Below are 72,089 nucleotides of genomic sequence, written 5' to 3'. Positions count from 1 at the left end.
TGACCTCGTTTCTACATTTCCACAATATTCATAGGAGATATGGTAGGAAAGACTACCACCATCGATCCTATTCTGAACCAGCCTCCATCGATCCTCTTCTGAGCCAGCCTCCAATTGAAGGAAAACTCAAGCTTTACTAATGTAACAAGCGTTACCTGACTTATTTACAAGCCCACATGCCACATATTCATAGTTAAAGCAACACCTCATGCTAGAATAAAAAGCAGAAATGACTCTAGAGATATAGTTTATTATAGGATATAATATTTTTTTTTTTTTTTTTTTTTTTTTTTTTTGACTTGCTCTTTCAGCATTGACGATGTTTTGGCTTCGCAAGTAGGCACTATTGAGGCTGCAAATAGGTCAAGTCAGCTAAGGCTTGATTTTGATTCGATGCAGTTTCATAATTGAGTCTTGACTTTCAACTCGGACTTGATCCATTAGCTAATTAGGTTGTATTGGGTTGGTATTTTGAGCCAATGGACTATTTGGGTATGAGATAATTGGACTTAACCCAAAATATTCGGTCCGAGTTTGGTCTGAAGTTTGGATTAATTATTTATCTAATTTTTTATAGCTAAAAATGTAATTATGAAGCATCAAACATAAAATCATTAAAAGTTTTGAAATAAAACTAAAAGAATACCAGCTTAAATATGATTTTATTTTTAAATATAATTTAAAATAAAAAATCATTCTCAAGTTACATGTTTGATAAGTTATACTTAAAAAATAAATGTTATTATGTTCAAAACATTGTAAATAATAACCATGTAAAATACAATTAAATGAAAGAAGATGGGACTATTGAGAGGGACAAAGAGGAATTAATTTAGATAAGAGCTCATTTCATAAATTAGAAAAGATATTTATGGATAAGGAGAAAGTGTAGCATATGATCAGGTTGTTAGGCTGGGTTGGATTCAATCCAAGTTGCGTTAGGCATATTTTTTTCTTCATACAAATTAGATTCGGATTTCTCATCAAAAAAAAAAAAAAAAACGATTTGGATGATACAAGTCAAATTGGATCAGGCAAAGATTTATTCTTTTGATGTATCTCTTGATGCCTTCTTCTTTATATCTCGGCAAATTGCTAATCAAATTTGCACTTTCTCCGATCGTTATCGTAAAAAAAATTTCTTATGTCTCTTTATTCTTTATGACTTATCTGTTCTTTAATTGCATCACCTACATGCTACGGTAAGCTCCATTGTAAGCTGGGATTAACGACCAGATATATATGTTAATTTCTTCCTCCACTATCTTCAAAGAAAGCTAGCCAAGAGATGCAAAACAAATTGCTGCCTTCAAAGGTTATTATAAGTTTAAAAACATCATCTGCTTTAATGGAGGCCACAAGCTTTTAGAAGTATTCTTTCTTTTGACTCGTGCTACTCACTTTCGGCAAGCACAAGTCTTGCTTTGCTTTAGGTCTAGATCCCAAGATATATATCACCGAAGTTTCTTCTTCTTTTCCATTGTAAAAGAAATTCACCTGCAACACCTTTTGTATGATTTGTGTTCATTTATGTAATGGGTAATTGGTTAGTCAAACAAAAAGTTTTTTTTTTTTTTTTTTTTTGGCTGGATTCTTATGATGCTGGGATGGCAAAACTTAGTTCTACCAGTTTCTTGTGCATTGCTCCTTTTCCTGTGACTGGATGAGTGTCCTTTTATTACTTTTACTTAATTGTTGTAGGGATCTGAAATATAAAAAGAAATATAAAGCTATTCCAGATGCTCATGACCTAGTCCACTTCTTTACAGTTGGATCCTATGGAGGAACATGAAAAACACTACAAAGTTCCACTGAATCCACTCCCTTACCTGCCCTTAGATATCTGTATGATATGCTGGAGAGGATCATTGCAAGTGGGGTTGAGCCATTCATGAGACATCACACCAGTGCCACACCAAACAGCGAAGTGGATTGGTAAGATAGTGACACCATATATGCCAGTACTCCAAAAATTTAAGATGGTGGTGAGGCTTCAATTTTAGGACATACATGTTCCATCCAACCACTGCCTTCAATTCTCAGCTTGTTACATATACCATCTCCTACATGACATCTAAACAAAATAAGCTCTTCCACTGCCACACCCCATGATGAAGGTCTAGACCTTAATTCACACCATGAGCATGTGATGGACCAATCAAGCAGCCTACCATCAACCAAGTATGGAGAGTATTTCACAAATGTTTTCCAAAATTGAATTAATAGAAGCATAACCTTCCTGATCACAGCTTGTTGCCCAACAGATCTAGAGAGGTGTTCTTTGATATCACAACACTAGTGTTTTTCCATGGACATCAATGTCTAACATGCTTTTTTTTTTTTTTTTTCATAATTTAGAAGAAATTTAAAAAAAGATCTTGTTGATTGTTGCCGCCAAAATCTAACCTAACAAAACATGAAAATCCGACTCAAAGAGTTGGATAAATTCGTTGAAATGGTGAGCGATGGTTGATCGACTGGTAATCTGCTCGGATCGGAAGGTTGGTCTCGAATAAAAAAAATCTAACATGCAAATAGAGAGGAACAATATTGAAGATTGTAGGATTTGATCTAACAAGAGATCCTCCGATTTCTGCATCTGGTCGGATTCTAGTGGAACAGTAGAGATCCGAGAGCACGAGTTGTACAAAATGGAGTGAAGAGAGAAATAAGTATATCTAAAGGTCTCTCGAGACCTATGTACATATAAAAATCAGGGTATGGAGTTATTGTTCGAAAAGAGTGGATGAGTTTGATTGAAACTGGCGGAAATGCTACAACTGTTTAAATGTACGAAACAAACTGTAACTGTCCCATAACGTCTATTTTAAGTATACAGAGCTATAACTAACCCCCTTATGAAACCTTAACTGCCTTTAATACGTTTTGATTTGGATACACGTGTCATTTCATTATAGGTCAGTCAGTCTAGTCGATAATAGACATCACTTATCAAAGCTCACACAAACACCTAGATGAAGGTTGGCCCGCCCAAAAATCTCTTCCGTGTGGGGATGTTATAACTTCAATTTCTAGCCCTTAATAAAGAAGTAGTAGACTTCTAAGTTGAGAACTGTACCCCATAAATCGCGATGTGTTGCGAGAAAGCAACAAACTTTGGACTGTGGAAAGCCTGTTTCACATGGAATCAGGGATTGGCAGCCAGGACACAACCAAACGCGAAGCACTGTCGAGTAGTAATTGATCGCTAGCCAAGAATTGATGGCGAGGAAAAGCGCCTGTGAGGTTCGCGCTTCAAGACACATCACATGTTGGACAGGGAAAGGCATCCAAGAGCATGGTCACCAGATTATTAAAGTTCTTTTTTTTTTTTTTTTTTTTTGGGGTGATTATATGAGAGATCTTGGTTCAACTTCTATCTTTATTATAAGTATCCGTGAAAAGCCTGTACTAATAGAAGTATTTGGTTGATAAAAGTTGGATTTTTTTTAACATAGAAATAAAAATTAGTAACTCCCGTTATAGCTGTTAAGTTGGAGGGTGCCTTATTCTTATTTCAATTTCGGAGAGAATATAAATATTTTAATTTTTTAAAATTTAATTTTTATTTTTTTTAAATTTTTTAATTTTATTTTGATTTTGATTGTGATTATAAATCAAATATAATAGAAAATATAGCATTTCGATTTTCATTGCAATCCATATCAGTTTCGGTTTCAATCATAAACCGCATTCTAGAAATAGTTGAGAAAAGCTCATCTCCTTTATCTGAGTAACAAAATAAATACTATAATTTAAAATAAAAATGATGAAATCAAATTTATATCTCACAAAAATATAGCATTTTATTTTTAACATACCGATTTAGTTGGGGAAATATGCATACCGAACATTGGCATGATCAAAAAGCATGCTCCTGTCATATCCTGCTATAGAATATAAAAACCATCGTTATCATATATAACAGAAAATATTTTATTCCTACCAATTGAAAGGGTTGATTGGACAAAGAAGTAATTAAAAAGGGAGTAATAAAGGTCATCGAAGAAGATCCCTTTGCCTCCGTCTTTTGAATATCCTAGGTTGAGAATAACAAGAGAAGAAAATAGTGATTCACTTAATTTCTGAAACACCCTCGCACCCAATACCGGAGCTGAAGATGTTGTGGCTCTCACGAGCAAGGTTCGGTGACATTGGTCTTCTGGCTGTCCAGATAGGCGACAAAAACCAACGCGAGCTAAGACATTGGTTCATCTAAATAGAGATGGAAGGCTGATTAACTTGTTATTGATGCGTGCATTAGTATTTAATTTTCAAAAGTTAATAACATAATTGTTGCTGCTAAACTCCAGTGGATGATATGTCCAAAGATGAATTAGGCGCTATAAAGAATATAGGTCGTTAATGGATCTGTAAAAAATATTCATTTTTTGGAATATATCCGATGGAAGGCCGTCCGATGATTAAGTGAGCCAGAATTTAGAAAACAATCGAAAGAAAAAAATTATAAAAAAAAAATGAGAAAAAGCTTATCTTCGATCCTCCTCTTACCTTTATTTATATAAAAATAATTTCTTAACGTTATCCTACATATTTTGCCTCTTGGGGCATGGGAGTTAACGGAAGTGATAGAGATTATAGTAGGTAATTAATATCCTTCCGATCATATCATCGTTAATATCACCATGATCTTGCCATCATGGATGGTTAATGCATCTTTCGTATTCCATAACTGCATCTATGATTTCAATTTTTTTAGATCATCAATTATGGAACGAGATTGATTGGAACCCGAGTATCTAATTGGTTAGATATCGAGACCAATTTTGGTTTCTTGTATCCAATGGTATCACATATTTTCATTCTGAGCCATTAGTTGACTCTCAAGTAGTTGAGGTGTTTCCACAAAATTTTATGTTTGGAGAGTTGTCAGCCAGGTCCCAAGAATGCTTTTCGATATCTATCCGTGGTCGAGATTCCAAGCAGACATCTCAACAATAATACAATCCCACCTATTTGAAAATAAAAGAGCTTGAAGTGGATCAAGTGGCAGACTCACCAAGAAAGCTTAATTATAAAATTCATTAGCAGAATATTAAGATGCTCGGAAGTTAAAAGGGGACAATATATAATCCTAGGCAACGTTTACTAGAGGGAGCAAGTTTTGGAGTGGTATCCATCGTACTGTAGAAGGAATAGGCTATTCCGTAGGGTAAGTCTGCTTCCAGAATTTGGTTGGAAGGACGAGTGTAGGAGATAAATGATTGTATGGACTTTTATTATGATTTAGATTTATCATGATGACAAAATTACTCTCTCACCTTCTGATGCATTAAAAGAGTGGATAAGAGAAAATCTCATAACTCTATTCCGAGATATTTTTAGGGTGTTTGGCCGGATATCCCTCCACTTAAGGTATTCCTCCACTTATCCACTCTATCAAACATAGCCTCAAATAACGATAGAGTCAAAGTCAACAGAGGGCTCATCTTTGTTTTTTTGGTAAGGAGCTAAGAGATTTCATTCTTGAGAAAAGTTAACAAGGACCACAAACTTAGTACAGTACATTCTCATAGCAGAGTTACATAAAACTACTAATAATAACTATCCAGATTCAATGGAATATTTTCTTAGAATTAACTACCACATGTTCTGTATTGAAATAATTAAAGACCAGCCAGTAACATGAGTGAAGGATGCTGTAGCAATTCCAACCCATCAGAACAGAAACAGCTTCCATTAATCATTACCAAGAATCCACTGATAGCAACAGAAAGCAGCACTTACAGCAGTAACTTGGAACCAACCATCTATTGGTTCTACATGGCTGCTGTCTTCTCCTAAATCCCATGCCCACACTGTCAGCCTATAAAATTGAAAACAAATCAAAGTGAATAGGATCATTAGCCCCCCCATCAGCATTCTCCTTGGTGTGCAAATTTCATGACAAAATCAGCTGCTCTGTTTGCTTCTCTGTAGACATGAGATAGACTGAAACAATGGCAACTAAGTTTCCATTGCATTATATCAACATGAGAGAGGTCTCATCTTTAAAGTCACAACTTGTGTCTAAATTTCTAAATATTAGCATATCCCATAATAAAAGTGACATAAATTCATAAAACTTCAAGATTGGACTTCAAATATGTTAATATTTATTTATTTTTGAGATAAAAGGAAAGGGTATTGTGTTTCCATCCAATTTATTGGAATAACAAAAGTAAAGTAGTGGACAGGGGACTCAAACTCACAGACTGAATTAGTTAGCACCCATGGAGATGTTGTTGTGCTTGAAGTTGAACAGGGCTCTCACTCTTTTCTACCACCTTTGCTGTTGAACTACAGTATCTCATCTTCATCAGTCGTGTTGATTTGATTTGTTCTTCATCTAACATTAATTATGATCTTAAAAAAGGATTACAAAGGCCCCGATTTTCCTCAGGCTTTCTATTTACTAATACAGCAAATAAAAGGACATACCTGTGCCTATTGTGAAGGACGTGACAAGCCAACGAAAAGACCTTCCATGATGCTCTTGGAGGGCTACATCAACAAATAGTGAAACTTCCACAGTGTTGGTTCTTGATTGGTTTAAACAATAAGCTCACATGCCTTCTTAAATCAGAGACATGACGCTCTGAATGGGGCCCAACGTTACATATCTTCAAATTTTTATTGCACAGACAAGATATGTTGGCTCCCACTTGGATGTTTCATGAAACGTGACTAATTTATACAAGTCCATGGCCATTATTATGGGGAGAATTGATGGTGACGCAACTCTTATCGCATGCAAAGTGTTTTTGTGACTTTGAATTCAGCGTTGGTTGGGTGGGGGAAAGGAGAACCGCTCGTCCTCTACCCTACGTGTTCTTTTCGTTCAAGGAGCTTGGATTCACAACGTGTCCAAAAGGTACCGGACTTGTGCCTTCTGATTATTTTGATGGTCTTACTTTTTTTGTTGTTGTTGTTGTTTGTTTCTATATGTCTTTATACATAAAAAAGAGTATTAAAGTTGCCAGGAAAGCTAAGCTTTCGGTAGTGAAGTTTCCTTGTAAATACAAAGCCAGACTTTACAGATACTGAAGCCTTTTGTTTCAGTGTCTTCTCCTCTACTTTGTTTCAGTCTTTCAGATGTGGTGAGAAAGGGTTATTGTAAAAGAGAATCGTACAAATTGTAAGAAATGGAATGCCATTTTCATGAAGGTATTAGGCACATCCAAAAAGTGTGCACTAAGAATCCAAACTCTCTTTTGTCTGCTCAGAATCACGGCGATCGCTGTTCAGAGAGTGCTTTGCGAACAGCCTGAGAGCCATGAAATCTTCCACTTTTCCTCGCACTTGACGGCAATGTCATGAGAAGATTTGAAGAAGACTTTAACAAGGCAATCTCCATTTCATGTAGGTTTTCATGCTACCCTGTTGGGTGAGGAGAAGAATTGACAAAATCAGAGGTGTTTCCCTTGGAAAGGGAGGGATTCCATTCAAAGGTGACCATTGTACTGCTAACTGGAATTTGTGTGCAGATCTAAGATGAAAGTTTCTCAAATGTTTCAACTAGATCTGGTCTCGTTCATTAATTTTGACACTACTAACCTCTGAGGTGACAAACTATGGCTGGCTCCTTGCTGAAAGGTGAATCATGGAGCTAAAGGCTTATCAGCTTAAATGTTAAGTCCATGCCATTTCGACTCTTTTTATTTTTGGGTTTAAAGAATTGTAAATTTTAGTTTCGAACACAATTTAATTTATCCATCGAAGTGAGAGCTCAAAGATCAGGTGGGAAATTCTTTAACCACAATGAGAAGATATATTAACAGCCCCCATGTCTGAAAGATAATCAGCATATTCATTAACCACAATTGAAGACAATTTGGGCATCCATTTTGTTGTGTTTTGTGCTGAAAGATGCATATTTCTTCACATCTCATTGTCCAATTCAACAATTCTATGTAGCCTATACAGAAAACAAGAGTTCAACTATATATTAGCAAATCACATCTACAGGCCATATCTTTATTCCGTGCATTCAAGCATACCTTGGACTGATCTTTAAGGTGCAACAGGAACATATTTTTTACCTACTCTGGCCTTCTTTTTTTTTTCCCTCAAATAATTTGCTCTTTGAGAGGCTATTATAGGTAGGACATCTATTTGAGCCTTCAAATGACATTTGTTGGGGATCCATGCCTACCTTATCACTAGCACACGAATTGGGTGGGCATCAATCATTCTTCAACAAGGCACATGCTTTGCTGCTGAAGCACTTCCAACAAGCACTTGCAGCTGCTATCCAGACGTTTCATCCATTTCATTCAAATTTGGCCTGCCTGAGAAGTATTGAGCACTTCGTAAGAAACAATGCTAAATAAACTAAATCTCATCTAGATAATCTCTCATCAGTCTCAATAGATCACTGCATTGGGTTCTAAAATCCAAATCAGCCTCTGATACTACTTAGTGCCAAGTGGATTCACATGCACCTCGTTGTTTTAATAGGTGTAGACCATCTCTACAAAGAGAATGCTAAGGAAAAAAAAAATTCTGAAGATGCTCTTTGGTATTGGAGTTTTTTATGTATTAGGGCAAGCTAAATAACCTGAAAGAAGGGGTCTTGGATTTAATCTGAAGGATGAAATAATATAGATATCTAAAGAATATTTGTATAAAAAAAGCGAGAACATCTACACATTCATTTCAACAAAGCTGGTCCTGAAAGAATGATTTTAGTGAACCAAGTATGCAAAAAGATTATAACAAACATTGATGGGAAAAAGCTTGTTCTTTGTTCATAAGTTTTCAGGACATCAAATCATCACAGATCAATATAACTAAAATGTGGTAACATGTACTAATATAAACCCACAAAGCTCGGTCAAACTCAACATCTGCAACAATGCTGTGAAATGTAACTCGAACCAGAGAAAAAGGAAAACAGTATAAAGTTACAAGCTGTCAATTTAAATTACACCATCTCGACTCGAGCAGTAGAATTATAGAAATAATGGGCTTTACAGAACTTGCAAGGGAATGGAGCACGGAATCAGAGTCAAGTTTCACCAGTTGCCTGAGGGTTTATCACACCGTTTCTTTTCAGGCATGGCATTAGCTTTTCTTACTGGAACTGTCGCACTGTCTGTGATATTGACTAGTGGATAGAAATGCTATTACTCATTGAATAGTCGGATGACCAGAACCAAATGCAGCTTCAGTAAGGTCGAAACTTCCTGGCAGCCCTCAACTGCTGTATCCTTTTCTTGTCCTGCTCGAACTTGCTCCGCAGCATCATGACCTCTGCAAGACAGGGTTATAGATTGAAAATGAACGAATGAATGAAAAAGCAAACCCACAATACAGGCTTCCAGAGAATAGTACAAGCAACTTAATCTGTGAAGGCAGAAATCACTCATGGAACCATAAGCAGAACACTTTTATTATTGTACAAACATCAAAACATATTTGCAGATTTCTGCTCAGGATCCACTCACTCAATTCAGAAACTATGTTTAGACCATAGGCAACCGATCAAGCAAAATAGTAGATAGTGAATATAGACAACATGTATATAAATTATGTATGTCCCACTTCCTTTGAACTACCAAGAGATCACAATCACATCATAAATTAAGCCCGTATATCTGTAGGGCTAACAGATACCTAAAGATACAACAGCAGGTCAAAGGAGAGAAAAAAAAATTGGAATAAATTTTCTTCATTTGATATTTGTACGACTATGAAATTAAAATAATATATAACTAGCAAAAGAAAAAGGCCTCATCCAAGTTTCTAACTACACTTCCTATCAAAACTTTGCATCTATAACACCTGTCATTCAAGCTCTCTTGTCCACCTTTTTCTCCCTCCTCGCATAGCTTCCTCTCTGTTCACTCTGATAAATTTCCATGCTACTTAATATTCTACTGCTTTATCTACATTATTCAATGTACATATTTCTAACTATTTATTTCCTATTTTTACCATAGTCACCTTTGGCCCGTTCTCTCTCCATTAATGTGAATTACATTGGCCCAAAGTGTGCTTCAATATAATATTCTATTTCCTCTAGATCAAACTATTATGTAGTGAGAGCATCACATTACAAAAGCATCTAGACTTCATCCACCATTCTCTAATTCTAGGAGACATGCCTTCAGTTTGCACATTCTTAGATGTGGCGCATCTGACATAGAATTAAGCACTCAAGCACATCTATTGACCCTTGAAATTCGTTGAAACCTGATTTCCATATGGAAGTCACAAGACAATAAACATTTAGATATGTCTGCTTGCAAAAATAAAATAAATAAAATAGAAAACCATGGAAATCAGTCCCCCCCCTGGAAAACTACATGTCCATTTGTTTGGTTGGTAGGAAACCAAATTTCTGGGAAGTACTTCTCCAACTTTCCAGAAAGCTTAACTTCTCATTTTCCAGTTCTTCTTTCCTAGAAAGATGAAAGTAAAATCTTCAAGCAAAAGCTTCCACTTGCCCTCTTCTCATCCTATGAAAATTATCTTCCTTTGGCTCATTTCCCATGAACCCCCTCCTGCAACTTTTGAACATTTTGATGGGAATTTGGAACCAAAGCCACCAAATTCCAACCTATCCCCGCCCAGGTTTCATCAGCATCCTATTCCAGATCATGCTTAAAAGTATGAAACTTTATTGTGCACCAGTTTCAAGACATGTTTATGAGTGAAGATGAAGAAAAGACAGTCCAACTTATGGGAAGATTTTTTGCCCTTTTCTCCCTTTCCTTTCCCCTAGCAACGCCCCCCCCCCCCCCCCCCCCCCCTCCTCTCTCTCTCTCTCTCTCTTTCGAAGCCCTATATATTCAGCAGTATTAAACATGTCTGACATGCAATCTTTAGTTGATTGATAGGGCAAAGTTTGCTAGCAACAAAGAAGGGTCCAAAAGCATGCAAACTATTTGAAGGCAAGGGGAAGAAATCACAATCAACTAGCATTAAAAGAACAATGCCCATCTAAGGAGAAAGAATCATATAACAAGCATGTGAGCTATCACAAAAAGGAAGAAGAAGAGCATGTGAGCATTCATAAGGTTTGAAGGTTTACATAGCTATTAACTTCTCACAACAAGCACTTGTAGAAAACAGTAACTTAAACCCTGATAGTGCATGTGTGACAAATAGTAATATCACTCATACAGGTTTAAGCAAATAAAATTGCAAAATGCAGATGTTTTCAGGAAATTTATGTACCATTCCTCTGGGCTTCCCGTCTTTGGAATCTGTAAAAATCTACAGCAACTTCTTTTTTCTTTTTAGCCATTTTATCCATCACAGCAGCTTGGGCAACAGAACCCACAGTTATTCCAGTTTCGGAATCAGTTGTTTTCTTTCTACCTTTATGATGCACCACAACTGTCCATCCTCCTTCTGCAGCACGTGCTTCTCTTTCTTTCCTTTCCTGCAGATACCAGTTCAGGAATTATAAGATGTAACAATTTTTAAAAGGCAAGTTGTGGATAACTAATGGATTTTAACTGCAAAGTTGACCATGTAACTATTAGGAGCATTGCATGTAATAAGTTTATGGAAGCACATGGAAAACTTCACTTATTTGATCATTGACATGACATTTATGAATCAGAAAGCATAGATTTTTTTTCTTTAAGATTGAAACTGAATAAACTGACGACAAAAAATATATGATTATTCAAAGAACATGCTTCCATTATGATTGTTTCAGTCCAAAGATGTCTAAAAAAAATAATGTATAGATTTTTTTTTTAAAAAAAAGAAAATATAGCAAAAATATGTACCTGCTCTTGTTGCACCTCATAAGCAGTTATAAACTCATCTATTCTTTGTTGCAGTACCTTCAAGCCTGGTCTGCTCTCTTTGTAACTAGTAAGCCATTCTGTAAGAGGATCTATGTGAGTCTTACTCCATAAAAGTGAATGAATTGTTTCCATGATAAAAAGAACTATAGTTGAGAAATGAATAACATGGATTGGAACAAATAATTATGACTATCTTGAATCAAATGGATGCCATAACCCTTACCAACAAACCATATGAACAAATTGGCTAGCATTCATTATTTAGAAATAAATGAAACGGATGGTCCATCAAACACTGCATTCTACTTCTCAGAAACCCAACAAAAATTTATCAAGAGACAGTAACAGATTTGCAATATTGAAATCAGAACCTATATGGAAAATATTTGAAAGAGTACAGCAAAATAATAGTATTCAGCCACACACACACACACACACGCATGCAACTAGCATAGATATGCAGAGTATGGTACAGTAGTAAATAGTAAAAAGAATAGCAGTCCTATACTTTTCATGCCTCTCGAACAATCTTCATCCACTGATGAGATTTCATCAACCTTTGCTGGATGTATTTCCCTGTGGTTCTCTTCCAATTTGCTATCGTGTGCAGGTACATGGAGATCCTTCTTCTTGCTCTTCCCAGCTTTTTTCACCTTCTCTGCAAGAGTGGAGTCAGAGCTCAGAAGTACATTCATGAGGCACAATCAAGTTATCAGTATTCAAGAATTAAGATTTTGCAGGACAACAAATGAAGATTGACTCTCACTAGTTTTAATATTTGTCCCAATATTTGCTTCTTTAAACTCAGCATAATCACCAGTCTTTCTCCTTGCTTTGGAGCCATTGCCCATTGTCGTGCAAGCTAGCAAAAGTGACATGCACATTTAATAAATGAGCATCACTACCAAACAAAAGGAAAAAATACAAATAAAATAAAAAATAATCCAGCTAACTCAACTGGCATAACCATAAGAAATTTGGATCCATTTCGTAGTTTGATTTTTATTTTTTTCTTTTTTTGGACAACTGGCAGCAGGCATAATGAAATAAAATGCATACATAAGGAGGGGTGCCAGCTACTTCAGTTGGTAAAGTCACCGGGTATTGGGTACCAATGACCTCGGTTTGAGTCTTGCCCTCACCTTGTTTTCAGCCAGGCTTCTCCCATGCCAGTTCCCAAAAAAATAAATAAAATAATGATGATACAAGAAATCTAAAAATACAAAGGAAGAGCTGCGAAAAGCACACAATAACTTGCTAAAGCTGGGATTTGACAGTCACAGAGATGATAGGCTGTGTGAGTATCTAGGTCATTTAAACAATGTATAATGCTTGATAAGTCAATTTTAAAGAAATAGCCTTTTTTAATCAAGGTTTACTATATCCTATAATCAAATGCAGCAACATGAAAAGGTTAATTGATCTAAGGTCATCTTGTCACTATACGTAATGTCATTAAAAAGCTTCAGAACATCTGGAAGCAGCAATTGGAGCTATTTTGGAGTGGTTATGCAAGCGAAAATAAAATGCTCCTAAACTAAGAAACAACCACATTGAACTTGTAGCAGGAGTTGTAAATACTAAAGTCAGCAGGGCCATCTGGATTAATCAACAAAAGAAGTAGAAAGCTGAGAGCCTCTCTATTGCTATTGAACAGTTCCTAAACTAAGAAACAACCACATTGAACTTGTATCAGGAATTGTAAATACTAAAGTCAGCAGGGCCATCTGGATTAATCAACAAAGAAGTAGAAAGCTGAGAGCCTCTCTATTGCTATTGAACAGTTCCTAAACTAAGAAACAACCACATTGAACTTGTAGCAGGAATTGTAAATACTAAAGTCAGCAGGGCCATCTGGATTAATCAACAAAGAAGTAGAAAGCTGAGAGCCTCTCTATTGCTATTGAACAGTTTCTCTTTAGAATCATCAAAACCTTTGGAACATTTTTCTTTCATTATCTAACTTGGCCTTCATGCCCTGCTTAAGGGCAGTTTGGCCACCCTAAATAATATGCAGTAGTTGGTCTTTGTACCTGTTCTTTATTCCAAAAGAGCTTCTATACATCATTCTTGTATAGAAAATTTAACTGGTTTGAATATATATCTGGTGATTTCAATAAACTGCTTCATGCTTCTCAAAATATAAATGAAGCTTTTCACATGATATCTTGGTGCATGCAAAGGGAAATACAACTAGTCTTAAAAATCCATATACTTACCATTTGTTTGATCCATACATTGTTCATCCTTCTGCGGAAGCTGATCACCACATCTAAGATCAACTTCATTTTGCTGTATCCTTTTTTTCAGTTTTGCCAATTTATGTTTTTCCTTCTTTTTATCTGGTTTTGCTGGCTTCTGCTCTGTGAACAATAAAAGTAAACATATCAGAGTTGCATCGAATTTATAGATGGAAAGTGGAGGTGGCAGCAACAGAAATTTGCAAGCTGAATAAGGAAAAAAAGGAAACGAATATTCATTAACTGGTTCAGACACTTATACAAACCTTTAACCATCATAAACTACTTGAGCTTGTTATAAAAAAAACTCAATCCAGCAAGCCAGCAATCGCTATCAAGACTCCTCTGAGTGTCAAGATTCTACCTCTTGCAGGCAATTCAAAATATACTAAAATATGCTATCTTTCTTTTAGTTAATCACCTGTATAACAAATACAAAAGCTTAAGAAATGTTTGGTTCAGAAAACAAGTTACATATTTCTAATGGCAAGCAATTCCATAGCTCTCACTACATTGTCCTTATATTAACAAAAATGGAAGATCAATAGACATCACATGAATAGCAGAAGTAATCTACAGTTGAGCAAAAAAAACAGAGAGAGCTTATGAACGACGCTTACTTATGCCTTTCTAATCATACTATCAGTCTAATTATCTCGCAGATTCGCACTATCACATTATTTATTAAATTCAGAAAAATAAAATCTGCATCAGAAACCGCCAAATAAATTCATTAGTATCCTAAAATCTTAAAGCCGTCACATGGAACCAAAGCCTAAGAAAAGGACATGTATAGATTAACAAGTTGGTAAAAAGAAATTGTGCAAACTAAAAAAATAAAATATAATAAAAATAGATGATAAATTTCCCAATAGATGGATTCTACACAGTTCCTTTTGGCTGAACAAACAGCTGTGTTATTTGAATTCTTCTGCATCTTGAGAATTAATGGCCAAAATACAAAAACAGCTTCAAGAAGCGACAAATCATGGTTTCAATATTAACTCCAAATTGATGCAAGTTAACATCCTATTATTTCAAGATATTCTTGTCAAAATTACAATCGAAAATCTCAACGAGAAACCCAAAAAAAAAATAATTGGAGAATTTATGGGCATAACCCGAAAGAGAAGAGAAAGGGAATGGAGGAGATGTAGTAGAAGCTCTCACCTCCGCATCTTTGCTCGCGGCTTCTTCTCGTCGCAAAGAGGCGCGCGGGTCTCTTCTCTATTTTAGGGCATCGAATAACGATCGGAGCTTTTACGGATCAGCGAGTAGCCCGCTAACCCGTTGGGCCGTTTGGGCCCTCACACCTGAGCAATTATGTTATTGGGCCTCTAGTTCTTACTCGATGTTCCCTCTTTCTCTTCCATACTTAGGTTCGGACCCAAGTGGGTGGGATGGGGTGGGTACGGATAGCACGCCTTAGAGCACCTCCTGTCTCCCGAAAAAAAAAATATATACTACATTGAGAGTCCTTCCCACTTTATGACATGTGGCGCCTCTCTTCGTAACACGTGGCACCTTCTGAGCTCCCCTATGTACACTAAAAACAGAGTGGTGGGATTTCTTTCTTCCTTTTAGCAAGATGCATGAGAACAGAACACCATGAATTGAAAATATTGTAACCAAAGAAGAATCCTTCCGATAGAAAATCACTAAATCCTACAAAATATCATGCTTCTAGCAAGGTTAAGCTCTCAAAATCTCAAGAAACCAACTCACGCCACCGTAACTCGTACAAAATCCTTGAAAAAAAAAAACCCCAACCAGAACTTAGAAACCCCTCCGATGAAATGAAAAAGAAGCCCCAAAAAAAAAACTGATGTGTGAAAAGGTCTTACCTTTTAATTTTCTTTCATCTTTTCTCGATTTTTGTTGATTCTTTTTATTATTTATTTCGATTTATTTCTATTTTTTCTATCCTCAGGAGTCTCAATTGGGTGGGAGGCTTAGAGTAGCGATCGAATAGGAAAGCTCAAACAACAGCTAGGATTTTTGTTGGGTATGTATATATTTAATTTTTTCTTTATTTTTGTTGATTTTTTTAATATTTTTTTAATTTTTTTCTATTTTTGTTGTCCTCGGGAGTCTCAATCGGATAAGAGGAGCGGCGGCGAAGATGAGACAATGGATTTAAAAAATTGATATTTAAAAAAATAAATTTATAATTATGAATTATATATATTAATTAATTTTAAGATTTAATATTTAATAATAATAATCTATTTATAAGCTTAGGTCTGCTTGAGACATGTTGAATCGAATTGGTTTAATATTATACTAGAGGTTGGGCTCGAAAAATCAATGGCCAAAAATAGATTAAAATATGAAGTTTGTTTATTTTTTTAATTAAATTTGGATATATTGTTAGTTCAATTAGGATTGATTTGTGGCTTGATCGGTAATATTTCAGGTGAAGAATGATATTCCATTATGTCCAAAAATTTGCATATGCAAAAAATTTAAAATTATTTAATTATCTTTTAAGAGATAAATTTTATTTATAAAATAAGTTTAAAATTAATTAACACCCCTTGTGATCGGTGACATAAATAATATTATAATTCTGAAGTTGCCATAAATAATAATGATACTTTTATTGCAATCAATATGGTAAAAATGATCAGTCCCCTCTACCATGGTAAAGTTATAATACATTTTATAATACTATATTTTTTAGTAAAAATAAATATATTTTTTATTCAAATATTTTAATATATCTATTATCTCAAGATATAAATTAAATAATATTATTGAAGATGAAATTGGTACAGTGATCTCTATAACTTTGAAAAATTAGATAGGTAACTAATTGGTGTCCTAACACTTAACTTTGTAATGAATATAAAATATAATAGATTTAATTTATCTGTTATTATCAGAAACATCCTCGATGATACTTATATGTTTTAAATTATATTCTATTTATAAAGTTTCAATGATAGCATGTATAATTTTATAGCCATCAATATATTTTTAGAAAGTAAATTTGGATTTGATAATTTACTAAAAAATTCTAACCCTAAACTTCTTCATCTTAGATCCAATGTTAATCTATTATTTCAACCGCTAAAAAACATATTCTTTTTCCAAAAATACCTCCTAAAAAATCAGCAAGCACAATCTGAACCACTCACATATTTTAATTATTAGTTTTTTTAAAAATTTTATTGGAGATAATTTAATTTCAAATATTATGACTTATTTATTCTATTATTTTGATTCATTTTTTATTATGAAACCTTATCAATTCAATAGTATTCTAATAAAATTCTTTTGATATTCATATTTTTAGTTTAAATGGACAGATTATGGAAAATGAAGATTAGCATAGATGTTAGTTTGCTAATCAATGAAAATACTATATATTATATTGTATCAAAAAATTTATATATTGATAAAATATTTTAAATTTTATTTTTTATTTCAGATAAATCTCACTGAGATTATGTACAAGTATATATTGAAATGTGCATGCCTCAAAATCTAGATTTATAAAATAATAAAAATTTTAACCATCAGACTGAGATCTAAAAACTAGATTACGAGCAATAACCTTTAAACAGACTCATCAGTTAAGACCATTAATCCTTCAATCGACTGTTGTCACTTTTCAATAGTCGCAACGTACATAGATTATGTCAAGCAATCAACAACTGATAATGCCATCCCTATTTTGCGATAATTATTTCTTCTAATAACAAGTTACCATCATTTTTTCGTCAGCCAGCTGCAGAGCGTGGCTTTGCGTTAATTGTTCTACAGATTGTCGGATGCTATTTTCAGCAGAACAAAAAAAAATGTTTGATGCTATCACAACCAAAAAAATAGTTCATTGTCACATTATAGATCCCGTCGTCTTGGTGACACACAATCCATATCAAGATTCAAATCTCTACGGGGGCATCCCAGCATGACAGCAGGATGGAGTGCCATCCCATTTGCCAGGACAAAATCATCTTGCCATCATTCTAACATCCTAATCAAGATATCTCGAAGCATCTCTTCTCTCAAAAGCCGAGACGAGATGAAACAGGTGCATCCCATTCTATAGATAGTGTTTGGATATTCTTTTCTTATTTCTAAAATAAGAATATAAATTTTCAGAGAATAACTATTCATCATTGTTATTTCAGATTTTTGTTTGGTTGGAAATCTGCTATTCTATCAGAAATAAGATGTAATTAATGCAGTATTATTTCATATACATAAAATAAAATAGAATTAATGCTCATTAAATACCTAAAATAAGCTATTCTATGGTAGATAAAGACCTAGAATAAGCTATTCCATAGATCATCATGGAATAGCTAAACCAATATAGATGGAAATAAGGGAAGGTTGACCGAAATTGCTAAACCAGGGTGGCCCACCACGTCGTTTTCACCTGTTCGAAAGAATAAGATGGAATAAGCCCTTATTCCATCCAAAATTGGGACATCCAAACAGTACCTAAGAGCAATCTCATCCTGCGGAATTTAAAATCTTAATCCATTTCATATCATAAATGGCCGATTGCACAAGCATGATCGCCCAGCTCTCAGTTTTGTTCATGCTTGTTACCCTCACCTGTGCACATGCAGGAAGCAACTATTGACATGAGAAAATGCAAAGTTAATTACCCTGCGTTCGCATGTGAGCATTTTGAATATGACTTCATTGTTTATACATTATGGTTTCTTATAAGGCCGGTCCAAATAGAATCAATCTAGCTAGATCTACATCACCAAGTCAGAAGATTAACATAGAGAGAAGCAGATTCCACAAGAACAAGCAACTTGGTGCATGGATGTGAATCTGGTAAGGAACCTTACCATGCTAGAAATTGGAAATCCAAGTGATTCATTAATATTCCAGAAGAAAGAAAACTTAATCATTATGTATGAGTAAATTGGAATCCATTGTGATGTCTGGATAAAATGACACTTTCAGGGGGCAATTCTCATGCAATAATGGTTCACATGAAAGATTCCAGTGCTGATTCACCAATATGAAGCTTGAGTTACACATCATCCATTTACTGATTTGAATAAAATACTTTTGAAGAACCTCATAGAAGTTACTTCTGCAACTCTGTCTCTTTCTTATCCCAGTATCTGTTTTAAAAAAAAAAAAAAGTTAGAACATGAATTAATGCCAAAGACCACGAGAATACGAAAGAACTAGCATATTTTCACTTTTCCAGTCCAACAGCAGAGAAAAACACATTTTCAATTAATAGACCCCGACAAAATCACAAAGTTAATGGTGTGAATTGATTTATTTCCTGACCAAATTAATGTATCATCAATTCAGAACATAATGTTAAGCATCTTGTAGCACTATATAGGAGGTATACATTAAGAGGTCACCTGATTTAGATTATTTCAAATTAAGGCTTTTATAAACAACAGCCTGTCATGCATCTAACCCCTTTTTTTCATTAGACATGATTCGGAATGTCAATGCTTGTTGGGCAAAACAAACCATAAATTAACAAGCAACCACATAGCATAAGATGATGATAAGCAGAGTTTTTTATGACTCAAACAAAACATCCATTAATGAAGGTACTACTTAAGAGGCTAAAGCCATCCCAAGGTTGCTATACAGAGTCGTTAGCAGAAGCCTAAACAAGATCCATATTCATGGCAGTACCAAACAACACAAAACAATAATGCACTGGGACCTAATCTCCCAAAGTAAATAAAATCAATAGGACTGGTAGCAACCAATTACTTTTAGATATAGAACCAAGTAATTCCCCAGAAAACTTAGGAGCAATATCCTTACCCTTGGGCCTTTGCCCAACGAGATAGCTGATAAAGCTGAACAGATTCATTAGAGGTATGGCAAGCTAGAAGCAGGTAATTTCGTGGCTGCACCATCCATGCAAACCTCATGAAGAGTCCTGAATACACACACATGACTGCGAAACCAAATTGACAATTAGTCTAGGTCAGTCAATGGAAAAGTGAAAAATTATAATCTTCTGACCCAAGAAACTTCTTAACCTGCAGTCATGTTGCCAGAGATCATTTCTGGAGGTTTCTGCGTATCGACCAAACCCTAAAAAAGCAGAGCCATAAAAACAATTTCACAAACCAACCAAGTCATACAATTATATCATGAACAGGTCAGAAACATGAATAGAAAAGGGATCAAGCTTTCATCATAAAAGAATAGAAAAGAAAGAACACGTATAGTTGCAGTAGACAGTGATCAGAAATTAGTCAAAATATACAGTATGAGCAGCAAAGTTACAGGTTATCTTCACAATCGACAGCCAAGTTGAAAGATTTCAAAAGCAGATATGACTGATCGACTGGCATGAGAGCTACCATAGTCAGCTGTCGAAAAAACTCAAAAGAATGATAATTTTCAACAGCTGATTGGAAGTATCTAACTTCAATGCGGTGACATATTTCAAAATAATTATGCACCAAAAAATGAAAAGGCTAATGAATTTTAGCATAAAATTTTCTATTTGTTGGTCTCTTCTATGTCTCCCATGATGAAATAAGGTCTGTAAAATACAAATAACTCATTTTGGTAACATTAGACCTGCTATCCATATAACATAGAAGAATGTATACCATATTTTTTTTCTCATAATAAAGAAGCAAATGGAAGCTTTCATTCTCATTTTTTTTCCTGAATGATATTTATTTCTAAGTACAATAACTTAAAACTTTTATCTTTTTCTTTCTTTTTCTTCTCTCTTTTCATATCCAGACTATAACTTGGTTTCTGCAAATATAGTTCCACTCTCAGTGACTGACTAATTAGTTGTTCAATTAACTAATTTTTTTAAGAGGCATAAGTTATTTTTTCATTGTTTTTACCTCTTGCAAAACAATTTATAAAGCTTGACTAGTAGATCAGTTTATTATTATCATGAGTTAGGCTGGTCTACTCCTGAAAACATTAGGGCGAAAATACTTCCAATTTTTTTGAAACATCAGAACAAGATCTGGACGGCTCAAATTTTACAATAAAAGAAAACAAAATAAAGAGAGATTTTTTCTAATTTCGTGATATATCCCTCCCCATCTCTGGCTATTTTGCATCTAGTTTGCACCCCACTCTCTTGCCTCTCTCTCCCTCTCAATCAACAAATCCATCAACCTCCAATAAACAATCAACCAATCATTGGCACTAACTGAAGTGGATCCAGCCTTGATCAGATTACCTAGGTTCAGCTGCTTGTTATTGACCTTCAGATGAAAGAGAGGGATGGAGAGGGAAAAGAACTTGACCCAACCACAGCCATCCATGCCTGTAGCCGGGATTTGAAAACTCCATTTTGGTTGTGACTTCAGAAATTTTGCTCCATCTTTTGGAGTTTCGATCAACAGATCAATAGAAATTTCACAAAAAAAAAAAAAGAAAATAGAAAAATAAAAGGAACCCAGAAATATTATTCCGAACATTTTAGAGCATATTGTGCTATATAGCTTCTTTGTTGTATAGTTTCTACAATCTAAGACTGAATTAGATATAAGTGAACTTTATGTGTCTATATGTAATTTACTTCTTGAACTTTAGTTTTCTGAAAATTCATTATACTCCAGTCAAAATAGAACTTATAAATAAATCGCATACAAGCATTTTTTATGTTTTTGTGTTTAAGTGGATATTTAATCATATGCCTCCAGTTATAAATATTAGATTATTTTGAAAATGTTATTTTTGTGAAATATTTTGAATCTAGTTGTCTGCAAGCATTTCTTCGAAGGCCTCAACCTCTGGAATGTTAATTCTATTATCTATCTCCTCTTTTTAAACTCAAAAAAAGAAAAAATAGATATTATATAGCTTATGTACTTAATAAATGAAAAAGTGGCACTAGACATCAAAATAAAACATTAAAAAGGCATCCAAAGCTAGTTTTGGCTGAAACTGGCCCAAACTAAATTGAAATTGGCCAATTTTGACTTTAAACTAACTGAGATTGCTGAAATTGACCAAAAGCCAAAACTGAGGTTCAACTTCAGTGAAACTTAAAACTTTGGCCATAGTTGTTCTCTATTAGCCAGTGCCATAGGAAAGGGAAAATAGGAAGTGGAAAGAGAAAATAAAGATGATATCCCGATTTAATGCTGCCGTCCTAATCTCTCTCTCTCTCTCTCTCTCTCTCTCTCTCTGTGTAACTTGTATGTATGCATCTATATATATGTAGTGTATTTGTATCCTTCGATGCATATTAAAAAAAAAAAAAGAAAAAAAAAGAAAAGAGAGAGAGAGGGAGACTTAGAGATATAGTGCTATTTAACAGATAAATTAATGGAATAGCCACAAGATTGCAAGTTAATTTGCTTTTTATGTTCATCTAAATGTCTTGAGATACTTAAAATGATAACTAACCATGAATATAAATGTATTTAAAATATAATGACATTTCGCTTAACCCGTGATAACTTGATCACTTTAAATGTATAGTGATACTTCGCTTAAAGCATCATATTTACATATAAGATTGATAACTTTATATTAAAAATATAAAAACACTTCTCTAGGTATCCAAAAAATCTTAAGCATAAGACAACTTTTGTTGATATTAGCAGGATGCTTCAAATGAACTGTCTAGCTGAGTCGTATTGTGTCCTACCATGTCCCAGTGTCCGAAAGTGTTGACAGTTCCAAACAACTTGAAAACAGAGTATCCAAGCAACACATTAGACAAGGAAGCCACAATGAGGTAGGCTCTACAGTCGTAAGAGAAGAGGGTCAGTGCAATAGGGGAGGAAGGAGAACAAAAACCACTTGTGAGAGAAAGGAATAAAGGCAATTTTGCCATTGGAAAGAAATTATCTTTGCATAAATCTCACAGAACAGGTAATGGAAAAAAACACAGAGAGTATATGATGACATTTGCTCTTCAGAGCAGCCCAGCCTAACTCAAATTATCATATTATTTCAACATTGAAAAGTGAAATTTTTATTTGGAAAAATGATTGCATCTAATGCATGGCATTGCTGGTTGTCTTGAGTCTTGGATACATGTATTCATCTCAACTAGTTTTGGTTTTGTTTATCGTGGGTTACCGCCCATAGCCGGTAAGGACTTTGGAGCATCCAAGTTATAGAGTTTACCATCTAAAGGGCACATAAGTAAGCAGAATACGAGTCTCAAAATTGCAAAATTTGCCCATAGAATGAACAAACTTTCAAACAATGTAACATTAGTTGATTTTGAGAAACGACAAACAAATTACTGACGACATAACTTTAATTGTTAAAAAATGCCGGGCCAAGTCTGCTTTGCTTCTATTTGTGCGGAAAAGAAACAGCAACCAGTTTATGGCTTCGTCAAATTGAAGCAAAAGCCAATAGCATGAACCTGGTAGCCAACAAACAATAAATCTTCAAAACAACTCAGTGTTCTGATCAGTGGCTTACAATGCCTATAACCCCATTTTCTAGATTTTAGAATATAAATATGGATGCATGACTAGGTTTCAAATTCTTCATTTCTCTTATGATCCATACCAATGTATCACACCACATTCATGTAGATGCCAAGTTTTGGTGGATGGATAAGCCAAACTAGGGATAGCAATTTCATCTGATTTGCCAAATATCCAATATGATCCGATCCGAATAGGTAGATTTTATTCAACTTAATTAGAATTCGAAACAATATAAATTTTAAAAAATATTTGAAGTGGATTCGGATCGGTATAAATAATGGTACATCTTGTTCTGAACCCGATACAATATAATTTTAATATATATTTTATATTTAAAATTATAATTATTTTATAATATTTACATGCATCCGACTCAATTCGATCTCATCCAATCTCTCTTATCTATCCGATCTAATCTAATTCGTATCTAATCCACAACAGATAAGAGATGGATATGAATATAAAATTTTTAATTATAGAGTAAGTATAAATATTAGCTGATTCAATATATATCCGATTTATTATTGTCTCTGATCCAAAGAATCGAGGCTACATGGCTCCAACAACCAACCGATAAAAATCCATGAAGTAATATAAGGTGAAATATTAAATTTAAAATATTATCTTGCTTTCAAAGAAAAAGGAGGTCATGCAATTTTTTTTTCACTTAAAAGTGCTCATTTTAAAATAATGCCGCAAGTTTTCCCTTTGTCTAGTCTTTAAATAAATATGATAAGAGTGAAGAGAGAAACTGAGAAATATATAACCAGCAAGAGAAGTGAGGAATCATACAGCCACAACGAAGCTGAAATTGGCAACAGGTCCCCAGAAATGAGTTGTCTTGGGGCCCACAGGGCTGTTCCAAAAAGCTTTTAAGGCCGCCATTGTAATAAAGGAGCTTCAGTACCTGCTTATTAATGTGATCATAAATTTGGAGAGAGCGCATCGTAAGTCGTAACACTATAACCCTCTGGAAGCAGAGACGATGTCGTCCGCAAAATTTAACATCCAAAGGCCCTTTTCTTATGGCCACAAAATTCCGATGCCTTAGCCAGATGAAGCTTAAAAAAGAATAAAATAAAATTTTGATGCTAGAAATTGGAAGTTATTCGAGGGGTTCTCATCTCCTCTCTTTATATAGAGAGAAGGTTGTTGATCGCTACTCAAGTTTCCTAGGCCTATCCAGGGCATTCGGTAACGGATCTAGAACGTATGCACCCATGTTGTGCATGACCATTGCGGACGGTTGTTATTATGCGCATAATGATAGAAACATCGGTCAACATTCGCACGGTGAAGAAAATGGCCTGTACTGTATCATATGGGATTCAATTCGACCACGTTCTTCTCAATGGAGCCAATTAGTAGAAGTTTTGGTCGTCGGATGATTTCATCGGTAATGATGCTGGCGTGGCTCCTCGAGAGACATCCGAGATTGGAAATAAGAGAATACCACAACATACATAGATACATACATATGTCTATATATATATATATATATATATATATATATATATATATATATATATATGTGTGTGTGTGTGTGTGGACATGTATAACCCTCGACAGCATGCAATCTTAGTATAAACAGTAGCATGACAGGCTACGGATGATGTGATGACGTGTATATCTATTAAATATTGCGCCTCTACGAATGAGGCAGTAGTTAGAATCTTTGGCTTCTAAACTGTGTCTCAAAGATAAGTATGACACCCTATATCCAAATTTAGCACCTTCTTTTTTTTTACAGTCTTCCAAATCTAGGGGAATTTCAACAGTTGTTTCCTCGCTGCACGAACATTCTGGAACCAATAATGTAGTGTTTTCTGTCTCCCAATGGCCTTATACGCTCATGGGAGGCCCCTCTCTCCTATTTTTAAAAATTGGCTCAATTCTTCCATGGAGCTTTATCAACTTAACAGCTTTCACTTTTCTGACAGCAAAAAGGTCATGGATAATGACAACAACGAGGACTTTTCTTTACATGGAAAAGAATTACCGACTAGGCATATCGTTGCAAATTTTGGTCCCCAAGGAAATCAACATGGAAGAGCAAGGTCAACAACATCCGATCATTTGACATTCTTTCTCTAGAGAGTCGCATCATTTCATGTCAACAGGCAATTCATCCATGATGATACCTCAACTAAGCAGTAGCTTTTTCGAATTTAATCAACATTTGGACAAATCTTCCAGAATCCCAGCTGCTCTATGCATAGGGACATGACTGGAACCCTTTGGTAAAAGTAGATACTACTTCCATGAGGATCCCAGTTCTGCTCCATGTAAAATATTTCCGTTATGTAATATGATGAAAATTCCTTGAGGATATCTGAAAAATATTATATTTAATTCCCACATTTACCTAACTGGACCATTTATATGCTAAGTAAAATACTAACTAAAAATTTTCCTGAACTCCCGTGCATGCAACTTCCAAAGTCAATCAAGAATAATTTCACAAACATGAGCACGGTTGAAACTGGATCAGATACTAATATATTCATATTCATATTTATTTTTTTAAAAAATATAAATACGAATATAAATATTATTTGAATACAAAAATTTATATTTATATTTATTTTAAATAGATATGAATACAATTCAGATACTGAAAGTATGCATATAATTATGGATATAATTTAAATAATTAAATTTTATGATTATAAAATTAAAAATATTACAAAATAGATGATACATCAAATTAATAATATATTTATATGATTATATTTTTTTTTAAAATTAATAAGTGTTATATAAAATTATATATAATTATATATTAATTCGGATATTCAGATATGGATCAGATAATTATCTATCCATATATATATATATATATATTATCGATATAAATATAGATATAGATACAGGTATTAGTCAATTTTTTAAATTTTTATTTATATTTAAATTAATTTAAATAAAAAAATAAATCTAAATGAATAATATTCATGCTACTCGCACGCGAGCATCATCTGGTCTGGCTATTAACATAAACCACCACTGTCCCACCAGATGACCGAATGCACGAAATTAGTTGGTGTTTGATCAGTCTCGATGGCGATCGGATAGGAAACCTAAAAATTATCGTTTCTAATGTCAACGTTTTCTTTTTTTCAGAACTTCGCTACAAGTGAAAGACAAAAGAAGCTACAGAACCAGAATCATTCAAGCCTCGACAACTACAAAACAGGAGTGAAGCAGGACCAGAAGGCAAGAAACGAGAGGATATCGATCTATATTTAAAGAGCTATCCGAACGAGTGGGCCTCGAGGAGATGAGCCGAACCGAAGAATCGGAGGCGTCGGGGGCCAGGTGGATCGAAAATCGCCGGTGCCGGAAACTAGAATTGATTCGAGATGGAGATCAGACTGCGGGAGAGGGAGAGAGAAAGGGTGTAGAAGATGAGAAGGGAACTCACCGAGATCGGGTCGCCGGAGAGGAGAAGAACCGAACGAAGAACCCAGGGTTCGAGGATTGGAGGGCGCCGGCACCAGAGACTAGATCGGATAATCGGATTGGGGTATGAGAGATCGGGAGAGCGAGAGGGAGAGGGAGAGGGGCGAGACCAACCAACCTATCCGGTCTTGGAGGAGACGGAGTCCATTTGCCCGTCACTATTTTAAGCAGCATTCATAAATTTCAAAGATATTATTATTTTTATGATGATAACATATGGCACCAGGTCTAGGGGTTAAAATAATAAAATGTACGTCGGTTCGTGGTTTAAGTCTGCACGCCTTGGTGCATACGGAGTCCATGTACTTATCATCATTTTAATTATTACTTTTTTTAATAATAAAATTAATAATATTAATTAACGACTACCACTAATCAATGACCACAGCATCTTCGAATTTAAAATAAAATAAAAATAAAATAATATAATAATAAATAATAATTTTGATCAGAATCTTAATAAATATATCTCTAATTAATGAGTTATGAGAGATTTAAATTTTAAAAATTTAAAAAATATATATATTAAAATTTTGAAGATTTAAACTATAAATTTTTTTTAAAAAAAAATTAGAAATCTAAACTATAATTTTTTTCATCTCTTCTTTTACTGCTTTGATTCTCTTCCTAAAATTAATGTATCTAATCTACGGAATACCAGATGATCAATATCTATTCTTTGAATATAAAAAAATAATTAAAAATTTATAATTAATTAATACTATCTAAAAAATAATTTATAATTAATCATAAATTAGATAACTATCTTTTAAATTTCAATTATTATTTTTGGATTTCTCATTTAACTTCAAATCTAGATAAGTTCAAATAAAAAAAAATCAAAAAGCTTCAACAATAAAGTTCATTGTTATTTTTTTAAAAAAATATTTTTTTAATCTTTTTCTTTTTTTTTTTCTTCTTTTTCTTTCTTCCCTCTTCTTCTTCTTTTCTTTTATGAATGTCTGAGCTCCTCGGCCCTTGGGCCGTCGACCTCCTCCACCTTGAGTGCCGCATTAAGCTGCTCGACCTCAAGATCTTCCATCCGATCGAAGCTCCTAAGGACGAAAAAACATAGAAAAAATCAAAAAAAAAAGAAGAAAAATCAACGAAAGCAAAGAAAAGACAGAAAGAATTAAAGGTAAGATCTTTTCCCACCTCGCCGTCCCACACTGATAGTGGTGGTGATCGGAGGCGGAGAAGTGTTGGGAGGTCAGGATTGGAAAGACATGGAACTGCACTTCTGGATCCAATCTTCGACCCATGGCCTCCTCCTCCTCCTCTGCTAACGTCGGAACCCTAGCCCCCACCCGACGAGGCCTGGACCCTAATAATTGGCCTCCCCAATGACCTCATAGTGGTGATCCTAGCCTCGCTCCCATACTCCCACCCTTCGAGACACCTCTCCGTCGTGGAACATTTTCTTCACCCCGCGCTTCCTCCTCCCACTCTACCGCCGCCTCCTCCTAATCGTCGTCATGTGGATGTGGGACCTCATATGGCTGCTCTTCCACTACCGGCTTCGTCGTGCTCTTTCGGCACACCTTGCCTCTGCGCTCGATCTCTTTCCATCTAAAAAATGCAGTAATCCTGCTATTCTTCCACTACCGTGAGGGCCAACGGTGGTTTGGCTTGCCCCGATGATCCCGTGAGGAAGCAGCGACAGGTGCGGTGAGAAAGCAGTGGTAGGTACAGCGAGAGTGCGAGCGGTGGTTTCCGACAGCCTTTCTCACTGTCGAAAACCCTTCGCCTCCGCCAAGGACAAGTGCATCTCCATCAATGGCCTGATCGAGCCCTCACAATGCGTTTGCTCCTGACTTTTTTCTCTTGTACACACGTGGCAGATAGAGATATGCCCACACGACAGACGGAGACACAGGGACGCGTTTGCTCTATTTTATAATATATATATATATATATGATTCATAAATTTCAAAGATATTATTATATTTATGGTGATAATATATGATAGCTGGTCTAGGGATTAAAATAAAAAAATGTACGTCATTTTTTTTGATAAAGAAAAAAAATATACATCGTTATCAATGTTTAAATTTGCATGCTTTGGTGGGTGGATATGTGTAGGGGTGGCAATCGGATCTGATCGAGTCATAAACGGATCGGATCATAAACAGATCGGATCAAAAAATCATCAACCAAAATCCGATCTATTTATTAAATGGATCAAAGATTCAAATCTAAATCCGACCTATTTATTAAACAGATAACTCGATCTGATCCGTTTAACCTATTTATTAAATAGGTCAAATTAGGTTAAACATATTAAATGGATTAAATAGGTTAAACATGTCGGGTTAAATAGGTCAGAAACAAGTTAAACAGATTATAAACAGGTTAAACAGGTCTTAAATGGGTTAAACAGGTTAAACAAATCAGGTTAAATAGGTCAGAAATAGATTAAACAGATTAAATAGGTTAAATAGGTTATCTGATTCAACCCGACCTAGATATTAAACGGATTAAACGGGTCAGATATCTAAAATTTAAATCTGATCCAATTATTAAATGGATTAAACCGGCCGATCTGTTTATGACCCAAACCCGTTTAGCCTAAATCCGAACCTGTTTATGGCAAGTTGAACACGGGTCGGGTTGGATCATATTTTAACAGCCCTAGGTGTGTGTGTGTATATAATTATATTTATGGTGATACTACGTGGTTTAGGAGCCAAAAAAAATAAAGAATAAATTATAGAAATATCTTCTTAATTTTAATCTAATTTTATTTATATCTTCTATACTTTAAAAAGTATCAAACTATCCTTTCTAATTATCAATATGTTTCAATGTGATCCCATTATTTATTTTCATTAATAAAATTTTTTAAAATGACAAAAATATCTATTTTTTCATCATCTTCCTCTTTCCTCCTTTCTGATTGATCCTCTCCTCCATTGTCGATGTCCCTCTTTTTTCCTTCTCTTTTCTCCTTTTCTTTCTCCTCCTCACCTTATCACTCATTTCTCCTCCTCCCCTTCCTCTTCTTTCTCCCTCTTCCATTTTTGTCCTCCCCTTTCTCCACCCATTTTTTCATCTCTTCATCTTCCTCTCCATCCATTTATGCTCCTCATCCTCCTCCTCCAAGCCATTCATAAACCAATCCCCTCCATAGTAGCCTCCACCTCCGTCCCTTCTTTCCTTCTCCATCTTCTTCCTCCCAATCCTCTTGTCCTTTTTTTTTCTTCCTCCATCCTATTCTTTGCCGGTGGTCCCTCTTCCCTCCTCCCACTCTTTATCATTTTCTTCCTCCTTCTCAACCTCTTTCTCTTCTAAATCAACCCATGAGCTCTATCTTTTTAGATGGCCTTCTCTGCATCCACCTCTTTTTATCGATAAAAGATCCTTTCTTCTTTCCTTTCTTCCCACTCATTTCTTCTCCTCCATGATGGCTCCCTCTACCTCTTTTCCTTTCTCATTATTCATTTCATCTCCTCATCTTCTTCTTCCTCCAAATCGTCCATAAGTCATCTTCTTCACGGCGGCCCCTTCTACTTCCGTCCCTTCCCATCGGCAATCCATTCTTTCTTTCTTCTTCTTCTCCACCTTCTTCTTCTTCTCGTCCTCCTTCTCTTCCTCTGATCCATTCTTTATCGACGTCCCTTCTCCCATCCTCTCCTTTCCCTCATCTACTTTTTCTTCTCATCTTCTTCCTCCTTCAAGCTCATCCATAAATAAGGGGTATTTTCGTCTATTGAGAAAGAAATCTAATACTGTTGATTGGTAAAATGAATAGTTGGATCACATTAGAATATATCAATAACTAGAAGGATCAGTTTGATACTTTTTAAAGTACAAAGATATAAATAAAATTAAATTAAAATTGAAGAAGTATTTCTGTTATTTATCTAAAAATAAAATATACATCGGTATCAAGGTTTAAATTTGCATATTTTGGTAAATGATATATACAAAGGCCCATCGTGGATGGTTGAAAGGTTCGGCCATGAAATGTAGATTTTGAATTATGTGTTGTACTTTATGTTAATGCCTTTTTATTAACAAGGACGGTAATACAAACCGCAAGTGAGTCGGATTGATCAATAGCTCAAGTTTAGTCGACCTGCTTAGATCCAATCTAATCCACTTTAAAGGATCTGTATGGCATGATTAGGTTCTAAAATTAGATCTATTTTATTTTTAAGATAAGTCTGAGTTTATTGAATTCTATTTCGACCTGATCCAATCCACTTCATTTGATTTCTAATAAAATTTTAGATCTTCTAGTGTGGGATTTGACTCGATCCAAACCCAATATACCACTAGGATCCGAATCCATTCGAGTTTTTAACTTGTGATTTAAGATTTGTATAAGCAACATCTTTTACATGAAGATAGGTTAAAAAATAAAAATTATTTTTATATCTTAATTTATATTAAGAGGTCTATTTTGTATGGTCAATAGTAGTTGATTTTAGGATAATTAAAATATGATTGTCTACATTTGATCTGAATATAATCTAGGTTTGAATTTTTTTTGTATTAGGACAAGATTACACATAGATCCGATCCGATCTGAATGATCTATCGAATCGAAAATTTTAGTTATGAAACCGATTTGATCTAATCTGATATTCTGTTGGATTGGATCGCGATCACCCGTGACCCAATCCAATCTAATCAATTTGCATCTGGATTAATTATTTATGACGGTGGAAACTTGATTAATGACTATGACAGTGAAATTTCATGTACCATGCGAATGATTGAGCTGACTGTAGCCATGAATGGTTTAAGATGATGGATGGTTTATGAATGGCTGTGACGGCGGTCAATATTATTTTGCATGTGCCGTAAAAAGACCGATAGTATCTCTCTCCTCATGAGTTTCTCTCTCCTCATGTTTGTCTCCTTTTAGCAAGAACGTCACCAGTCATTTATCAAGGCCGTTTTAGCGTTTTTATCTTAGGAACATGTTGTTGGTATGGTGAGGGACCTATGTTGGCCTTTGACAACCCGTGAGATCTCAAGCTTCCTTCATGATGGACGTTTTTTTTTTTTTTTTTGGTAGAATGATGGACGCCTATTTGGTCACAAGCGAGCAGCTCAAGTTGTGGCAACTGTGGAAACCTAGCTTGCTTGTATATGGGATCATCATAATAAATTTTTTTTCTAATAAAATCAAATTTATTATGCTACTTCAATATAAATATATTGAGCAGATGTTTCGTTCGTGATCAGAATTGAAATTGAAATGAATTGGAATGGAGATCGGAATGGTTATATCCGCTGAAGCATTTGGTTCATGACTGAAACTAGAATTGGAATAGAGATCTGAATTCTTAGAAAAGAGTCAGGATTAGGTTTTAAAATGATTAAGCCATTCGCATTCTGTCTCAAAATCAGAATTGGGATGAGTCTTCCTCTAATCAAATAGTTAGAATGGGAGTCACATTTTTCTATTCCTATTTGAGGCCCTAACTCCTCTTGAATGTGTTTATGGAGTGACCTAATTTCTACAAATAAGATGGATATCGCGGGCAGAGTGAAATGTCTCTCGGTTTCAAAGCACCTTATACATCTAATACATGCGGAAGGGTTGGTCCCTCCTCACGGTGACAAGTGGCTCCCATCTTCTCTTAATTCTCCCCTATCTTTTGCATTAGTTTTGGATCATCCTAGATTGATCTCAATCTCAATTTTTGATAAAAGATTAAGATAGACATATTTAAATTTTAAAAATCTTTCTATTTCTCTTACTTCCAAATAAAAATCTTTCTACATCTTGATTACGATGAAGTTATAGGAGGATATTGGAAACTACAACACTAACAGGCGTTCCTGCTCCCTCCTCTCTATCTCATTTTAAAATTGTGAATCTCCTTTTCCAAAGAAAAGCAAGCATCTCTCTCCATAAGACCTTTTTTTGGTAAGATCTCCGTGGGACTTTAGGTAAAGCCAAATAACCATTGCATTTCTATGTAACTTTCTTATTTCTTTTAAAAGTTCATTGGATTGGAGATAATCTAGTATGAAAAAATAAATCTAATATCAGAAATGATAACAGGAGGATAGCATTTTTTTTTCCATGCCAAACTAATGAGAGGAGGTAAAATGAAATAGTCATTGCTTAATGGAAATGCCCACTAATATGATATTAATATTATATGAACATTATATTGATTATATTATATAACTAATATAATAAATAAATAAAATTTTAAAATATTAACACTATTATTTATAAATAATGTTATAATTCATATATTAATATATTTATAGTAAATTTTGATTATTAATCATTAATTAATAAATATATAATAATAAATTTGGCATAAAAATATATTAAAAATTATTTATAATTATAAATATATTTTATACTATAAGTATAATTCACTTTAAAAAATATTAACTCATACAAATATATTTTGATATTAGAAATGGTCCATCCTAATAGCCTTCAATGTAAGTGGGTCATAAATGGCTAACAAATAGATTGAAAAAAAATACCAATGCCATTTTGTAAACTGTTTAAAAATTTGACAATATTTCTATATAATAGTATGCCCAATCAGGCACAGTGATTCTTTATTAGTGCTATTTTTTGAAGGAATTTCAATTAAACATGATAAAATATATTTTCTCCTATAATCATTTTTTTAGATAGATGATTCTAAAAATAATGAGCTTATCTCATAATATGACATATCTCAACCAAATAAACCCTGAGATATAATATTTTCCCCATATCAATGTTCAAAAATATGTATCAAATCCTATCTATATCGTAGAGCTTGAAGCTATAGACTTCCGAAAAGATCTATCCTATGAAGATCAGCCATTAAGATTATTGATAGAAAGAAGCAAATTATGAGAGTACATACCACGCTCCATCCCATTCTCGTGTTAAGACCCAGTAAAGGAAGTAAAGGAATTATACAAAGAAGGAGAGTATTTGAGAAATTGAGGAAGAGATTTACAAAATATATATCCTTATCGTTTTGATGACTTAGGTATTGCCAATTTGGAGAATAAAATTCGATTAAGCGGGGAGATCACACCCCCCCATCCCCCTCCACCTCTCTCTCTCACATACACCCCCCCCCCCCCCCCCCCCCCCCCCCTCTCTCTCTCTCTCTCTCTCTCATTTTTCCCCTCTTTCTTACCTTCTATTTATCATGTAGAAGAGCTACCGCTCGAGACGAGCCGATGAGGCTAAGTTGGGAAGCCCTTATTCTACAGGGCAGCATGACTGAGGTAAAATTCCCACTCCTTGAGTATTTTATCTAGTAGTATTAAATTAAAAGTATATGATATTGTGAGATTATTTCTGTTGTCTACAGAATAGGGCAGGCATGATTATTCTTTTATTGATTCTAAGCTTTGATTGAATAGGTGCTGCCATTTAAGTTGACAACCTATCCCAGGCAAACAAACACTATGAAATGTTTCGCGCTTCAATCAAGCATTGAAGTTTATTAGAGGGTCTTCTCCCCATATTCAGAAATATATCCATCTATAACAATAGCACAGCACAGATAATTACATCATGACATTAACGCATTATCACTCTTAACGATGACATACAAACTTGGAGTCACCTCTTCCATGAATCTTTTGGAACTTCCACTCTGAACGAATGAATATAATGAAAGAACGAAGGGGATGAGATATGAAATAATATGCACTTGCTAAGCAATCAACATAGATGGTCCTTCAGTGGAATGGCATATGGAGATGCAAGCAAGAGCTATTTAGCCACAGAATGCGGAATATTGGAACATTCAACTCTGGTCACCACTCACTTTACGTGATTATAATGGAGGGTGGTATTAGTATACTCCAGAAACATAACCACTTCACCAGCCAGCAGCTTTTAGGAAATTATCAAATGGGTTTGAAGCGGGGAGCCTGAACTGGGGCTGGCATTGGTATTCGGTGGGGAACAGAAGGGTAGTGGTGGCAGTTACCGTGCATGCATATGCATTGAAGTTCGGCTCAACGAAGGGATTGCCAATCTGCATTTTGGAGGAGATTAGCTGAATACAATTTTTTTTTTGAAAGGGAAACATAATAAGCATAAAAAAGGTGGGCAACAAATCAAAAATTTTTACTAAAATATATTGCTTGTCCAGTAAAAGAGAGGGAGTGGAGTAAAAATTGCAACATTTAACAAGTTTTCCCATATATCTTATTGCTTTGATAGAATGTTCAGAATGATATTCTGAATATTAACATGTTTTAGACACAAAAAGTAGATGTTTCTTTAAAATTATGGGTGAGTCCAACGAAACACGAGAACATCAATAACTTCTTTAAAAAAGAAGCAAAACATATGAAAAACAGAATGGATCAGGCAATTCTAACTTGACAAAAAGTGAGAATAGCTTCATTCTTCTGAGTTAGGAATAGGAAAAGAAGAGAAAAAAAGAACATTAAAGGGGTAAACTTCAAGCAAGAGATGAAATTTTTGAAGAAAGAATTTCTGGCTTTCCATAAGCACAGTTCTGAAACAATCATGAAAATTCATGGACTAAGAGTTCAACTTTGTTCAACAATTTTTCATTATTGTTGCCACAAAATAATGCACATTATGATTAAATAAAGCACATGCATGCTTATTGACATTCTAATGCTTATGCATTTGCCGCATTTTTTTTCTTTTTTTTTTTTTTAAGGTTTGGAGTTTACCATTTGTAATTGTTCTGTGCACAAGTGTGAGGAATGTTTCATTTCTTTGTCATCTTGTGAAAGGCCACTCAGGAAAAATTGTTGTTGTTGTCGGGTACTCATGCAAACAGATAATTTTTGTTGCTTTCCCACCAAAAGAGCCTCACATTGACTAGCCATTTCTTTGAATGGCACATCAGAGGTGCTTGATACGGATAATCTTCCAACATGTGTTGCTGTCTCTAAAACCTGCACAAGTATATCTCTTTAGCACCTGAATTATGAAATGCAGTTATAAAGAGAGACCTTAGTTTGATGCATCATTTTCAGCTAAAGAATATAGAGAACTCAACTTTGTGCAAAGGTTTAAAGAACATAACAGTTATTACATAGGCCTTACGAAAGGAATGATTATGCCAATACAGATAGATTTGATTGAAAACCTTACCGCTTATGAATTCAAATGACATGAAAAAGTCACTTAAATATACATTTCCAAAAGCTTTTAGATGTTTTTTTTTTTTTTCAATTATTTATATGATTACCTTAACAGTTTTATGAAATTAGTCCTGTGTTTTTGAAATGATATATTTTGGTTCATCTAAGATGGATCAGTCAAAGTTTTTCTAATGCATACCAGAGAGCCAAAAATCAAAACCATACTGCTGTATTAACAAGAATACATTTAGTGGACAAAAGTAAATAATGTAGTACTTTCACTAGATAGCCATGATCTTGGGAAAACTGAACAAAATTGATCCGAAGACAAATGCCCAAAAATAACAGATAAGATGGTGTATCTATAGGTAGAACAAGTAGGAAGTCCTACTCAAGAACTAGAAGTACAGAGATATGGCAAAATGCAAAAGCATCTTCAAAAATACAAGGTAACAAGAATATGAAAATGATCTCTTTAAATCATGGTATTCCGTACCGAGCCGAACCGACCGGCGTACCCCATACCATACCGGTGGAGAACCGATTCGGTTCAGATCGATTTTTCGGAAAATGATCTGAACCGGATCGAACCGATCGGTTCAGTATGGTATCGGCCCGAACCGTCCGATACCATGTGGTATGGTGCGGTACAGTACCGATTCGACTTAATTTTTTTTTGCCGCTGGGTGGGATTTTTTTGAATTTTTTATTGTCGGTACGGTATAGTACCCGATCAAAAACTGGTACGGACCTTGGTAGCAATTTTTGAAACATTGTTTAAACCATCAATCTGCTTATAAAAGCATTATTGTTAAAGAAGAGTATCAACAGAAGGTCAAGATCTCATGGGAGATTGATGTAAACATAGACAAGATCTTTTAAGAATTTTGAAATTAAACACGACAATGAAATTATGTCATTAGCACATTTACATAATATTATCTGTTGTGAGAGGAGGGCATCTTTAATCCCACATCGGTTGTAAGTCAAGAAAAACTCTAGCTTATATGGAATGAGATCTTCTCTCCCCTGTGAGTCACTTTTAAAGGGCAAAACCATGAAGCTCTAAATGGCTAAGGCCCATTGAAGCCACCAGGACCCACTGAAGTCCGAGATAGTCAGAGCCAAAGCAGATAATACTTCATGCATGTGGAAGCAGAGACCGACCCAACCATCCAAGCCATTCAATCCCTAACAGCAACAAAATCGTGCTAGAGGAAGGATCACCCTTATCATACAGAGTCCCCCTTGACTGGGGGGATACTATCGTGGGAGGAGGGCACCTTTAATCCCACATCGGTTGTGAGTCAAGAAAAACTCAGTTATATGGAATGGAAACTTCTCTCCCCCGTGAGGTGCCTTTTAAAGAATAAAACTGTGAGGCTCCAAATGGTCAAGTCCCATTGAAGCCACTAGGGTCCACCAAAATCCAAGATAGCTAGAGCCAAAGTGGACCATATTTCATGCATGTGGGAGTAGAGACCGACCCAACCATCTGAGCCATTTGACCTCTAACTGCAGCACCATCCGTGGAATGTAAGATGTTGATTCTCACCGACCAAAACGTGTGTCAAACCAAAAGGGGCATTGGATAATAAGTTGGTAATAAGTATCTGAAAATAAAATGCTTTACCTACCTTCATTGTGCACATTTTGGAAAGTTGAGAAGGATCCGTCACCCAAAGCATGGAAAATAATATAATATCTTTTTGCAGCAAGCAGTATTTCCATGATAATGACATACTATATCACCAATGGGAAAATGGGGGCATGGTAGGTAGGAAAAGATAGATCTAGGATATTGTAAGTATACCTACAGGACCTGTGCATGTACACTTGCATCTTTTTAAGCTTTACACAGGATAAGAAAGGTCAGAAAGCCTAAATCCAAAGTTAATTACCTGCTAACAAAAACTAAGCAATCAAAAGATACAGAACATAAAGGACAACCAAAAGTGCCAGTAAAGCACTATGATTGAAGATCCTGTGTACATTGCAAAGTTGGGCGATGTGAATCTGAAAGAGAGGCTATGAAAGCAAGCATGCGAAAAGAGTTGAATTCTTAAAAACTATATGATGAGTAACCATATAGTCTAGCATACATGAAATCAGTGTCTGGAAAACCTATTATGCTCTGTTAAGTACCCGATGCCGCAAAAATAAAAGATAACTCTTGGTAGGCTGTTGGTCATGTTCTGAACAATCTATTCAATTTACTGAAGATGTTTCAGCAGCTGTGAGATAAAAGGCTTGAAATATAAGGTTGAGGACAGCATCCAAGCGGGAGGATTAAATCTGAAATGGTGAGGAAGGAATGTTGAGCTAGCTTATGCTTCATGATCTACGTTTCACATAATTCCCTGGATGGTCTGATGGAATAAGAGTTTCAAATTAAGTGATCAGTTGGTAGATATGAGCACATTGGTCACCTCATCTAACTTAACTCACTCTTGATGTATATTGACTGAGAGATAGTTGGGCCTCTAGCAATTGCCAGAGCCCTGATAGATTAGCCAAAATGGCTTCATAGTTTGAAGCTTCTCTTAGTGCTTGGATATTGAAGCCCAGGTGCCCAACTATACAGAATGGCCCTTTCACACTTTCAAGCTGAATGACAGTGACTAAGCAATTGATGCTGCTAGTGCTGCTAAGCGGTATAACCATCTCCGAACAAATTCAGCAGTTGTATGGAAGAAGATATCTAGAGGCAATGGAACAGCTTCACTATTTGTAATCAATATTCCTATTAGTTCCAATGTTAATCTAATTCATTGGCGAAGTAAACAATTAGAGACATAAGCCATAAAGTCATTCTGGCATCTAATGGACTGGCCTGTCTGGGTATAGGTAGCATAAACGTATCATCATGATGCACATATGTCATGAACCAAGGGACATGATTAGCTCTGAGCTATGTATCCATATCTGCAATTGACCATACAGCAAGTCACCATGTGAATCCAATTAAGAACATCGGACATATGTTGTAAGGAGACCATGTATCAAATGCTTGGTAAGAACAGGTTAAAAAATAAAGAAGATAAAGGCCAGAAAGGATAAAAAAGGCAGTATATTATTAGTAAAAGAAGCTACAGAAATATCAACCAGATCTGAAGAATTATAAAAGGCCCAAGAATATTGAGATCAGGATATGTAGGTACAAAATAACTAAATTTCACCATAAACTTGTGTTGCTGGTTACAACATGGGCACAGCTGGCTGTTATGGGTTTCAAGGACTAACCAAATGCTTGATTTGATGATTAGGTCTTATCCAGGCAAAAATACTGAGGCAAACAGTCCACATACTTCTTTGGTAGTTTTGACATTTTGATGTAAATTCTTTGGTAGTCTACTTTCTAAGAATGGAGGAAAAAAGATAACCAGGTCCTAGTCAACATGCTTCAAACTTCTGCTGTTCATTATAAATTCCTCAATGGCCTCACCCACCAATACGTATTGACCTAAGCATGTATTAACTCGTTAATTTCTGGATGAACCGGAGAGAGGAAAATATATTTCGTGCTACATCAAACTCGGTACAGAGAGTAACTCTGTGCATTTCAAAAGTGGGTTTTCCTATCAGCATCCACTCCAAGTCCACTTATCCCTGGCCATTCCCTACTTGGGTCTGGACGGTAAACAGAAGCACCAGAAAAATGGATTTAGAGATTCACCGTACAAAATGATTCAAGTGCACATGCTAGACTATACAATTATGGCTTGTTTCTAAATATCAAGGTAGTGAGGATCTTCGTACCAAAAAGGAACTCCTAGCAAACCTCAATTGTATCTAGTTATGCGGATTTTCTATTTTCTAATTACTTTTGTGTTGTGAAAATCTAAGTATGAAAGACACCAAGTTGGAAACATACTGAATCTAGTAGCTGGTTCACGCTTAGGAGATTGGTGTCCTTGCACAAATTTGATTTGTAATCTGCTGGACTATCAGATGCTTCTGTAAAGATATCATCATCTATTGCAAAAGCTGAAGGTATGACCTGTAAAAGTTCAAAAATAGGCATCTTCACACAATGCTGACATTGAAAATCAACTGAAAAAAGTTAGTGACTACCTTTTGAGATATAGAGTTTGTTTTTGAACCAAATGGGGTACTCTGTCCAGGTGACACCGTGAACAGAGTCCCCAGTGGGCATGCATCATCAGAGCAAAAGTCATCAAGCAACTGCATTCTTATGGCAGATAACTCTGACTGCAGAAGGACACAGAAGTCAATAAATCATTTACCATTTTTTAACATATTTTTAACCAAAAAAGAAAATTCTTAAAAAGTTTATGATGGCAGTTACTCTTAGTGAATCTTCCAAGCTGTTCACAATCACAGAAACCATGGACTCTTTTGATTGATTTTCCATAATTGCTAGTGCTGAAAGAGATTCCAGAGCAGCATTATCATCCTCTTTCGATCCATAAACTTTTGTCAAAAGATCAGTAACAGTATTCACAGCCTGCAGTTTGCCATCATCAACCAAGTGGAGAAATGGATCAACCTGGTGGATAGCATTGTCCTTTGAAAGTTAGTTTTTAGTTTAAAGAGAAATCATGATGAATATGCATTTATACACTCAGCTACTACAGTGTCATATCAAAAAACCTATTACCTAAACAATCATCACCAACCCTATGTTGACAGGATAAGGCCCATTAGATACAGCTAATACCACAAAAGAGGCAAAGTAACGCCCCAACAGATAATGCCTACATGGTAGCAACAAGGAAACAGGCAAGTCTATTTAATAGTACCTGAACATTAAAATACAGACAAGTATATCCTGTAGAAAACATTGATAACATGGACATAAGACTCAACACTGAAAAGAAAATTTCCAATGCAGGACACCCAAGGAATGGTCTTCAAAAGCATAGGTGGACCTAAGAAAGAGTGATGCACAACCCTGCTGTCCGGGCCAGAGAAATCCTTTATTTCTTATTAAAATAAATGACATACAGGACCTTTCCATGGCCATTATATAGGGCCCTTTTGTAATTTTTATGACTTGGATTAGGTCTGTTCGGAGTAAACTAGGACTTCTAATAATTGAGTAATTTATCTCCATTCGTACATCCAAAAACTTCCCTAAAATGCAAATTTATTAATCCCATTAAATCCCATGTGGAAAGCAAGATTCGTAGTCTCGGTACTAGATGGTATACCGGTGACTAAATGATATGGTATCATATTGTTATCGTACCATACTGACTCGTACCAAGCTGAACTATCCTAAATTATTGAATAGGAAGGGTCAATCATGTTCGGATCAGACCATTACTAGGCTAAACTGCCTGAAACCAAGATTTTACGTCCCGAAAGGATGGGGAGCATCCCGGCCCGTTTCTATAAGAAAACGGGATCGGGACTCTGAAACCTATCCATACAAAAAAAGAAGAAGAAAGAAAGAAAGGATGATTAAAAAAGAAAAAATGAAAGGAAAGAAGAAGAAAAAAAATGAAAGAAAGAAGGGAAGGGAGAAGAAAAAAAAGGAAGGAAAGAAGGAAGAAGGAAAGAGAAAGAATAAAAAATGAAAAAAAAGAAAGAAAGGAAGGAATGACAAAAAGAACAAAAAAGGAAAGAAAGGAAGATAGAAGAAAAAGAAAGAAAAGAAGGAAAGAAAAAACAAAAAAAGAAAAAAAAGGAAGAAAGATGAAGGATATTTATCGGGATGCATGATCGGGATGGCTATCGGGATGGGACAGTGGAGCGTCCCGTTCCATAAAGATGGCGGGACACCTCCGTCCCACGGGATTTAAAACTTTGCCTGAAATTGAATGGTTCCGCCCAATAAGGACCAGAATCAGATGGTTTGAGCTCCATTTCATATCGAGATCATGAATCATGGTACAATACCAATTGAACTAAGTGGTTCACTCTGGTATCATATACCATGATAGAAAGATATCTAAAACAACTAAGAGTCAAATCCTAACAACTTTATCACTTATCCAATTTAACATACACCGAAGTAAGACCTTCTCACTCTAGTTCCACTCAAAAAAGAACTCTTAAACCTACTTTAAAATCACTTAAGGAGTTCCTAAAATGTAAAAGCACCTAAAATCACCTAACTTTTTTTTATTTTCCATCAATGCCTAAAGAAATGAGGTAAATCAAATATTCCATTCTTTGAATGCACATATATGATCGAATAATAACACAATTGTATGCAAAGAAATGGCACCATTTTAATGAGGGGACTGAAAGTTCAGTGATCTGTTTGGTAAGGATCCAATGCTCCAAGTGAATAGCATCCACCATAATTGTTTGGGATTCCAAGTGAAATCTAGCCATCAGATCTTACCCAATGGGGTATGAGTTGAGCAGACTGAAACTTTGTCCACCCAGGTGTCCCTTCTCATTTACCTTGTATATGATGAGGGACAGGTGATGCTGATTATGTCTAGATAGACTGAACTAAAATATTTTGATGAAGCATCGACAAATTGTTTCATATTGCTATCTAGGCCTCTGGCACCCAATGTAGATAGGCCTTGTCCAGGATGTTGTACTACATGATCCAACTGGAAAAAAAAAAAAAAAAAAAGCAAGGCAAGAAAAAGAGATACACATTATATTACATGATCCAACTCCAAAAAAATTGCTTACCGTCTTTTCAGTGAGTGATGACTTAGCAATTGGAATTAGAGGTATAATATTGAAAGCCTTTGCCGAAAAAACAATCATGGATGTTGCCAAAGTGAAAAGGGATCGGCGTCGTGATGGCGGCATTATACCTACAGAGGGTAAAAAAAAATATCAGCTGCTGAAGTTGATTTTATCAAAAAAAGAATTTATCGATAAAATGACAAATAAAACAAATCATCTAGGTTGTTATACAATGTGAGAGCATGGTCCTCAAAAAGTTAACTATAAAAGCAATGACCTAGTATGTACAAGAAGTGGGTTACTGTTGCAGTATTGCCCCTCATAGCATGGGATGATGCTAATCCTTGACATGCAAAGATAGTATAGGAAGTTGATGACAAAAGCTGGATACAGGCACTAAACTGTTCTATACAAAGCAAGGGCTAAGTAATAAAAGTTGGAATAACTCATAAATTATACTGAAGAAGATCAAGCCACTTCTTTGACACATATAACCATATATGTTGTAAAAACTATCAAGCCTGTTATGGTCACCACAAAATAGTTAGAAGGATATCAACATGTTTTGGACATTTGTAACTCAGTTGCTTGTGAGAAGATCTTCCCAACATAGTTTAAAGAATTAGTTCCCACTTAATAGTATGCGTGTTTCGGCTATGAACACAAGTACGTGACACAAATTCATGCATGCCCGTACACACGTAAATGTAAAATCCAATGGCATATCTTTGTATCTCAAGAACTTGAATGGTACCTTGTGACCAATTTCCCACTAGAGGCATTGCACCCATTTCAAAATGTTGCATTCCACCCACTATCAATTATCGACCAAACTTAGCTCTAGTAAGCCAATACTTCTTTGTTTTCATCATTCTAGGTCCATCTAAATAGATACAGAAAATGGTACCATCCGGACGCATAACTTAAAATCAATTTTAAATATTTTATCTTATAATTTGTTGTCACTAACTAGGGTATTGCAAATCCAACATATTGCAAGAGTCAAGCTTCTGACTAAGGTTTTAAATTCCGTATACAGAACTGTCCCGATTTTTTCATGGAACGAGATGCGTCACCATCCCGTCCCGTCTCGACACTTAAGATAGAAGATGTTCTAAGACGCCCCGATTAGGACGTTGGGATGCTAGCAAGATGGCCTGTCCCAACACATGGGATGGTACCCCATCCCGACGTCCTGGGACGTCCGCTGAGACCTGAATCCTGCTTCTAACACTCTGCATGCTCCTGACAAAGTTGACTTAAGTTAGTACATTATGCTTCATGGTAAAACTAGTAATATATACTAGGATGGTACTTTATTTTGTTAAAGTATGAGAACATCATAAAATGTAATTATTTAGCATGGCATGCTTGTTTTTCTATCGACTTATATATTCATAGGTTTTCAATGTATGCATATATGAGAATTATGATGTTAATTACATATATAGCCAAGGATGAAGTACTGGTACACATACAGGTACCATTGGTAATTTACAGAGCAATATGGTATGATATCATATTTATACCTATGATGCCTCTATATCTATATCCCCCTACACTTCTTCTTCCTCTTTCTTTAATCTATCCCTCCTCCTCTACTCCATTCTTCCTCTTTATTTCTCTTTGTTCTTCTTGGTTATCGCAGCTAACCAGCTGTCTCCACATCCTTTTATTGGTTACTTTGCATAGCTTTCATGCATGAAAATTCAAGCATGATGTGAAAATCCTTCCTATGTTTACTGAGACTGTATGAGTATTTTTACCTTGGTTCTACACTTCTACTTTCCCCACTACTCATCTATTTCGTCTTTGTATCTGTCTCTTCATTCACAAAATACACCATTCACCTTTAGGATTGATGTGTCCATATTTATTTTTGACCCTTAAAACCTGTTGCTGCTATTCTTTGGGCCCTCTTTGTATCATCAAATTCTGTTCTGAATTTTCTTGGTACGTGACCATGTTATATGGTCGGATCATATTTCTATGTGGAGTCTATGGCTGCTAACTTCTTAAATATTACATATATTTAATATAAGTTCTAAAATCTGATGGATTTCATTATCATTTGCTGAAAGTTTCATAATTAACTTCACCTTCAGACTCAACATTTCTCAGAGCCACCCTAGTCTGCATTGCAAATTCTTGGTGGGAATCTACCTTGAGTGTGAGAGGAAGGGAGAAGCTTCTTGGTGCATCAGTCCGCTTGCATATATATTTAGGATGATGCCCTAAAGGAAAGATGGAGTAGTTTCATTATGTAATTAAGTTGCGTTGCAAGTATTCATTTGAACAAGGGGCGTTGTCAGACATGCCAAAAGTTGCATCAAACCCCATGAAATTTTCTGCACGTTTGGGACCCTAAATCAACATACATGAGGTAAATGTAAATGTGCCAAGCCTATGTCAGCAAGAAGTTTCCACTGAGATTTAAATCAAAGTTGCCATAATTAGGAAGTAATTAAAGCATAGAACTATGTATGGTTCACGAAGTTTAAAAGACTTAGTTAAAATCAATGAGTTTCAGCTAAAAAGAAGCTACCAATCATCTGCACTACCAATAGAATTAAACCAAATTTTTTGAACTTCACCTTCTCCTCTAAGTGAAATGTTTCTTAATGAAAACGCAAGCTGAAAACTCCGAACTAATACCTCATTAAATGAATTCTGCATCACAAAAGAATGAAGTTAGAAAAAAGATAGCATAAGTAGTATTGTAGCAATAAGAAGGAAAATTTGATAGCCAGTCCTTTGTTTGACTGCCATTTGTTGTTTAGCCTGTTCACAGCTAGCATTTTGTCTACTCCCTGTAAATAGTTTGGCCAGAGTTTTGCACATAGTCAGGTTATTTTTGTCACAGTTATATCTGCTATGCACACAGTTGTGTGTGTATATCCAAGGGCTAACATGAAATAAACTTAAATCAAGGGGCAGGAATAAAATTTTCAGTCAGATGGGACTAGACATAAAGTGGTGGTCCATACCATGAATGGACCTCAAGTAACCCTATTACCCTAATGAGATTCATTCACAAGATAGAACCAAAGGTATTAAACTTTTATATACTAACTCATGAATAAGAATAATGGAACTGTTCCCAAAGCGCCCAGTTCGGAAACACTAAACTGAAGTGACACAGCATTGGGATGGTTCCTAGTTTCAGTTCAAGTCATGGTAGAACTGGTCCAAACCAAGTGGAACTTCCTGGTTCTACTTGGTTCAGCTCAGTTCTGATTGGCACTTATCAGCTCCAACTTTGAATTTGGGTAAAGGAGAGAAAGGGCCTTCTCACCCTTTCTCCTCTCGTTTGAATTCAGGGAGGGTGTGGAGGAGGTGGGGAGTAGGGAAAGCTTGGAGAGGGGATTTGTAGCCATTACCACCTTGATCTCACAACTAGCCAGGTGAAATTCTCTTCCTTTTTCTCTCTTCTTGTTTCTTTTCTTTTGATGCCTAAATAGGCTAAAAAAAATTTCAGAAAAGGGACATTGTACCAAATTAGGGGTGCTTAGCCCTTGTAAAAGGCCATCTTGAATTGAATGAAATTTCTAGTTCTCTTCTCTATTGTTCTGTGAGCTTGAAAGTTTTTTTTGCTGCTTCTTCCTCCTATCTTGCTACTTTATTGTTGGATAGATCTTCCTCTAGGAGAAAGACCATCCTGTGCACTAGAAAGTTAACAAAAATAAATAAAGATAACGATATTCCTCCATCTGAAAAGCAATTGAAGACGAGTGCAATAAGTTGACTACCTATCATTAAAAAAAATACGATTATCACAAGAATGGTATATCATAGCATGAGTATATTAATCGACAATTAGACAAAAACCTGTCCTATCATTCCAGGACTGTATCTATGCTAAATGCAGGTCTGTATTTGTGTGATGACAAACAAAATCAAGTTATGTCTTAATGCAACATTACTCTACAATTTCTACATATAAATAATCTTATCACAAAATAATACAGAGTTTTTCAATTGAAATATTGCAACAATTACAAAATCATAGCACCCTAAATATAATGCATTTACCTTAGCTCGAGAAAACAAAAGCGCCAAGCAGTAAGTGTGAGCAATGGCTTCATAGTTTTCTGGTGTATTCTCAGGTGACATGGCCTGAGCCCGCAAGGAGGAAAGAAGCAATGTAATCTGGCGACTACTCAACCTAAGGGAAATTGGGTCCTGAAGTTTAGCACATAGGAAGAGTCAAGTTGTGGTGATATTTGGAAAAATTAGCTGCGACTCTAGACAGCTCATCTAATAGTATATACTTGATGAGCATGTTTAGCATGTACCATTTCCCTGTATGGATTGCTCGAAGAATTTTCTTCTGAAATTGAGGGTAATGAAGTGCCTTTTATGCTACGCATCGACTTTGGGATGACTGAAGTTTATAAAGTTTTGCATCATTGCCACTATTCTGTTGTCCATCATCACTATTAGAAACCTTATCCACATTGTCCTGACATGTGCTTTCTCTCAAGGAAAACATTTCTCTTCTTAACTTCCCAAAAAGAGCAGCTGAAGATGAAAAGACAGAGACAGTTCTTGAGAGGTTCTTTGAAGATCCTGTATCTTATATGAACCCATACTAGCTGAAGAAGGATGAGGGCACACAGATGATGGAACAAGCACAACAGAGAAGACACGGTGTGCCCCCACATGTGTTTCACGATCCGGGTGGACCATAGCTAAAAGCAATTGATGAAACAGGGATTCAGGAAATGCCTGCAATGTAAAATGGAGGCTGGACATAATATCAGGAAATTCGAAATAACACTGCATAAAAGTATACTAAATAAATTTTTAAATAAAATGATTACATCAACTTGCCTTATTCTGATAGGACAAATTTGGTACTGATGCAATTATTTGTGCCATGCGATAAACTGCAGAAATGGTTGCCCTTGCAACTGATACAGTGCTTGAGATGTTTTCCAACATCACAGCCAGCATGTCAAGAACAGGTCCTGCATCACCAACCTAAATAGCAGAGGCACAAATCAAAATCATTACATTAGCAATGGTTGCAGACAGTTGCTGCTGACAAAATTATACACATTTTTCAGGAAAACCATGGTCATTGCATGAATTTCCTGTGAAAATCTTGAACAATTCTAATTCCTGAAATTGTGCTCATATGGGACTTGTAATAAGCACAAGCACCTCTGAAATATTTCTCTGTATGAGCCAAACAATTTTAAGAAATTCTTAATTAACCTACCTTCTTGGCTAACTGAACAAGGCACCCATCTACAGCCTTTTGAAATCTATTATTCCATTTGATCATGTCATCACCCAAGTCTAACTTACTAAGCGTGCACTGCATGCTTCTGCGCAAATGCCTCAGTAGATCACTTATTGCACCAATTATTGCTACAGAACTCTGAGCTTTTGATTGGGCAGCAAGACAGGTGGTTACTTCAATAATGTTTAGCTGCATGTCAGGTTGTTTTAAGACAGTCTTGTGTTCAAGATGCTTGACTAATATAGATAATAACAAATGAGTGTTTTGCCCTGCAAGATAGAAAACATACTGATAAGGTAAATAGATAGGAATTTGTGTAGTTAGAAAAAGTCTACTCGGTATTAAATGCCTGAAGACAGTTGAATGTAATACAAAATCAATAAGATGGACACATTCTTACCAGAATTTTCCATTACTATTTGCATATCCAGCAAAACACAGAGAGCAAGCCTGTTACGAGGTGACCACAAATTGCAGCTATCAAAATACCGAAACAAAGACTCCAAAACACGTCGTACAGTGGTTGCTTCCTTGGCCAACTTGGCCATGTTATGCACACAGACCCTTGACCAGAAACTGGGGCTCTTGTCTTCTTCCCTATCCAGATGAACCAAAATTGATATGAATGGACATAATTGTTCATCAAACTATCAAAGAAAAGCTAATTTGAGAGCACGAATGCAGTCTTCTAGGTCACAAAGTCTTACACAGTCAGATTTAGTTCCCCTTGACCATTTACAATGCTTTTCCAAGAAGGAATCCTTGCTGTGGAAACTGGGAAAGGAGATACATGACCCTCGGCTTTGTGGACTTCTTGCACCCGTTGGCTTTGGGAGAGTGGGTCATTGTCACTATGCTCCTCAGAGCTCTTATAGGGGCTTTCATAATTTTCCAAAGCTACTGAAACAACCTGTATTAATAAAAGTTTAACAGCAAAGACAACCACTAATGGCAAGTTGCAATGAAATAAAGGCTCTTCATGAAGCATTTTTGTATATGAAAAATAGATTAAAAATAAATAAATGACAAATATCAAGGGAATGAGTGTGTAGGATTCAAAATAATCTTATCACTGTCAAACATAAGGACAAGTTGACAATTGTTTCTCTATGCTCTATATTTGAATGCTAGAAGCAGAGATTAGGTAAAAAGTAAAAAGGTTACATGTGGAGTTTGAGATGTGAGACTGCAACAGAAGGTTGAGTTGATAATAAAAAATTATGCAAGACACCAGTACTGTGCATCTCAGATACTGCAAAGACCACAAGAAACATGGCGGCATGCCAACAGCAAGAAAAATAATGATGAAAATGATGTTATTGAAGGAATAACAGTTCAAGTTTTCTACATTTTCCAATAAGCTGCGTAGAGGAAGTAGGGACACTTCACTAGTCAATAGCTGTTCGACAAGATAATTTACTGATCCCCGCTTTTTGGAAGTAATACAAAACTTTTACTGGGTAAAACATGGACATAGAAAAGTAAAACATTTCTAATGTATATTGTAGCATCATTCGATGTAACTTGTTTCAATTTCACCTCATAACTCAAGTTTATCAAAGCCCTCAACAAAGTCTGCAACATTCATCAACATAATCAAAACCACCTCTTTAGTTTTAATCTCAATTAGTATAGCTCTCAAGCTTTCTAGTTTCCTGTGTTATTCCTAGTTTTACTCCATAGTCATCTCAAAATGTTGATCCCAGCTGTCCATGATGCCTACATATGAACATCAGAATGGCCATCTGCACAATGGTTTCTTGCACAAGTGCAGCACAGTCTTTCTCATTTTCCTTCATCTCAAATTGCTTAAAAATTCCTTTCTCAGAAAATATTAAATTATTCTTCAGAACATTTTCACATAAAGATGTGTTTCATTTGCTAGATGGTCTGTACATGCAAGAAATTCAGAGCTCCTAGGTAGATTATCAGGTTAATTGAAACTTAATTGTAATAGAAGTAATTTTCTAAAGTTAGGATCTATTTCTTAGTTGTGGTAATTACTTATGACTGCACCATATCAATAAGCCTTATAGAAAGAACCAAAAAAGAAAATTGCAAAATTAACGCTTCAATTAATTTGAAATGCTAAAATTGCAACATAAGCAAGCTTACATTGTCAAATTCTGCAGAGATGTGGGAGTATTCACCCATAAACCAAACCTGTGAATAATAATGAAGGCAAACATATGCATCAATAATAGATCATGCATAAATAAAAGGAAAAAAGTGGTCCACGAATATGCATACTAATTGAGTGTAATATGTAATCAAAATTGTGCAAATAAGGAATCCACTAAATGCAAGGTGATGATTCAAATTAATTTCAATTTCGAACATTAAACTTTCATTGTCTCCCAAGAAAGACCATATTTTAATAACAAATTGAAAAAAAAAAAAATCAAGAGATAGAAATGTATTTTAACTTATTATTCCACATTAATGATGTCTATTGACTTATTTGCAAATGATATATTGTTAAGTGATTGAAAAAAGAATAAGATTAAATGCTAGATTAATGGATGGAAGAAAGCCTTAAATCATAAGGGCTCAAGAATCAGCAGAACTAAAATGGAGTACATGAAATGCACCTTTAGTAAAACTGACAATTGAAAATGATAAGAATCAGATATAGGCAGATTTTCAACTCTAACCATTCGTTATCCAAATGATGAGATATAGGCAGATTTCTCATGTTTGAAACAGGTCTTAAGTCTCGATTTAGTGAGAAACATCACATCATGGTTTATAAGAATAGGTTGAACCTTTCAATAGCACAAATATTTGCAATGGCTCAGGCAGAATTTACATCATTCTCAGGGTTGAAAATCCACTCATTTGAGGAATAATGGCACCAAGCCAGACATCAAGGATTGCTCAACTAATATCCAAGACCTATAATGAAGCAAAACAATGTCCAGTCCATGTTTCTAAGTGATGCAAATAAAGACATAATGATGGGACTGAAGAGACAACGCATGATTAAAGGGTGAGATGAGGAGAATTTTGCAGCATCTTAAGCTGATAACATGAACTGATACTTGTTTAAGGTTGCATTATTCAAGAACAAAACAGATTACAGCTTGCTGTCAAGCATCTGTCTAGAAAAGAAATTGTAGCTGGAGAAAGAATTAAGTGTAACACAGGAATCATGAAGTGTTCATCTTGGGCCGAGTAATCAAAATATAAAGGAGAATGGAAGTTATACATCTTATTCAGCTGCGTTTGTTGGCTTTGTTGTTTAGAATATCTGGAAGGACCAGAGAAAATTCACAGGAGTTCAAGCATGCCATTTTTACTAGCTGAAACTAATTGCAAATAGCAAGAGTTCCAATACTCCTATCCCTGGCAGCCTTAACCTCCTGGAGGTGAGTTAGTAACAATCAGGTTTGACGTGGTAACCACACAACAGGTGCTGCAAGGACCAAGGAGAATGATGATTTGATTTTGAGTTCTCCAACCATTGCAATAATCCAATAATATGGAGGATAGTGTAGTCTCTGATTGATGGCTTCCTTATTGTAGATGTACTAATATTCCTATCAATACTGTGGAAAATGATCCAAGCAAACTTCAAGATATCCTCTCTACCAAGTATATGGTACAACAAAACTTATTTTCTAATGCTCACGGCTCTTTCCCTGCTCCTGTTTCTACAATACTATGATGTTGCACTATAGACATTTGTATTTTTAAAACCATTTATTTGCTAAGCTGACATTTTTATTTGCTATTTAGATCTCTTCTTCCAGTAGCAAAATATCAGCTAATGCTCGAAGTCAACGTCCTCGGTCACTTTTTGCATGTTACAATAATAGAACGTAGACAAGGTAAAAACACCATAATGCTGTTGCCCAAAGCAAAAAATAGGATTTCAACACATACTAAAGATACTCATATTTTCAATACAAGACTTGTAGCTTATCTTATCAATAAAGAGGCAATATAAATGATTTTCAACAGAAATGAAGTCCCATAAAGCACAGTAATTAATTTTTATTTCAATGTCTGATGAATCAACAGAGCACTGTGCATAATCCTTATATTTACAGCAATATTCTGATGAATCAACAAAGTGCCATCTACTAAACACATGAGAGAAAACTAACCATAGAAGAAAGGGCTCGCAGGCCCGCTGCACGCAGATTGTGTGCCCTCTCATCCTCCCCCATTTCTTGAGCCAGATAGCAGAGCTTTGGTATAATGCCTTCCAAATTGAACATGTAAGTACCGTCCCTCTGAAATATAGTGATAGCAATGCATATACAGTGAGTTTCTTGTAAGGAATGAGCTTCTAGCTTGACTAGATTATCAATTGTCAGATTAGAGCGTTTGTCATATTTTCTTGTTCCCAAACAAATATACCAACCTGACTATTTACAAAGTCAAAAAAGGTATGGGATCCTATAATTCGCATTTCATCCTGCCTTGTTTGATCCAAGAGAGTGCATATAATGGTCAATAAGCTGCTAGCGAACAGTGGCCTGCAAAAAGTTCAGTTTACCGGTCATCATTCAATTTTAAAGGATTGCTATTAATTTCATGAAAATAGAATACAGAAGTTTCTGGTTTTCTGCTTTAAAATATCAGTATAAAAAGATAATTATGACTGCTATAGGGAGAGGAGGAAATGAATTGTGCAGCTTAAAATTACATATCAAAGAAAAAAAAAGAGGACAATAAGCAGACCCAAAAATCAAAATCAACTGTAGAACACGATCCAGCTTCACAGACGAGAACTAAATGCATGCAAATTGAGGAAAGAACAGGAAAGGTCAAATACAACCATGGAAGAGCTCTTCCATGCATTAAATGAGTGCCAGTGGTGACCAATCATCCAAACAATCAGAAAGGCCAAACTTATAATTCTCTATTAACATCGAAGTTAGAAATCTATTAGAAAAGACATGGAAGCAGATATGAAGTGCTTATTTAGTTATTTATGGCCATCTGCATATCACATCAAAGGGCATCTAGTTTGAAGCCAAGTTTAATTTTCTGCATGTTTCCTAGTTAAAAGATAATGCTAGGAAATAAAGTGCTAAGTATGCTCTCCAACTACTTTATTTTATTCCCAATTTTAGCTCTACAACTCTCAAAACGAGTTGGTGATATACCAGGAAAAGTAATGCTTTGTTCCATGTGAACATAGAAATAACTTTGGCTATATCATAATTCAACAGATCCCCTTTGAGAATAATTGTTACATCTTCTTTTCCTTTAGATGATAAATGAGCACCACTAAGGAGAAATAAGATGATAAATGAGCACCACTAAGGAGAAATAAGCTTGCTGGATACAACCCTTTAAGGCATCCACTGAAAAAATAAAAAATAAAATGATTCCATTTTATAATGTGCCAGGCAGCTTAGATGGCATACATCCGAATGACATGTAATGAGACTTCCAAGAGAAGATGCTCTTATTGCTAAATCAAAAAATTCTGGAAATATAAGCAAACTCTTACCGGCAGCTTCCTTCTAATAAAATTAGAAACAAACTAGTTAGGATGAAGAACATGAATAAAATTAATGAATTGTTTTAATGAAGGCGACCCCATAAATGTCAAGGTTTCCAAATTCTGCCAGAACAGGACAGTACAAATGGTACCCTACAGCTGGTTTCCAGCACCAGCACACAGTGTGTTGGTATGGCATGCAGTCTTGTACCATGTATTGGTAGCTGGAACCATAACATTCAGGCAAAAAACAAGTACAAGGTCTGATGCCGGTATTTGAAACCTTGATAATTATTTAGGAAAACATATACTCTATAGAGAGAACTTCTTGGCTTTTAGCTTAAGAAGAAGACTCTCCTAAGAGGTTATTTCTAAGAAACATGTTCGCTCAAAGTAGCATCTCCATAATACCTATTCTTATACTCTTTTTCTTTCATATTTTGTTATAGTTTTTGGATTATGCACCTATCATATTGTAGCACTTCTGAGAAAAGGACAAGTATCAATCTGAGCTAGTAAGAATTATTAATGGTCATTCTTTGACCAGCCCATCTTTTATTTGAATGCATAAAATCATTGGCCAACTCAAATGAATAGCTGCAAAAGATATTATCCATTCATCTTGATGTGATGGTATTTCTTGCATTATTAACTCAGAAGATCCCACCAATTGTGCTTGATAAGTTAAACCTTAGAACTTCAAAAGGGACTGAGTGTGACATTTGGTGTCTCCATTGGTGACATGTTATTTAGGCTCCCATATACACATCGCCAAAGTGGGTCATGAAACATGAAAGGTCCATGTTCCTCTTAAATTCCTAATCCTAAAGTCAACAATGCACCCTCAATGTATTTTAACTCAATTACAATCATCAACATTTCTTGAATCTCCTCCATTAATCAATATTGTTGTCTATGTTCATATCATCTCTATGAGTTGAATTGTAGGCTTCTCCAATGCCTTCTCAAGACAGAAACAAATATACAAGCAAGCTACAATCTTGTAAGAGGACAAAGGTAGGAAGAAAAAGGAAGAAGGACGAGAGAAATGGATGTGGAAGGGAGACAAGTTTTCTATAAAACAATCAATTTTCACTGGATACTTAATAAGTTAATATTCAATTACAATATCATGTGAAAGACAATAGATAAAAATCAGGAAATCATATCAAAATAAAAATAGTTGTAATTACTTATCAACTCCTCAATCTAGCCGATTATTAAGTATAAGCTACTAAAACACTTCAAAATCATCCAAATTAATTGATTAATTTAATAATACAACGTACAATCAGTCTTTTAACAAAATGTTATCGCACCTAAACTTCATGTGTTCTTCATGTACTGTAATAACATGAGACTCCAACTTTTTGGTTATGAAGTGGAACTAAGTGCAGCAAACATTTTTTAACAATTTTAATCACTTCAAAAAATTGCATCATATGCGTCCATCTTAGAATTTCTGCATCTTCATTCTATTCTAGTCCACACTTTTAAGCCAAAAAAAGGAAAAGGGTATATATTTAAGAAAATCACAGAAACAAATTAATACAAAATCCGTAACAAATCTTGCACGAGTAAAGACAAATATGAGGGATGGTGCTAAAAAAAGAGATCATCAGCATATCATCCCAACCTTTTCCCATCATGGGGTCAGTTGTAGAAGAGCACAACTTTAAGTTAAGAAGACTCCATGGAAGGAGTCAGTAGATTTTATGGACATCCTTCTATGACTGGTTGTGAATTCCAATCCAAGAAGGGAAATCTAGCTTGTCCATCAAACACTTTAAACTCATGGAGCTAACCCTATAAAATTTGCTGGATTTGCAAATAGTCTAAGTGATGGAGTAAGATGATACATTTTGACATGGAAAGTGAATATTCATCTCAAGGACACAGATAAGCCAACGAAACAAACCCAATGCACTCTCATAGAATATATTATTTCTAATTTTTTTAGAAGAGATACTTTAGCATAATTTTCTGTAAAAGACATGCACAAATTTTTCCCTATAATCAAGCCTCTGTCTAATATTAATAAAGTCCCAAAAGTTTATCTTTATATTAGCAATGTCAAATATCAATAGATTTGCATCCATTCTCAATCAGAGAAGAAATTGCCACTACAGTAAAAGGCTGCAAGTCAACTTTTATATGTATTTCTCCTTAAAAATATGTACCACAAATTCGAACTTCCACATGAGACTCCTTGACACAATAATGAAGACAAAATAAAGAGCTTAACTATTCACTGTTGGTTGAATTACAGGCTCCAAGGGAAAATGCCATGGTTGTAAAATTTGGCTAAGCAACATTTAGCTTTAGGCCTATACTTCAGGACTTTAGGTCATCATAACTGAGCAGATTAGACCATTTCCAGTTGCCATTATGAGCAATTTCATTTTAAGAATATATATATGAAGAGGTAGCATACCTCCTCAGTTTTCTGTCTTTCCTTGTGTTTTCATTTTCTGTCTCTCTCTCTCTCTTAATCTTTCGTTGTAAAGCAAAACAAATTCATTATAGACTCTATTATCATGATTAACAACCATTTTTTGAGAAGTTAAGCAGATCTTTAAGCTTTAGTTTGATGAGGGAACTAGGTTAGAAGTTTAAATTAGCAAAATTATGCCCTTTTACCATCTTTGTATGGCATCTGCACTAAATGCATCATAATTATACATTCTTTCATGAGCATGGAAGATGTACACATCCTTATAAGTATCTCAATGACAATCCCATTTAAGGGATATTGTAAAGTGGAAATTTTATGGCTAAAATATAGGGGCCATCCCATTAGGTATATGGCACTTTGCTAGAAGATAATTTAAAATAAAAAATAAAATAAAACTTTAATTATCAATCTGAGGGGAACAAAAGGGCTTTCTTGATAGTTAGTATTCTTTTCAGAAACTATGGCTAAGCTTCAAGTAGCATTAACCCACGGATATATCTCTAGATGGATGAAAGTCATTATCAAAGGGTCATATTACTAAATTAAGCATATGAATACGGCATTGAATTACAATGACTAAAGCAAGATTTTAAGTGCCATCACATGCCAGTCCATGCTAGTTTGCATGTATCATGCCAAGCACAATACAGGGTTAGCATGATACCCACTCAATCATTTCTTTTAATTTTTAAATTTTAAAAAATATTTTTAGAAAATGGTCTTATTTAATATTTTCCGTTTCAGCATAGCACTTGCAGGTCAGTGACTTGCACTCACACTAGCAACAATACTTGAAACCTTGGGCCAAAGGTCTATCTAAGTTTGATAAGATCAATTATATGATTCAGAATGTAAGCATTAATGTATACACATAATATGTTTAAATTTTAAAACAAAGATTAAGGACCCAGTCTGTTCTTTTCCATCCTGGTGGTACTGTATTGGACCAAGAGAGGCTGTCCTAAAACATTCGGGACCCCAGGTCTCTGTAGAGAGATGGACCAAGACCTTCATGTCCCAAGACCTGGGATGGTCTAGCATCACGACACACCAGTTTTTAAATCTACATTTGCTGTTTACTTTTTCTGTTAGTTCTTGCTTTCAATGGATGTTTATGACTGATCTAGCCATCCTAATATATACAACCCGGCTGCAGACTGGGTTATGCCCCAATATCAAGGTTTAAAGTTTAAACACTTAATTTTATTTGCTGACGATTGATGCCAATACGAACCACATGAATATGAAGAGAAAACAATATGTAAACTGATATGCAATGGCTAAGTTTAAAATAAGGTGGGAACTCAAGCACTTTTGAATTTTATTAGTCTAACCAATTTTGAGAGTTCTGGTAGTGATTATTAAATGTTATATGCTTGTGATTACCAGTCAAATGCTGCAGAACAGCTTAATTTGTAATTACAAACTCCCTCTAGACTCATATACTAAAAAGCCTCTTTATTCACCTTCACCTAAGGACCTAAATTTACAACAGTGAAGAACATATCAAGTCCGCGACCCTTTCTGCCCTTTTCCCTTTGATCTTTTTTGTTATCTGCATGAATGGAATTAGCTCCTTCAGCATTCTGTTATTTATCTTGCTGATTTCTTTTTAAAAAAATGAAGCTAGTACTTTACCAGTAATAAAAAACTGTAGCCAAAACATCATCAGCAAACAAGATGAGATAATGCTAATTATGGAAAAAGAGCAGATGGTGGTGAACAACTTATGAAACCAAACTAGCAAAGCAGTTGATTCATCAGAAGTAACAACTCACATTTGCTCCTTACAAGAAATTAATAATTTACGGTAGATGCACATGACAACTTTTACTGAGCCGAAGTGCTCGATTCTCAATTCCTTGTAGCACCGTTGTTCCAAATAATTTGTAATCTGCTAAAATTATACAGATATTAAATGTAACACTGGATAAGTTTGAAGAAATGAAATAATGTAGTCATATGTGCGGCGCGGCACACACACACAAAAAAAAAAAAAGAGTTACAAAATTAAGAAAGGGGACAAGTTAGAAATTAAACTTGCAAACATGGCCCCTCTCAATATAATGATCTTTTACCTGCATGAAATCTGTATACAGAAAATAAAGAGTACAAAAGTATGATAAATATACAATAATTACAATCCCTTTAATATCAATTTAGTTATCCACATTAATCATTTCGGGCCACTTTTGTTGTTGCTATCAAGAAACCAATTCAAACTACAAAATACAAATAAAATTATTTTACAAAATCACCAAACCATCATAAGAATTGTAAATGACTAGGCTAACAAAACTTTGACATCTTCCATTTGCAGAGTCCCAAATGTCCCAAAATTTAATTAACGAAATCTAATATATTTCCTTGTTTGACATGATTACTGCATCAAGTGAAGCCAACTGTGAGGTGAAACTGACTGAAGGAATGAACTTCAAATAATAGAAGAAAAAAAAAACTTCAAGGAATTTGTTGACATATAAGGAAGGTAACAAATCCTAAGAAACATATAAATCTTCCACCCTTTTGTCAATGCTGTTTAAATGATTCAGAAAGAAACTTCAAGAGGTTTAGCCCAAACAAATGAAAATCTACAATTTGAGCCTTTTAAAGCAACAAGTAGAATCAAATGACCTCAATAAAAGGAAAAGACCATACAATTTGTTGCATACTATATAACAATGAGAGTACAGCCTCTTTTTCATATTTGGGCAGAGAGAAAGAAGGATAACTACCTTTGGGATGCGCAATGGATTTTTAGAAGCATATTCACATAGTTTGCCTATCTTGCGATCATTTGGTTCTTCATCCTGCAAGAAAATGATGTACAATCGAACAAATTATTTTGGTAAATACATTTATACAGAATTCTCTATATTACTCACCACATGAGCAATCATGCAACTAAAAAGTAAAATAATTTATGTTTCTGTTAATCATTCAACTGAAATTTTTAACAAAAACAATGAGAAGCCTCTCCTTGTCAGTAAGAAATGTCTTCTATAAGTTCAAAATCATGATGTTTAGTCTCTGACATTGACATAAGTACAAGATAATCGAGCTTAATAGATGGCTAATGGCAAATATTACACGATACAACACAGAGTGCTGAGATTGACAAATTAGGATGCAGTTAATGAGTAAATCTAGAAACAAAAGGGCCAAACAGGCAAAAAACAACCTAGTGAGTCAACAAGCATGCAGAAATGGAACAAATATCAGAAATATTACCTACACTTATGGCAGTAGTCCAAGAGTTCTACAAGATGGCCTTAGACCTGCCTTGGACCTTCTAAAGTAATTTGTTTGTAAATGCACTAGCTCTCACTTCAGAAAAATATGACAGTACAACCCCATGATCAGTTCTTTTAGACTGCATTTATTTGATAAATATCTACAAGCAACTCACGTAATTAACACAATTCAATGAAAATATCTGAAATGTTTTCTAGTGTGAGATGTAACAACATTTTGCATGAGGTCCTCACTTTAAGATGGCCATGCAAATTTCAACAAGACAGCCAGTTTTTTTTTTTTATAAACTTTGGAGGGGTTCATTTTTTACAATCTAAAAGATATACGATCAAAAAAGAACATGGACTAATCGAGCCAATAAAATGAACTAAAGCACCAACCTCCATCAAACAGTACATTGAAAAAATAAAAAAGCATAAAAATAGAAGATTCAGGAAGTCTAAAATAGCATGTCTATGTCATATCTATAGACATTGTGAATGTGAACATTAACTAGTCAATAATGTACCAGAACCCTAGCTCATATATTCTAGAATTCATGGCATAACAATGCAAAGCGAGCAGGCCCTATCAAGGCATCTCAATCATTGGAGAATCTTGTGACAGCCAATACACAAATTACATTAGGTTCTATATCTCACCAGGGGTATCAAATTCCTAACCCCTGCTCAACTAAATTATTGACTCCATTCCTTTTGCAACTTTAGTGCATGAAAACCAAGCTCTATTACATTTAAGTGAACTTTCTTTGTCTTTTTTCAAAGGATGGCCAGCTGGTGCTGCATATGCAGCTACACACTAGTCAGGCACCAAGTTTCCCCAATCAAGGGTTTCATCCACAAATATAGAGAGATATACAGAGAAGGGGAGGGAGAGAGGGAGGCACAGAGATCTGGCATCTGAATGGTGGCTTTCAGAGAAGATAGTTATGGTGGGTGTGGTGGAGAAGCCTGTGGAGAATGGAATCGAGAGCGCAGAGGACGATCGGCGATGATGGAGGCAAATTTAGCAAGGTTGGTGCCAAGGGAGAGGTGATTGAGGGTGAGGGACCTGTTGTTGATGTTGGATCTCAGCTACTGAATAGCATTAAAGACCTCAAGGCACAGTGAAGTGGGACTGGACAAGTTTGGACTGGGATGGTTCGAGCTTTCAAAACAAGGTAGGAGGCAAACCCGGATATATCAATCTAATCGGACCAAACCTAATGGAAATGCCCCATTTTGGATGGTATTGAATCAGTTTGCTCAAGCCAAAACGAATGCACTTATACAAAGTCCTCCCTGACCCCTTGATCCTGACCTCCCACAACTTCACGTCAATTGACCTTGATTGCCACTACAAATTACCTCAACCAAGCACCTCATCCTCCCCTCCCTCTCTCCATCCTAAACCACCCACTCTTCATGCTCAATGTCTTCCACTCCAATCCCTCAAAGATCCCCAAACCTTTCATCAAAATCACCCATTGCCCTCTATGACCTTGACAACTTCACTATTGCTGCTTCCTTCAATGTTGCCTACGTACGATCCCGCATTGGATCACCACCTATGAGTACCCCCATGCCTCTCTTCCTCCTTTCCCCTCTCACTAGGTTGGGGGTACTAGCACCTGATGGTACGATGCTACATAGGACATATCCTATATAGGTACAATACCATACCTTATCGTAACAACCTAGCAGCTAACCAGCACAAGTCACGATACTAGTACTACTAACCATGGGAGAGATGGTCTCCTAGATTGAGTAGTCCAATGATGTGAAGCTCATGATCTAGAGGTCATCACGAGATAGTCCAACATGGTAGCGATTGAAGAGAGAGGCAAGACAAACAAGGTTTTAAATCCTATGGGACGATGGCGTCTCGATTTCTCCATGAATAGGATGCTCCACTGCCCCATCCCATCACGTCCTATCAATGGTCCTGATCATGCATCCTGATAGATATCCTCCATCTCTCACCCTATTTTCTTTCTTTCTCTTGTTGTTCTTTCTTTTTTCTAACTTTCTTTCTTTCCTTTCTTTTTTCTTTTTTTTTTTTCCCTTCCTTTCTTTTTTCTTTCTTCTTCTTCTCCCCTCTATTTTTTTCATTTATCTTCTTCTTTCCTTTCATTTTTTTTCTTTTCTTCATCTTTTCTTCCTTTCCTTCTTTCCTCTTTCTTCTTTTTTTCCCGCATGGATAGGTTTCAAAGTCCCAAATCCGTCCCAGTCCTATTTTCTCACCGAAATAGAATGGGGTGATTGGACACCCCCCATCCCACCAAGACGTAAAACTTGAAGAGAAAAAAGGGGTTGATATCAAGAATGATATGGGAGGAGATAGGAATTTTATAGGAAGCGCAAGTCATTTCAAACTAAGTGAACCAAATACCTTCCAAAACAAACATTAGTCCCGTCTAGTATGGCCTAGCCTAGCTCAATTCACATCCTGCCCTATTTCGAAAGCCCAAATGATCTTGGTTCTAACCAAGGATTGCTATGTCGGTACCGAAACCTATACCGATTTCTCAACAGCACGGTCCGAATGGTACTATGTCATTTTGTGTTGGGCCCATACTGACACAGTAGAGCCAAAGGAGGACAGAGGAGAGGGACAAGGGGGGAGAGAGAGAGAGAGAGAGAGGGAGGAAGAGGGAGAGGAAGGGAGGGAGAGAGAGGGAGAGGGTTCGCTGAAGGAGGGCTGAGGAGGTGAGAGGAAGGGCTTCACACTTGGTTTCCTATTTCATTTGAAATAGGGCCCCAGGGGTCTTTTTTTTTATTTTGAAAAATTTTAAATGAAGTCGGCAAGTCCCCGATCAACCATTTGCCACCCCTATTCAGGATGCTCTTGGCAAAACTTTTGTTCGTCCATTGATGCACCCTTTAACACAGTGCCTCATTTGTCTATGTTGTTGCTAATGTGATGTTTTTTCTTAGTGGATACAAGATTGTGTAGTCAGTCTAAATGCTTTGGCTTCATTGAAGATGAATCTTACTCTTTAAATTTTTAAGCATGTTTTGTGGCCAACACTGCCTGTTAGGAAGCCAAAATCCTAAAGTAGACTAAGTTTAGAAGCCAAAGAGGCTAATTGCTACATATAAGGACGATCACACTCTTTACTTTTCAATAAGAGAATAGTTGGGATCTGGTTGCTTTTCTTCGAAAAATTTCCTTCTTAGCTGCTAGTAGGTCTACAAAAGTTATAACCTACAATTTTGGTGGTCAAGTGGAGCACTAACATGGTCAATTAATCCCTTGTATTTTCACCCCAAAATGTCATCAAGACATTATGAACTTTGCTTTGAAAATGACTGCGGTCTATGATGCCTTTTTTGCATGGTGCTTTCCCTAAGGCAAGGCCTTATTCCATTCAAACACCTTTTGCAGAAACCAAACTAGAGCTAGAATAGCTTTTCTTGTCAAACATGTCTATTCTAAAAATAGATATTTCAGGCAGACCTAAAGTAGAGTAGCACCAGGTTTTATTCCCATCTCACTCACAACCCTCAATTGTACTTTGCCCTTCAATAAAAACCCCTCCTCCCACTTTCTCAACAGATCATGGCATCATCCTCCCCCTCCCCCAATCTTGTAGCCATCTTGGAGTTGATGAGGCCTCTTGAAGCATGTTCAGCACCCATTGTCAATGACAGTAGCCATTGGCATGCCTCGATAGTTTGTGCCACCCTCTCCAAATCTCATACCCACCTTGTAGTTGACAAGGGCTCTCAATATGTTGAGGCTTCTCCCTAAGCACCCATTGCCAATGACGGCAGCAATTGGCATCACAATACTTGGTGCCTTTGATGGTAGCCTAGCCATACCTTTCACTATGTTTTTTTCACCTAATCCAACCCTCTTCTATGTTTTCCACCATCTACCATCACCCCCTCCTCCCTTACACCATCTCATGCCCCATCATGCCCTTGATCTCCATATTCCCCCCTTCAATAAAAACCCCTCCTCCCACTTCCTCAACAGATCATGGCATCACCCTCCCCCTCCCCCAATCTCGTAGCCATCTTGGAGTTGATGAGACCCCTTGAAGTGTTGAGGCTCCATATTCAGCACCCATTGCTAATGACAATAGCCATTGGCATCCCTCGATGGTTGGTGCCACCCTCTCCAAATCTCATACCCACCTTGCAATTGACAAGGGCTCTCAATATGTTGATGCTCGTTCCTAAGCACCCATTGCCAATGACAGCAGCCATTGGCATCACAATACTTGGTGCTTTGATGGTAGCCTAGCCATCCCTTTCATTATGTTTTTTTACCTAATACAGCCCTCCTCTATGTTTTCCACCATCCACCATCACCCCCTCCTCCCTTACACCATCTCATGCCCCATCATGCCCTTGATCTCCATATTCCCTAAATTCTAGTTAAGTATTTCAGAACCCTAGTTCCCATTTTTTTTGTTAATGTGATCAATAAGGGGTCTATGGTGCTTAGATGCATGCCAAAATAGGAAAGGGTAGTGGTTAAGCTAAGTAGGTTTAGGATTAGGGTTCCATGAGTGAAGGATCTATGCTAGCAAGCCTTTGTCAAGCTCTAATTAATGGAAAGGAGAATTTGATGTCGGGGTTCTATAAGTGAGAAGGGTGGATGTTGGTGAAGCATTGGTGATGTCCACTACACCATGTAAGGATCATCTAGTCATTTTTTCTTAGTGCATGTCAGCATTGCAAAAAGAATATGTTGATTGTGAAGATTGCAATAGAACAATTTCAGCATACATTGGTCATTCATTTCCACAAGGAATTTTACATTGTCAAAACTCAAATATTTCAATGTTTATGCATATTTTCTTTTTATTTTGAAAATAAATCCTTTCTTTATTTGGAAAGCAGCAATGAGTTCCACCTATCAAAATGACACTAATTATAACTCAAGGATGAATTTTAGTTTTCATTATTGTTATATTTGTGCTTGTGTATCCTAACTGTGGACATGTACTGGATTTCAAAAACAAAAAAGCTATTAATTAATTAATTCAGAATTCACTATTGATTATCCATGATAAACTGAATATTGGGTCTTATTGCAAGTTTAAACTAGAGCTTGACAATGTTATTAAACATCTTAGGAGCGGAATTTTAAAGTCTTATGGATAACAGTACAAACTATCCAGAGTTTACACCAAGTAAAATAGTAACATCTATCAATAGGAAGAGCATATCAACGTAAAAGAAATAAGCAGCATTCTTCTTTGACATAAAAAGAATTGGCATGACACCATGAAAAACCAGTGAACTTACCTGATTACCATCACTATCATTGACAGGGAGAACTAAGTGGTTCAAATTTAAAAGTTACAGGAGAAAACATCCAAGGGGGAGCTAGTTATCTGCTGGAACAACAAGTATTTAAAGAAGAAAAAGTGAAGGAAGAAGTAAATATATAAAAGCAGACCTGAGATCGAGGAAAAATGTCAGATAGAAGCTTCTTATATCGCTTCACTGGCTGTCGAGACCTAGCTCGCAGGGAAGGACAAAAGAAACATAGACTTCCACAGGCAGGCAAAACCTTCCTCGACATCACCCCCATCTTCAACACTAGGTTGCAGCACTTTAATCAGAGCTTCCAGATCTCAGGATTGCCTACATCCATTAACAAAGGACACATTTCATCTCTTCTAGTCATAAGACCAGTCAAAACAATCCAAGAAAATAATCTCCCTAACCAAAGCAAGAAAAGCTTTCATTTTAAATCTATAGGTATATTCATGGAACCAAAATAGTATAGAAGGAGCTCTGCCAGCACCATATTACATGTTACTATCAAAACTAAAATGAATTTTTAAAAGAACAACGGAAAAAAGATCAAAGTTATCTATCTATTTCAAATCACACGAACCAATACACCATAAAAGCTTAAATCAACTCATCCCAAACCCCGATGCAATGAAACTCTTCAACATTGAATCCTGGATACAATGAAAAGACCTCAATGCATTGGCCAGACAACATAAACCAACCAAAATGATCAGGAAAAACAAAGAAAGGCCCAGGCTAATGATATCCAAAACCTATCAGAACAAGGCATCAATTCATCTCTTTAACAAAAATTGTATCAATTCCACAATTACTTCAAAAGAATACCACCGATCAACAAGAATGCAAGAAGTCGATCAATAATAAAAACAAGGAAAACAAATCAAAATCTGGCAAGAGAGGATACCCTACACACGTGAAGGAATCAATAGGCAGGAAAAAAATTATGGAAGAAAACTACGCGATCGATCTAAACTGCGATAAATTGAGAGAAGGTGACAGAGAGAACCGAGCGGAGGGAGAGACTGGAAATCGCTTTCCCCTTGCGTCTCCCCCTCCTCTCTTCCCCTCCTCCTCCTCCCCCCGCGTCCCTCTCCCTTCTCTAAAGAAGCGGGCCGTGCGGAGAGAAACGAGAGAGAGAGAGAACGATGGCCGGCTATTAAACGAGAGACGAAATAAAATTCCGTTAGATATGTATGCAACAAGTAGCACCCTCACCAACCTAAGCGCATCGGCTAGAGGTGTTGAACGAGCTATTACCGTGGGGCACCCATCCCATACACACGACAATGTCCTCATGCGACGTGGCACGAGAATATTCGGCAAAATTCCCCAGAATATGTGGGCCCAGGGAACTTTTCTGTATACTGCCGTGCGCCTCGAAGCGTTGTTCATCCGGTGCGCGGGTAGTCCGAAGATCGGGGTGCAACGCCTTCCGGGAGACGACGCAATACACGCCGCGCTGATTGGCTGCCACTCGAAGCTTGCCCTCCCGTTAGCGACTGCAGCCGGCCCGCGTGGGTCCCAGTTGGCTCAACGAATTTAGCCGCTGGACGACTTGTTCACGGGCGTTACATTGCGCGCTTCGTTTCTGGTGGAGCTCAGCTACCGGCCAACAGAGCGAGATGCATTATGCTAAGTTGGGAAGTGATTTCGTAGCGCAGCAATATTGTTGGAAAGGTTGTCAACAACTTATGCCTAATTTAGTTCACATAGCTTTCAAATATTAAGGGTTAAGTGCCTAATTTCAAATATTTTTTCTCACTTTCTAATATATAATTTCAAGTTTCTAGATTAATTTCAAGTTAGTCACATCAATGTATCTATAATCTGAACTAGATTATGTCTAATTAAACCCATTAAACAAGACCAATGTGTTATGGCATTTCACAGCACGACAGCTATGCCACCCACTACGAGTTTTTGAGGTCACATCCGTGTTATGATGCTGGGATTCTCTTGATTACATCATATTTTTATATTGCACTTGTGAGAGTTTCTTGCGTTGTGCAAAATTGTTTTAAAATAAATATCATCTTTTATTATTGCACAAGATCGTTTTAGAACAAATGCAAACTGCAGATCTTAATTGTGCTCATCCTTGATTCAATATATAGCCGATGTGAATTCAGAAACTTGTCATACTTTTACCAGATTTTAAGTAATTACAACCTCTATCCTCCCAATTGAAACACTGTCCGGTGCACACCTTTTCATCTGCCAGGAAATTTGTGTTAGTTTGGGTTTTTAGGTTCGTTATCAGGTACATATCAAGATTTGGTAACCCTATTATTGCTCGTGGGTAAGGTGAACCAGTGGTTTAAAAATTTATATATTAGTTTAGTTTTGTTGGGACAAATGGATCGGCTAGCATAAACTGACCGATCTCCATCACAGACCGATCGACATCCGATTCTGGCCCCACAAACAGACATAACTCAGGTCAACCGACTACCAACTTCGGCTTAATAATAGCCGATCGACTGGACATACAACTCCGACTCTACATCGATTGAATATGCGATTCCGACTTTTATTGACCAACTGAGCGAACCGCACTGACCTAATGCCGGCTGACCGACTAATGATTCGACTATTATCGATCGACGCAGACGACTTAGACCATCGGCATGACAGAACTACTAACCGATGGTCGCTCATAGATTCTATCGATATATGATCGGTTCTACCGACATATGGTCAGCTAATCTGTTCAACATACCATAACCATCACGAACGATTATCGGCCGCATATCACGGTACAATCAATGAAAATTAATGATTCACTACGCGATTATGGCCCGATGATTTAGCGCCACAAAACATGGGACCACATTCGATAGTTACGAAAATCTCATCTATAAAAAGAAGTAAGAGAAACAGGGCTGGTAAGCCAACTCAGGGCCAAACCTCTGCTATTGCTTACATTTAACTCCTGTTCATCAATTTTTCTCTCCAACTTAGGCATCGGAGGGTTTCTGTCAGACACAAATATGATCTACGTGGATGCTATTTTGCAAGTGTTCATTTCCGACGACAAACGACGAGAAGTTGGCCGCAACAGATTGGCATGCCAGGTAGGGGAGCAGCAATCGTATTGCTATGGCGAAAATCAGGACCCAGCATTCTACTGCAACCGGATTGGCGAGACACTCTTCTCGTCGGAAAGAGGTTCCTTCCCCTCCTCCAATAGCAGAGCCTAATTCTTCACGTCCTGTGATCACCACGGATGTCCAGATCGCTGCACTCGTGCAGCAGATAAATATCCTTATGGAGGTAGTCAAAAGTCTTAAAAGCAACAAACCAGCAGCAACAGCCACCGACGGAGCAACCAGTGGCACAATTGGTGCCGTCCAGGCACAGCCGCCATCATCCACGGCGATCACCGTCTCCTTCTCTGAAGCGACCATCTCTGCTTCTCCGTCTAGACGAACAACGATATTCTCGACACTCTCGATGTGCTACTCATCATTTCCGACGTTCCCCCTCTCCTTCCCATCTCAATAGTATTAGGAAGGAGAAACGATCGTGAACACCCTTGTCTCCTTCAAACTCGTCAGGTGGTTATACCTCCGGAGTTTTTCAATGGCGATTCGATGATTATGAATATAAATTCTAAGAGATCAATCGCCAACTCACTCAACTTCAAATGAAAGATCGAAAGTCCTCCAACGACTACGACTTCCACACCGTCCAGCCGCTTTCTCGGCACGTCTTGGACCAACCGATCCTATCTTGATTCAAGATGCCTCAGGTGGAGCCATATGATGGATCCACCGATCCGATCGACCATTTTCAGAGCTACAAGGCTCTCATGATGATTCAGGAGGCGACCGATGCCCTCTTATGCATCGGCTTTCCGGCAACTCTTCGAAAAACTGCTCGAGCCTGATACTTCAGACTTTAGTCGAAAAGCATATATTCTTTCGGACAGCTAGAATATTCTTTCGTGGCTCACTTCAGCACCAGTCGAAGGCCGCTACAAACTTCTAATAGTCTTTTCTTGATTAAGCAAGGAGAGACTGAAACACTTCAAAATTTCGTGACTCGTTTTAATGTGGCCACGCTTGAGGTCAAAGATCTCAATGAAAATATGGCTATCTCAGTCATGAAAAGAGGTCTAAGGAGATCTCGATTTACATATTCTTTGGACAAGACTCTCCTTGAGACGTATGCTGAACTCTTGGAGCACGCATACAAGTACATGCACGCAGATGAAGGAGCCTCTGACCAGTGCCAAACCGAAAGCAAAGGTCAGAAGAAGAAGCAGAAGAAGAGTGAGGATCCAGCCGAATCAAATAGGCCCCCGACTAATAAGCGAGCCTCATCCCGATGACGGAGTCCAAGGCCGACGTATAACAGGTATGACTCCTATACCCCTCTTTCTGCTCTTCGTGCACAGATCATCATTTCCGACGTTCCCCCTCTCCTTCCCATCTCAATAGTATTAGGAAGGGGAAACGACCATGAACGCCCTCTATGTCTCCTTCAAACTCGTCGGATGGTTCTACCTCTAAAGTTTTTCAACGATGATTCGATGATTATGAACATAAATTTTAGGAGATCAATTGCCAACTCACTCAACTTCAAGTGAAAGGTCGGAAGACCTCCAACGACTATGACTTCCACACCATCCTCTCAGCACGTCTTGGACCAACCAATCCCATCTCGATTCAAGATACCTCAGGTGGAGCCATATGATGGATCCACCAATCCGATCGACCATCTTGAGAGCTACAAGACTCTCATGATGATTCAGGAGGCGACCAATGTCCTCTTATGCATCGACTTTTCGATAATTTTTCGAAAAGCTGCTCGAGCCTGGTATTTCAGACTTTAGTCGAGAAGCATATATTCTTTCGGACAGCTAGAACATTCTTTCATAGCTCACTTCAGCACCAGTCGAAGGCCGCCACGAATTCTAATAGTCTCTTCTCGATTAAGTAAGGAGAGACTAAAACACTTCAGGATTTTGTGACTCGTTTTAATGCGGCCACGCTTGAGGTCAAAGATCTCAATGAAAAATGGCTATCTCGATCATGAAAAGAGGTCGAGGAGATCTTGATTTACATATTCTTTGGACAAGACTCTCCCTCGGACGTATACTGAACTCTTGGAGCACGAATACAAGTACATGCGCATGGACAAAGGAGCCTCTGACCAGTGCCAAACCGAAAGCAAAGGTCAGAAGAAGCAGAAGAAGAGTGAGGATCCAACCGAATCAAGTAGGCCCCTGACTAATAAGCGAGCCTCACCCTTACGAGGAGTCCAAGGCCGACATATAACAGGTATGACTCCTATACTCCTCTTTCTGCTCTTCGTACATAGATCCTCATGAAAATCGAAGGGGCAAAATATCTACGGCATTCTCCATCGATGAAAATGAGGAACCGTGATCGAAGGAAGTATTGCCGGTTTCATCGTGACCACGGCCATGACACCTAACAATGCATCCAGTTCAGGGATGAAATAGAGATCTTGATACAACGAGGCTATCTTGAAAAATATTGGAGAGATCTACCGACTCAACCTCCAACCGACTGAGAAAGCTGTAAATAATCAAACGACTGTGAGAGTCATCAATATGATCTCCGAACGACTGAATTGAGGGATAACTCCTGAAGAAGAGTCGGCGAAACGATAATAACTCAATGTAATAATTTTTCAGAAGAGAATGTTCGGAGAATTCAAACTCCTCACGACGATGTTGTTGTTGTTTCGATTATTAGTTAATAAAATATGACAGATGTTTTATCCTACTCGACTTCCTTCCGAATGCAACTACTTAGAGAATCAACTGAAATGCAACTACTCGGAGAGTCAACTGCTTTAGTGTCGACTATGTTTCAATCCTCTTGCAAACACCGACGTCTCGATTGTGATTTTAAAACGACATCAAGTATGCAGATTTTCACTGTAAAAGCCAGAAGATCACCATCTCGATACCGAATATACTTCAACTTTTACTATAAAAATAGAAGATCGACTATCTCGACATCGAATATACTTCGGCTTTCACTGTAAAAGTCAGAAAATTGACTATCTCGACACCAACTACATTCTGATTCTCTTGCAGAACTGACTTAACGACTTCAACTGGAGGCCAGCATCAGTGATGCAGACTTTCTCTATAAAAATCGCACTGTCCTCATAGTCGACTCTCTGTTGAAGTAGCTAGCTAATTTGCCGATTTAGTATCAACTAAGAAAGGCAAAATACCCAGACGATCAAGATCGGATTAAAATTATATCAACATGGCTATGGTCAGTCGAGGAATATTTGGCTTGCCATCGATTATCAAACAATACGATGTATAAACTCGATCAAGCTTTGGATAGTGGATATTCAATTTACCATCGTTATCCTAACTAAATACGTTGGAAACTACATAACCAGCAGATTCTACAAAATTTGCAAAATGGTCAGATCTATGATTTATATTCAGAGATTGTCCTACAAACAAACATTGCAGACTCAACGATACAGAGAAGCATTTCAGAACAAAAATACTTCGTGGTTATCGGTCGGTCGGGCTATACATCGCTGAAAGATGAGGGGGAAGTGTCGGCGAGGGGGGAAAGGAAGGTTTTTGTAAGGACTTCAATCAATGCATAGAAGAAGCAGGTCTACAAGACCTTAAATCGATGGGCAGCTCTCTCAGTTGGTTAGCTAGTGTCACTAGAAATATTCTTCAGGTGACTGGATGGATCGCCCCGACGGGGTCGCTCCGATGCGGAGGACCCTGAGAAGTGCAGCACTCCCGTAACGGATCCTTTTGTAGGTGATGGGGCAGAGTGGACTCGGTGGGTAGATTCTAGATCGTCTTTCATTTTGATAGTTAGTAGTTTTCTTAATAATAAGTCAAGTCAAGAATAATAATTGAACTGAAGGAGCTTGCCAGGACGCTTGGTAAGCAAGCAACAACTTCCCATTACTAGCTCGATCAATCAATCCAGTATTTTCTGCCTTTCCTTATCTTCAAAATTTGGGACATAGTTCACTTCCTGCGGATTGCTCTTGCTTAGCGCCCTCTGTTCTGACGTGAGAAAGGAATAGCGTAAGGTCCGACCTTTTTCATCTAAGGGGTAAATAAGCTGTTACCTCGCATCTTTCTATCTTCAAAAAAAGTTGTTCTTTCTCCTGCCTTACTCTCGTTATTACCGTACCGACTAAATGAAAAGCATGGGACTCACCCTTGACTTGGGAATGGAGAAGGGAAACATAGCATGTCACAAGAGCGAGGCGAGGGGGAGATTCCCTACAGCGAGAGGGATGCCTCGCGAGCCGGGCTTTGGAGATGAGGCCGCTATAACTATCCAAGAAGACACTCGAAACTTGAAGGATAAACAAATCTACCCGGTGGACTGCCGAGCTACAAGTCCTACGACATAGGAGCGGGATTCTCTAAAAAGCCAAGGTCGTGATCGTGTGGTGCTTTCTGAGTAGCTTACGCATCTGGAAACCAAGCTTTTGGCATGTTCCTATGTTTGCCGACAGGCTCTTGTGGTTCGCGAAGCATCTGGCTTACCGGTAATCTTCCATTCCCGTCGTCGAGAGACTAATTATAAGAACTATAGCATGCCAGAAACGGAATCTGCGATTCGACTTGATCCACTAAGTCCGGGGATCAAAAAAGAAAGATTACAAAATTGGATCGAAGTTCGATTACATCTTTCTTTACAAAAAAAGAAATCAAAAAACCGACTAATCTTCATCCCTGTCCTTTGTTCTACTGAAGAATCGACAGGCCCACCTTGAATCGATTCTCTGACAAACTCTACTTCCAGCTCGAGAGACGATATGACTTGAGTTAAGCTATGAAGATGGTTGACCGATCACATTGCTCGGCCAACCACATCAACAGTTTGACCC

At 36.5% G+C, this 72,089-nt stretch overlaps 3 protein-coding genes across 8 annotated transcripts; all 3 read right to left on the bottom strand.

Annotated features, from left to right (window-relative positions):
• Positions 1-8,724: 8,724 nt before the first annotated feature.
• On the bottom strand, positions 8,725-15,250 carry LOC105053074 (uncharacterized). Of its 3 annotated transcripts, none has more exons than XM_073244785.1 (8): positions 15,179-15,243; positions 14,275-14,429; positions 13,988-14,131; positions 12,535-12,630; positions 12,277-12,426; positions 11,748-11,845; positions 11,185-11,392; positions 8,725-9,255 (listed from the first exon to the last, which is right to left on the bottom strand). In XM_073244785.1, exons 2-8 carry the CDS (start codon positions 14,285-14,287, stop codon positions 9,170-9,172), a joined length of 795 nt encoding a protein of 264 aa, XP_073100886.1. In that variant the 5' UTR covers positions 14,288-14,429; positions 15,179-15,243; the 3' UTR covers positions 8,725-9,169. The 3 variants fall into 3 exon arrangements, with proteins under 3 accessions (XP_073100886.1, XP_073100887.1, XP_073100888.1); XM_073244786.1 differs by having other exon boundaries at positions 8,885-9,255; positions 12,286-12,426; positions 15,179-15,250; XM_073244787.1 differs by lacking the exon at positions 14,275-14,429 and having other exon boundaries at positions 8,885-9,255; positions 15,179-15,206.
• A 3,612-nt stretch (positions 15,251-18,862) lies between these two features.
• LOC140852060 (mitochondrial pyruvate carrier 1-like) lies at positions 18,863-27,051 on the bottom strand. 4 transcript variants are annotated; one of them, XM_073244777.1, is made up of 6 exons: positions 26,825-26,996; positions 24,196-24,425; positions 22,602-22,698; positions 20,005-20,059; positions 19,784-19,919; positions 18,863-19,107 (listed from the first exon to the last, which is right to left on the bottom strand). In XM_073244777.1, exons 3-6 carry the CDS (start codon positions 22,602-22,604, stop codon positions 19,071-19,073), a joined length of 231 nt encoding a protein of 76 aa, XP_073100878.1. In that variant the 5' UTR covers positions 22,605-22,698; positions 24,196-24,425; positions 26,825-26,996; the 3' UTR covers positions 18,863-19,070. The 4 variants fall into 4 exon arrangements, with proteins under 4 accessions (XP_073100878.1, XP_073100875.1, XP_073100876.1 ...); XM_073244774.1 differs by lacking the exon at positions 24,196-24,425 and having other exon boundaries at positions 26,825-27,051; XM_073244775.1 differs by lacking the exon at positions 22,602-22,698 and having other exon boundaries at positions 24,196-24,310; positions 26,825-27,026.
• A 7,212-nt stretch (positions 27,052-34,263) lies between these two features.
• LOC105053077 (protein SEMI-ROLLED LEAF 2) lies at positions 34,264-65,263 on the bottom strand. Its single transcript, XM_073244386.1, is given in 22 exon segments — positions 34,264-34,835; positions 35,509-35,736; positions 39,800-39,925; positions 40,000-40,137; positions 40,235-40,435; positions 42,547-42,674; positions 45,141-45,216; positions 46,579-46,728; positions 46,842-46,918; positions 46,921-47,100; positions 47,103-47,274; positions 47,380-47,529; positions 47,771-48,063; positions 48,195-48,391; positions 48,502-48,704; positions 49,910-49,957; positions 51,904-52,032; positions 52,164-52,278; positions 57,486-57,601; positions 58,443-58,517; positions 64,357-64,544; positions 65,125-65,263. Coding segments are annotated over 21 exon segments (3,096 nt in total). The 5' UTR covers positions 64,492-64,544; positions 65,125-65,263; the 3' UTR covers positions 34,264-34,676.
• Positions 65,264-72,089: the final 6,826 nt, after the last annotated feature.

Source organism: Elaeis guineensis, chromosome 10 (genome assembly GCF_000442705.2).
Source record: "Elaeis guineensis isolate ETL-2024a chromosome 10, EG11, whole genome shotgun sequence".
NCBI classification, from domain to species: Eukaryota; Viridiplantae; Streptophyta; class Magnoliopsida; order Arecales; family Arecaceae; genus Elaeis; species Elaeis guineensis.
This window is presented reverse-complemented; position numbering and strand designations above follow the sequence as displayed.

Bases quoted from the DNA above. Each gene is read 5' to 3' on its own strand.
- LOC105053074 (XM_073244785.1), bottom strand. The intron at 12,631-13,987 runs GTAAGTATATGG...CACTTTTGCTAG, and splicing joins ATGTATGGATCAAACAAATG to CTTGCACGACAATGGGCAAT. The intron at 12,427-12,534 runs GTGAGAGTCAAT...CCACTCTTGCAG, and splicing joins TGGGACAAATATTAAAACTA to AGAAGGTGAAAAAAGCTGGG.
- LOC140852060 (XM_073244774.1), bottom strand. From the start codon at position 27,036: ATGCTGCTTAAAATAGTGACGGGCAAATGGACTCCGTCTCCTCCAAGA. The intron at 22,699-26,824 runs GTGAGTTCCCTT...TTACGACTGTAG, and splicing joins TCTCCGGCGACCCGATCTCG to AGCCTACCTCATTGTGGCTT. The intron at 19,108-19,783 runs GTAAGGATATTG...TTTTTAAAACAG, and splicing joins CGTTGGGCAAAGGCCCAAGG to ATACTGGGATAAGAAAGAGA.